Source organism: Telopea speciosissima, chromosome 1, assembly GCF_018873765.1.
Source record: "Telopea speciosissima isolate NSW1024214 ecotype Mountain lineage chromosome 1, Tspe_v1, whole genome shotgun sequence".
Classification (NCBI taxonomy): Eukaryota; Viridiplantae; Streptophyta; class Magnoliopsida; order Proteales; family Proteaceae; genus Telopea; species Telopea speciosissima.
The window spans coordinates 64,846,032-64,918,120 of record NC_057916.1 but is presented as its reverse complement, the minus strand read 5'-3'; the positions used below and the strand labels follow the sequence as shown (position 1 = coordinate 64,918,120).

The 72,089-nt window shown below is 38.4% G+C and overlaps 2 protein-coding genes, 1 long non-coding RNA gene and 1 other non-coding gene across 6 annotated transcripts; 2 read left to right on the top strand and 2 right to left on the bottom strand.

The window, feature by feature from the left end:
• Positions 1-25,566: 25,566 nt before the first annotated feature.
• LOC122651169 (mediator of RNA polymerase II transcription subunit 31-like) lies at positions 25,567-34,080 on the top strand. Of its 2 annotated transcripts, XR_006331424.1 has the most exons (7): positions 25,568-25,795; positions 26,104-26,201; positions 26,437-26,533; positions 26,670-26,748; positions 30,607-30,869; positions 30,970-31,040; positions 33,760-34,080. XR_006331424.1 is itself a non-coding variant. In XM_043844490.1 (5 exons), exons 1-5 carry the CDS (start codon positions 25,746-25,748, stop codon positions 30,796-30,798), a joined length of 516 nt encoding a protein of 171 aa, XP_043700425.1. In that variant the 5' UTR covers positions 25,567-25,745; the 3' UTR covers positions 30,799-30,870. The 2 variants fall into 2 exon arrangements, 1 of the variants encoding a protein (XP_043700425.1); XM_043844490.1 differs by lacking the exons at positions 30,970-31,040; positions 33,760-34,080 and having other exon boundaries at positions 25,567-25,795; positions 30,607-30,870.
• Positions 31,383-31,477, top strand: LOC122649246. Its single transcript, XR_006331219.1, has one exon. It is a non-coding gene; the product is annotated as a small nucleolar RNA snoR1 (small nucleolar RNA).
• On the bottom strand, positions 31,751-32,081 carry LOC122651183. Its single transcript, XR_006331425.1, has 2 exons — positions 31,989-32,081; positions 31,751-31,803 (listed from the first exon to the last, which is right to left on the bottom strand). It is a non-coding gene; the product is annotated as an uncharacterized LOC122651183 (long non-coding RNA).
• Positions 34,081-37,757: 3,677 nt separating the features above from the next.
• On the bottom strand, positions 37,758-42,456 carry LOC122652691 (subtilisin-like protease SBT2.6). Of its 2 annotated transcripts, XM_043846509.1 has the most exons (9): positions 41,883-42,456; positions 41,547-41,697; positions 40,755-41,158; positions 40,518-40,613; positions 40,303-40,372; positions 39,846-40,128; positions 39,275-39,603; positions 38,768-39,035; positions 37,758-38,645 (listed from the first exon to the last, which is right to left on the bottom strand). In XM_043846509.1, exons 1-9 carry the CDS (start codon positions 42,020-42,022, stop codon positions 37,960-37,962), a joined length of 2,427 nt encoding a protein of 808 aa, XP_043702444.1. In that variant the 5' UTR covers positions 42,023-42,456; the 3' UTR covers positions 37,758-37,959. The 2 variants fall into 2 exon arrangements, with proteins under 2 accessions (XP_043702444.1, XP_043702451.1); XM_043846516.1 differs by lacking the exon at positions 41,547-41,697 and having other exon boundaries at positions 41,883-42,004.
• Between the last annotated feature and the right edge of the window lie 29,633 nt (positions 42,457-72,089).

Sequence of the window (72,089 nt, the reverse complement as noted above, 5' to 3'; positions counted from 1 at the left end):
AAATGTCTAAGTCGGGTCTGTGCTACAACAATAGCTCGGGATACGTTCTCGGTTCCTTCTTAATCGCCCCGAGACGTAACCTCAACTATTGTATGGAGTCCACAGTGGTCGTTGGTATTTTATACCTTCCCATGTGTAGACCCCAATAATCATAGCCAGGACCCCATCCCGGCGTCCTTCACACTCCCCAGTGACAGGGAGCTATGATCACCCAATACTTGAACCCCTGCTGGTAAGGGTTGTAGCACTAAGGAATAACATTCCTAGCTATATGTGCTAAATGGCATAGTATGAGGTGTACAATGCTCCCGCATCCCATACGATGACACACCATACCTCTCGTTCCCAAGCCGACTATGGCATCTAATCTATCACAAGAATTCATAGTGCCAAGCATTCCACATTATATCGTTTAGAACCACCAGTCATAAACAATGAAATCAATAAATATCATAAATAAAACAAGAATTTAAATATGCAAATAATTCCTGACAAATACATCTAAGAATGAAATAAAAAATCTTAACAGAAATCAAAGCCTAACCCCACTTACCTTGTTATGTTTGCGTTTGCGAGATTGAAATAGTGCTTGAGACGGTTGTCGACTGGTCTTGATAACCAAATGATTATTCCCTATAATTATTAAGTCATACACAAGTATTAGAATATACTTGAGTGTTGGGGGGATCCTAAGTTAGCTTTAGAATTAGGTTAGAATAGGTTTAGAATTAAATTAAGGTTTAACGGTAGTTACAAAAATTTAAAGGAAAAAAAATGAAGGATTTTGTATGGACAATTAGGATCATTTAGGTGCCGAATTAGGCATTGGTTTCTTCTAACAAAATGAACCCCTATAAATTTAGTTTCTGATGAATCTAGAATCAGAGCAAATGAAGTTTGGGTGATGGAGTTATAGTATTTTTTACTAAGCAGGGGTCAATCTGCCAGAATGGAAGACAGAACATGTTCCCTATCTTGAAGTGAAATATTAGCCCATTTAGAGATGGAATTGGAAAATTTTTATTTCTATACAAATAAAAGTGTTATGAGTCTATTTTCTAAAAAAAATTAGAATTATTCAATTATGAGTTAAAAAGAGGGAGATATCACTTCTGGACTGCTGATAGGTCAATCTGCCAGCTGCCCAAAATTAAAAAAAAGAAACAAATTCTGAGTTGAGATTTTTGGACTGTATGCAAGGGGTTTTGGTTTCAGGTTTGCAAATACAATCATGCATGACAAAATCTGTTTTCAATTGGTATAAATTGATCTACATGACATGAATGGTTAGGTACTATCTTTGAAACAGAATTTAATGTAGTCTTTGGGTTTGTATTTTAACATAGACAAAGAAATTGTGTTTTAGTTCATGGACTTGACAAAGCATGGCAGAAATCAATTTTCAATTGCTGTAATTTGATATAAAAGATTAGAATTGATCTCTAATCATAATCAAAATGGAATTGGGGTTAGGTTAGAGCTTAAGGATCAACATGTATAGAGTAATTTGAGTTTTAATTGAATCCAACTATCAATACATGGCTGGAATAAGTAATAAAACCATGCTTAACATAATAGATGACAATTGTTAGTAATCCATCTAAACTAGAACCAAGTGAAGACTTCTAATAAAGTTTGATCATGCTTGAAGAAGATTTGATCAAATCAGTAATCTTCTAAGTAGATTCTTATGCATGCAAGTTGGATATTTAAATTCCCCAATTAGAGATGGGTTTAATATTAAGATCCTAGTAAAAAAGAAAATCAAAGATGAGATCAAAAGAAAAGGGAGGAGAAGAGGTTCAACAAATCAGCCATGAGTTTTCTTAGAAAATTGGAAGAGCGAGTGAGGTTCTTACCTCCAAAACCAAGAACGGAAATCCCTAGTTCTTCCTTTTCTTCTCTTCTTCTTCTCCTTCTTTTTCTTCTTTTTCTTCTCTGCTTACACTTTTTCAGTTTGGTGAAGTGATTAGGAAAAATGAATTAGTTAATATATTTTATTTAACTTAGTTAAATCTAACTTAGCTATGTGGCTACTTATTTATGTTTGGTATTGACACCTTACATCCTACTTGTAAGGTTTGATTAGTTAGGAAATAATTAAGATTAAAATTGGGCTTTCTAACTTTTATTATGCGTGAGGCCCACACCGTGGGTCCGATGAAAAGTCCAGGAGCGGATTTTCGTTCGCAACGTCGAAAAGTCCCATGACAGTTCTTAATCATCAAGCATCGGGCTTGTGACGAAAAAGCCGGTACAGGCAGAGTTGATTTTGTAGCCGATATTCATGTTCTTGGACTGATTTTATTATATTATTAAAAATTAGTTATTTGTATTTTATTCTCATTATGATCAATTGTTTAATAATTCACTCATATGACACCACACCATATGCTAAGTGGTTTAAATCTAAAACAACACTTCATACCTTTACACTATAGGCTGCCACCTCCTACTAAACTATGTTAACAATTGCTAAGAGATAAGCATTAAAGAATGCTTACCCATCTACCCATTACGTTGTCATCTAACACTCCCCCCTCCTAACCTTTGCTTGACACCTAACAATTTGTTAAGTGGCTAGATCCTATAAATCCACCTCCTACTTCCATTGCCACCACTAACTACTAATGCCATCTCCTATTTCACTATTTTTCTTAACAATTAATCCAAAGCAATCCCTTTGTTATATAAATCATATATATATATACATATAAACACTACACCGTAGTACATTATATAGTATAAAATTATTATAATTTGTATAACTAAATTAATATTATAATACATCTTAATTTATAGTAACATTAATATAATATAACTCACTTAAATAACATATAATAATGTATTAAACCGAATCCTTGGAAGTTCGCATATGACTTCGGGTTCCAAATCTATAATCGGATTTGGGTTAGGGTTCGGGTTTCGGACTTACAATCAAAGTTCAAACTAGCCCGGAATTTGTTTTTTGGGCACGGGTGTAACATGTGGCATTCCCATGCGTCATGTCGTTGTCCTCACAATGGCGACTCTATTGGGGAATGGAATTGCTTAGGTCAGACTTGTAATGTGTTTGGCATATATCTTGTACTATTGTAAGACACAATTTTTATTCTTATATGCTTTTGTATGCTAACTTTGGTGGACTAACATGCATTATGCATACACATTACCTGTAAGTTTAACCCTTAAAAAATCATGTGGCGTAGCCCTGAGCTCGATGTGATGACATGCTGCTTACCTTTAGAGAAATCAAAACCCTTAGTCTCGTACCTTTGGGTATATCAAAAGGGCTACACCACCATATTGCTTGACCATCTTACGCGAATGTGTGATGAGAAGTATATAAGTGCATCTTGCTAAAGTGGAACCTCATTTCCTTGTTCATCCAACAAACATCATGTAGAGATGTAGATCCCCAAACGTCTAGGATACGCCACGCTAATTATAATATTGGATTATAACTAATCTGGTACTATTGAAGCAATTCTTCCTAACCCAAATATTGATGAACACATCATGAACCACCTGATTCTTGTATAATCCTCAATGTTTAGGTCAATTTAAAACCTGTTCAAATCTGTACCCACACTCACGAACCCTTGTTTGAATCAGTCTTCTTGTTGTTGTATGATATTGTTTGTGCATCATTTGCATGCATGATCCTTTTTTTGAGAAGTAACAAAATGGGTACTATGTCCAGATCAGTGATCAAGAACTCGATCGAAACTTGTCGAAACCGTCGAGTTGTCTCGGTTTCAACAGGTTCCGAGACTAGTTGGACTGAAACTTTTAAAAATCCCTTAACTTGGCCTGGTTTCGAGCGTTTCGGTCTGGTTTCGATTGAAAGCAGGTCGAAACCATGACCAAACAGCATGCTTTTTCCTTGGTTTTAGTTGAACTGAACATGATGCCAATAATTCACAAACCAAGCATCTTTACTTTTAGGTGCAGAACCATACTACACAGCCTTATCTTCTACTCCTATCTTCTTCTCCTATTCTTTATTTTTGCATCTTCTTCTCCTTATTTATTTCTTACTTTTAGTTAAAATTCCATTCTGGATCAAAGTCGTCCATCCTTCCAAAGATTTTTGGTTCAAAATAGAGAAAAGGATTTGATGAAGAAATATTTAGGAGAAATGAAGTTGTTCTTGGTATTCCTTTCGTTCTATTCTATTCTATTCCACAGTAATTGTTCAAATTGTATGCTGTGTTGTTTTGTTGATTTTGCTTTTTTTTTTGGGGGGTTCATAGATCTTGAAAAGAGGATCATTTCAAGGAGGAGACTAGTTTTTATGGAGGCATCTCCTTGTATGACAAAAAGCTTCTCAAGTGGGCTGGGGAGATGAATAAAGAGTTTGACATTAAATTCCAACCTTGTGCTTTTCTTTTTCCAATCAGTAATGGACTATCAGACCAATTGGTCCCATAATATGTCATGGGATACGTATGTTGTGCATTCGAAGGAACGGCTTCGCAATCTTCAGTGGTACGCTGCTCGTGGATTAGACCCACTAAGAACCTCTGTATGGAATTGAAGAGGGGCATCTTAATGTTTTATTTGGATTCAATATATTATTCATGGTTCAAGTACTTTATAATTATGTGAACTAATTATAAATTTATAATACCATTTTAGTATATGTATTGTATCAGCGCGTACGTTAGTAAACTTGGGTCAATAACCACAAGTACTATTTTCAGTGATTTTTTTGGTGAATGTAATTCATGGATTGTGTTTAAAATGTGAAAAATAGGCAACTTACAAAAAATCAGACCTAAAAAACCTTGTTTTGGGGTCAAAATCTTAGTTTTTCCATCAATGGGAAAAAATCCCAGGTTTCGATCGAGATATGGTCAAAATCGAGACGAACTCGATTTCTAGCTGGTCGAAACCTTGTCGAAACCCGAGTTTTAGAACCTTGGTCTAGATAGAGGTATAGAGTTTCTACAAATGAAAGTTTATCTAATTGTGGTCCCATTTCTAGGCACGATTTCATCGAGGTCGAAGAAGACCAGCCCACCTCCATCCTAGGTTAGGTATGAGACCAGACTGACCCGCATCAAGTCTTTTGAACCAATCATGTACCCAGATTATGAATCAGAAATGAGTGATTAAGGGGATCCAAATATAGATATGGAACAAATGAAAGCCCAAATGCAATAATTAATTGGATTAGTGACTGGACTACTACAAAGCTAGAGTGGGCTAAGTCCATCTCAGGATAATCCAGGCTATAGCCACACACACAACCCACGTTGAGGCCAACATGAAAATCCAAACATGGCCCCTAAATATGAGATCATCATAACTACTCCACAATCACCGGTCAAGTGCACTGAGACCCGGCTATTGAGAGAAAAATTTTGATGTTTGCCATGCTTGAATACTATATGTAGTGATATGAATATGAAGGGTATATTTATAATTTTTAAGATATGTTTAGAATATCTTTTGCAAATAGCTTTGGTTTTTCCCTTTATTCATGCTACATCTATATTATGTGCTTTAAATTCCAGCATACTAACCATGTAGTCAAAGCTAGATCAAGTTATGTCATATTTCCCCTCTTCTCTTTTATAAGTGTGCGATGTTTGATATGCTTCCTTTATTATAATTTCGTTCATACATAATGCATTGACTTAGTGTAGTGTAGACACTGAATTTTGTCACACACACACACACTCGCCGATGATGACAATAGGACACAGACAGACATCGCTATTTCTCTCAAAAGGACTCTTGTCCCTGCACCCAAGCCATATCACCCTCACATCCCTAAAAATGATTTAAAAGTTTCTTTTACCAAATGCTGAAGGATGTACTACTCACTTTCCTTGACCACAACAGTCCGGTTAACGGGCCATGGGAGTTGTAGGGGAGCAGACAGCCCTCTGCCTCGGCCCCTCGACAGAAAATTATATGAAGCGTCAAAAGAGAGAAAAAAAACCCAAAAATCCGAGCCAATGGGAGGTAAGCATTCGTGGCGCCACAGTATCTTAACCACTCTCTCATGGTGTCACCAAAAGGGGGATCACACCGCAGTGTCAGCACGAGCGTCACTCCCTAACTAAACCGCGGTTGACCTCTGTGGTGCCGCGATTGAGCATTCACCCCTATAAATAGGGGTGACCCCCACCCTCAATTTTCAAGCTAGAAAACTCCAAGGATGAGTTCCACCTCCATTTTGCTCCTTTTGAGCTTTCACACATCCCTTTTAGCCCTCTTTTGCTAGTTTTGATCATACTTCGCCATGGGTAGATCCTTTGATTGCCCTACCAAAAGGTTGTTTAGGTCGAAATCTTGTTTCCCCTTAATCCTTGACCCTTATTTAGTCCATTTATAGTTGTTGCTCTGTCCGAGTACAAGTAGCGAAACTCATATACAGGTGTTATTCTGCTCGAAGTCCTAGTAGAAAAATTCTCATTACAGCTATTATTCTATCCGAAGTCTGAGTAGCGAAATACCTTTTACTTAGGCATTACTCTGTCCGACAAGAAGGAGCCAAGCCGATCCTCCGTCTGCATTTGAGTTGTGGGGACACCTCATATTTCATATCTTTTGCATTTTCTTTACTTTGATTAATTTTGTTCATAGGTATACATGTCTACCCTTTATATTTGACACAATGTAGACCATTACAGTAGTTTACTTTAGTGTACATAGTAAATTATTTTTATGTTTTTCTTTCTTATGTTTTGATGTATCATAATCCAGCCTTGCATGTTGATATAGGATGGTTATTAAGGAAGTATTTTTGGTCTAGTAGAAAGACCGGTTTAACCAGGCGAGATGTGGAATTAATACCTTCCCATGCTCGTAACTTGACCACTTATCCAGAATCTATGATCAGATCATATGGCATCACATGGTCTTTTCTGGTCACCCTGGATGGGCTACACCCATTGAGTCATAGGCCTGAATCCTAGGTGGGGACTCCATTTATTTTAATTTATGAAGCATGATCCCAACCCCTATGTTAATACATCGAAACTCGATGCCATCCATAACCCTTGTAGCCAAGGACCACGGGAACCAACGAATCTCGCTTGCAAGACGGAGAAACCCACATCTGGTGGCCGCGGTACTTACAGGTAGAAATTCGATTTTTATTGAGTAGATCGGGGTACCTAATACCTTCTCTGGATCGCAACCTGACACAGACCCTAACCATTTGTTGGCAGCAACAGAAGCGATACGTTACCGGATACATAAAAAAAATTATAGAGACAAGATCTCAATGAACACATATGATAACAAATCAATCACTAGGACGAGTAGTTTACCTAGAACGCTCTGATGGTACATTCCATCGAAGGAATGCAACACAAGAGTATGACCACCAAAGCTTTGCTCTGACTTCAATGGCAGAAACCCTAGCTTGAGGAAGAAGACTTTATTTTCTCTTTCAAGAACTCTCTCTCAACTGTTGAGAATAATTATGTTGCCACCCTAGGGTTTGAACCAAGCTTCTCTTTAAATAAAAAGCCTGAATTAGGAGATGACAAATCAATGACCAAGATCATATCAAATGGTGTGATCCTAAAGGGTAGCCCTTTAAGTTGTCCATAATTACACAAAAGGAAATCTCTACACATTAAAGTTTTCCTTAATTCACAAAAAGGCATCTCTATAAAAGGTATAACCTGAAAACCCCCTATGATAGAAACTTTGATTACATTTTCTTCCCACACTACCAACATCCACAATGCAACCTCACAAGTATGGAAACAAAATGCCCCGTCAAAATTACAAGTGCATTATATAATTAACCGCGAGGCCCCGGATTCTGATCGATCATTATCCAATAACTCACATACGTGGATGTTCACCCTATCGGGGTGTGAAACCTTATTGAGGAATACTCTCATTCAAACATATAAATCATATAACGAGCGTCTAATGTTTAGTCAATCCTGTTGGTAGACATCAACCATTGGATCACAACAATTGCATGAAATATAAACACAATAATAAGTGCCTCTCAGGTATGGGAAAAAGTAACTGCAGAAAATTTTCCTTGCGAACACAATGGCGGTAAACCAAATCGGGAATTTCAATGGATCGATGTTCAACATAATTAAGTGCCCACATTTATATTTCCATACTAATCTCCATTAGGGAAATATACAATGTGACAACCTTAGAACAGAGTGCCCAAATTTGTCCCATAGTTGTGAACTAATAACGGTAAAAGTGGATAATTGCACATTATCAAAATAATCACAATAAGCACATGAATATAAAAATATATTAATTAATTTAATCATATAAAATTAGATTTGATGGACACATACATTGTAACGCCCCAAAACCCACCCTAGGAGTATGGATCATCACGACAACCAAGATCGAAATACAGGTTATGATCGTGAACAATGATAAACCATCAATCATCTCAAAAGATCATCTCACATCATCAAGTCTTAGAATAAATACAGAAAAAGTCTTAATTAATAATAAGTCTCATTAGGATCTGAAAATCTATGGTTCAATGTGCTGGTGGCACCACAAGGTAAAGATAAAGTAAACTACTAAGTCTCTATTACAACCCTTGAAAATTGAAAACTAAAAATTAGTATCATCTTAAAACTCCAAATACTGTCAAATTTCAATCTATGTAAACTAAAATAAATGAAATCATCAATGCTAAGTCAAAGTCTTCAGAGATCCTCTTCAACTGGTTCAATATAATCATCTTCAACAGTATCACCATCATCCTCAACATTCACCAAACACTCATTGCATTGGCATGGCTCCTGCTCAACAACATCATTTACAAAAATACTATGGGGTAAGCTCGAGAAAGCTTAGCGAATGAGGGGAACACTATCCACATAATAGCGATAAAACACATGTTTTTCAAGATAAAAGAAGTATTTCAAATCATGCAAATTATCATATAAAACAGATTTTAAATCATGCCTATAGAACATTAAAAGTCTATGTAACACAATCAATATTCCATAGTTAATTTTCTCATTCATAAGAGTCTCAAAGTGGTACTATTATCACATATAATATCTCAAATCAAACATTGGGAAGGAACTCAGGTTCTTGGCTCATAGGATCAGATACCATGTTCCTATGATGGGAAAAACACGTTCCTTAATGTATGCTTTTGCCTCACCCCCCGGTTCACATACCCACAAAAATGGAAATACGAGCGTTTAGCTCTTGGCTCTCGGAACCGGAACAAAGTCCTTAACATCATGCTCTTGCCTCACTCCTGTGCTCAACATTCCATCCCAACAACACAATCCCATGTTGGAAGGGTCGCAGTCCAACAACAATATTCCATCTATAGTTCATAAACCAAAAGTCTTATCATACTTTAAATATCATGCTTAAATCACCATGCTTTAATGATAGGAAGTCAAATCATCAAGTAAAATTATCCATACATAGTCTCAACTTAAAACATGTTTAGAAATATCATGCATACCATTCAAATCATAATTTTCTCATAAAACAGTAAATCTTGAAGATTTATAGAAAATAACATATAAGGGAATCGTGTAGTCTCACTTACCTTTATGACGCCTAAATTAACGATTTCGTCAACGTCAATATAATTCAATGGCTACCTCGATTCCCCGATGATCCTCCCCAAACAAGTCACGTCTCTTTAAACATGTGTATATAGGTATTCAACACCAATATTACTCTTTATTTAACCTTATCTTATCACACATATATCCCTTCCCTCTCCATTCTATATTATACCATTAGATCTCAAAATTCTGCTGTAACACTATTCTGTCCATAGCGAAAGAAAAATACAAAAAAATACTTCTAAAACTCAAAAGTGAATTTGGTTGGTTTCCTTTGAAAGACAACATATATATCTCAATACCATAAAGAAATCGCATTCCAAGTTAACTCTCCAATCACTTTAACACAGTGTTTCTGGAATCTGAGTCATTAAATTGTAAAATTTATATCTTCCCTTTCCTGAATTCAATTAAGGTCAAACCAATGAGCATAGTTAGAAGACTCCTACATGTTGTTACAGTAAAAATTTCATACCAAAATACCTTTTCTAAATATGTCTGCTCTCATTGTCAAATTTGGGTACAGAAAATTGCTTTGGCAGCAACGTATCCTAGTACACAAATTTTTTGACATATCAATTCAATTTTAAGATTAATGAAATTTTTAGGAGTTCATCTACACTCATCTATGAATCCCTAATAAAACTTGCAGACCTTGAAACAATTTATAAATATGGTCAATAACAAGAAAGATTTTGGATTATTTTGCTGTTTAACACAGGAAATACCTTTCACATGAAAAAATCATATTTCTCTCTCATCACTTCCCAAATCCGAATTTGAATATTTCGAAATCATGTTCCAACTTATAAGACAACTAATATACTTATAAAATTATGATGTATTCATCCTTGGAAAGTTCCTAATACAACCTTAAGCATTAAACCTAAACCTATCCACATTTTACTTATAAAAAATTTAAGGGTAATTTGCACATATCACCCCTGAGGTTTGACGAAAGAATAATTTTACCCCCTAGTTTTGAAAAATTTTGCATACCTCCCTGAGGTTTGCAAATGATAACAAATACACTCATTCCGTCAGTTCATGATTAACACGTTAAAAATATGCTATGAACCAACAATTGCCCTTACAAAAAGAAAAAAAATAAAAAACAAACCTGCAACTCGACTTCCCCAAAATCGATTGGGGAAGATGAGTTGCAGGTATGGAACACTATGGGAACCGAGACTGTGGCACGGCGAGCGAAGGATCCGGAGCGATTTGGAGCAAAGTCTACCCAGTCCTCTCGTTTTTGTTTTATCTATTATGGTTCAGGATCGAAGCAACCAGAAACAATAATAACAGAGAAGAAGAAGAACAAGAGAGAGGATGAATTACAGTGTTTTTCATGGTATCGGTGGTCACAAAATCTAAGTTATCACCTCGGACATACACAGGTAAACAATTGGAGAAGAGGCTTCTGTTTACATTCCGTTCAACAATCAAATCACGACCATCTACCTTCCTCCAAACCCTAGAAACCCTGACTCTAGGGTTGCACACAAACGGCTCCGCTTCTATTTCTTCTATTAACTCTCATCCCTATTCATTAATAGCATCTCTCACATGATCCTTGCCCAAATCATACGGCGGATGACTCCTACCTTTGGCAAAGCTCATAACCTGATTAACAATTATCTGTTACTAGAAAAAATCCTGATTCACTTCCCTCTGGCATTTTTCAAGTTTTGATTCTCTCTGTGTGTTTTTATTTTAATTGAATCCCAAAACAAGTATATCCAAAAGCAAAGGAATGTGCAGAGGTTACTTCGGATGAGAGCTTTGCAATCGAACTTGGACACTTTACATCATACTATCGGCAGGTATGTTATCAATTTCACTGCATTGACATTGCTTTGACTTATTAATATGCAACATCTTTCTTATAAATTATAGAATGGAAAGCTTAACACTCTGCAAGAGAGGGTGTAAATTGATTTTCAATTTGGGGATTGGATATATTGCGGTTGGGTGCAAGAAGCTGAGACTGATCAGCTTAAAGTAGTGCTTAGGGCTTGGGTAGACTCTGCTCCAAATCACTTTGGATCCTCTGCTTGCCGTGCCACTGTCTCGGTTTCCATGGTGTTCCCATACCTGCAACTCATCTTCCCCAATCGATTTTGGGGAAGACGAGTTGCAGGTTTGCTAAAAACCAAGAAAGCCCTAGTTTCGTTAATCCAAATTAACACCGGAAGCTCACCGGAGATGTTCCATTAGAAGCCATGGATGGAGCAATCGATGGGGATACTTGTAACTCATCTTCCCCAAATCGGGGAAGATGAGTTGCATGTTTTTTTTTCTTTCTTGAAGGGGCATTTTTGTCACTTTACCGTTTGATTTTAATAGTGTTAGTCATAAACTGACAGAATGGGTTTATTTGTTACCGTTTGTCAACCTCAGGGGGGTACACAGAATTTTCCAAAACTGGGGGTTAAAATCATCATTTCGTCAAACCTCAGGGGTGTTATGTGTAAATTACCCAAAATTTAATTGGAATATGGTGTAATTCAACATACCTCTTTTGGAAGATCCAACTTCACTTCTACTCTTCATGCTCTTTTATATTATTCCTTTAAGATAAATCCGTGGAACAAAGTTATAGTAGCAGCAGCAAAGTGCTCCTCTTTCTTTCTTCTCAAATCTCCAAAGAATAAGCAAAGCTAACATTCCAAAGAAGAAGGTGCGGCAATACGAACAAAGTCCCTTATTTATCTTCAATTTCCTCTCATGAACCTCCCTATATTCCTTCTTTTACTCCAACTCCTCCTTTTTCCTATTTCTTCTTTGACACCACAATCTCCTCTTTTTTTTTCTCTCTTCCTAGATTCTAGGTTTCACTCTATCTTTCACGTGGTTGAGTTCTTCCCCCATGGTTTTTTTTTTGTTTTTTTTTTTTATTTTATTTTAGTTGATCAATTGGGGCCACCTATAAGCCCAAGGTAAAAAATATCAAAAATTACATTTTAATTGCTTTCCTAAAGAATAGAGCCTTAGATCACTTTTAGTGCATATAAGATTCTAATTTCTAACCACTAGGTTAATTATTAACTTATGAAAAATTCTCAATAAAATAATTAATTAATAAAATTTATCATCTTACCTCAAATTTCAGTGACCGTGCATCCAAAAAATCAAGATCCACAGTTGGCTGCCAGTTCATAACCTATGCCAAAGTATGAAATGTCCACATTACCCTTTTATTTTGGGCACGGGTATTGCATACATTAAATGCAATTAATCCAACACCATTGGGTTAGATTAGTTTGGAGTGGAATCATTTTATTTATTTTTAGCTTGGATCCTAGATCCTAATTTAGGTGGCGACAAGCAACTGCTTGTCAATTAAAGACCTCATCACTCCTTTCCCAATAGAGAGGAGGGAAAACTTTTTCCTCGGGCATCTTCCCTGACAGAAGTCCATTATCCTCACAATTATGTTCAGATTTGATGTTTTAATGTGCATACTAGAAAGTAGATTAGGAATGGTCCAAATAGAAGGAGACCGACCTTCAGCCAGGTGGGGTTGGGTGCGTAAAACCTTTCCAACACATAACTTGGAACCTCTCTACAAATTTGGGAAGACTAAAAGCCTTATCTATTGTGAGGTAATCTCTTCCTTGAAAGGGTGAGACCTGTGTAGACCGTTTTGAGTCATAGACCCCTATCTAGGTGGTAACTCCCAAAATATATTTGCGCTCTCAACTAGAGGGTGGAACCCCAAAGATGCATGGATTTCCATCCCTTGTATCCATAATTGTAAGGTCAAAAGAACAGGGTACCATGCACACTTGAATATCTTCAAAGTGTTTTGGGATGGTGAGCAAATGGAGTGTCATTATTGAGAACGAGAGTAGGGAAACGATTAATTAGAAAAATTGTTGTGTCGAGCAGTTCCAAAAATGGTGAGGTAAACCACTATAGGCCAAAAGTAGAAGGCCCGTTTCAACAACATGGCGATGCTTATGCTTGAGAGAGCCATTTTCTTCAGATGTATGAGGATATGAAAGGCAATGGGCGAAGCCATAAGTGACCAAGAAATGAGAAAGACTATGATACTCGCCACCCCAATTAGATTGAAAATATTTCATTTTTTAGAGCAAAAATATTTTCAACTAAGCTTTGAACAATTAAAAAGTAGTAAGTACATCTGATTTATTAGCTAAAGGATAAGACCAAGAAAAATTGGTAAAATCATATCCATGAATAGGGTGTAATATTTATAAGAGTAAATTACTCCCCCTTCCCCTCGATTATGCCCGAATGACAAACCTCACCCCTGGGTATTGAGTAATAACTCTCTCCTCCCCTGAAATAAAAAGATTTTAACAACTCTACCTATTCCATAAAAAATCGTTGTTAAGTGATGACATCACCCCAAATATTTTCAGTTAAACTCCAAAATGCCCCCCTTCTTCTTCTTCTTCTTCTTCCTCCTGCTCCTGCAACCCTTTTCCTGCAACTCAGAAATATTTCTCGGAGTAAGTTATGTAGCAACTTATCACCATGATCACAGTAGCTCCGAAGGACAATCGAAAATAATTTCAAAAGCACACCTCTATTTCTCCACACACGCAAAAGCAATATCAATCAACAAGGCTCGTCGTCTCTTGACTCTCTTCTCTCCAACAAAGCCGAACCACCAGATACCAAAGCCAGCAATTTGAGATGCCCTTGAGTGATCAGCAGGTAGTTTGGCCATTTAAAATTAAAAAAATAAAAATAAAAATTGGAATACCACTTCCTCAAAGCCCCATTCTACAAAACAACCTTCAAACATCACAAACCCCCAATGCTCATTATGCAGCAGCAACAACAGAAACCACCTTGCCTTGAACCAGAGAAAGTGGGAAAGAAGAAAACGACGTTATCCACCATCGATCAAATGCCAATTTTCATGATCCAAGTTACTTCTCTGGCTAACCCTTCATAGTTCATACTCAAGGAAGCAGCAAAAACAAAACACAAGAGTCCCTTCCAGTGAAGATGATTGCCAGGGTCACAAAAACTAAGCTATTCCTTCCTTCCTACTAGCATTTGTATTGCTGATGATATCCATGATTATTATAATCATATGTTCACTCAACCCACAAGTCAAGGTCAACAGACTGATTCCTATTTGAATCTCTGGTTGGTTTCTTGGTGATCCTTGCTCTAATTTGGTCGTAGATGAATGTCCCTACTAGCATTTGTATTGCTGATGATATCCATGATTATAATAAGTAGGGAACCGCCCGTTTGTTGGCTGGTTTGGTGACTTTATAAACCTTAAGAAATGTTCGGTTCGGTTGGCGTTTGGTTTCGGGCGGTTTGTTTATGACAACGGTTTGGTTTCGCGTTTCGTTTATGACAACGGTTTGGATTCGTTTGGTACGTTTTATATGACTACTAAGATCCGATAAGTGCTTATTTTTTCTTTCTCTTATAAGAACAACATTTGAACATTAGATAAAGTTCATCTCATATGGAAGTGGAACCCAAGAAGATTTTCAAATGCAATTACAAGATGTGACCCCTTAAAAGTCCATACAACATCTACTTAAAAATTCATGCAACATTTACTTAAAAGTCCATACAACATTGAACATCCACTTAAAAGTTTTAAAAGTTCAACATTTAAAAATTCATGCAACATTTATTTAAAAAGTCAGGCTATGCAAGGGAATTCAAAACTTTACCACTTTGAGTTTATTATCCAATGATGCACTCCTTTGATCAACAAATGCTTAGTGATACAATCATTCCAATTATGGGAGAGTAAGAGAGTATATAACCCACAAGACTAGAAGACACTTCATGAAATGTGGAGGTGTAGAGTATTTAATGAACAACTTTAACCATCATTTTAAAATTAAATTAAAACATCTCTTTTCTTCAATTACATGATATCAGTAATCAACAGTTGAGGAAATAAGCATGTGGCTATTTATAACACCAACTAATTAATATGTGGACTAAGACACGTATGCAATACACAATGGATTTTGCCAGGCTGGGAGTGTTTAGATCATTTACCTAATTTCCATTTTAACTCACAAATTGGTTCCTAGCAAACCAGTCCCAAGTTGAACCTTCAAAGAGGTGAGTATATATTTCTAAAACAAGAGTAGTGCGAAACTCACACTCAAAAACCTAGAAAGACCGGCAAGGTTGGGGGGGTTGGATGAAAAGGGACAGAGGATAGAATCCGATAAACAAAAGGAATCCAAAATAATTATTTCCGTAGACCTGCCAAATGCTATCCATCAAACATCATTCAAATCTCATGAAAAAGCAACATAACTACTCAACAGTACCAATAAATCCAATTTCTCGTAAACAAAGATCACTGAGAATTAAAGAACAATCTTAAGTATAATCGTATAAGTATCACAAAATTTCGTAACCTCAATACCGGTTTGAATCAAGATCCAAAAAATTAAAAAAAAGAAGTTCAAGAAACTAATTCCAAAACGAAACAAAGCAAAGTGACACGTAAATTAGAAATGAAGAATCGTGGAGTTGAGATTGGAAAAAGAAGAAGGGAAATAAGCACATGTTTAGGCAGAGGTGGCAGGGTGGGTTTTGGCAGCAGGGTGGGGGCGGAGTTGCAGCAGGAGAAAGAAGAAGAAGAAGGGGGTAATATAATTTTTTTCTAATACTTAACAACGATTTTTGACGGAATGGGTACGGTTGATAAAATCTTTTTATTTCAGGGGAGTGGAGAGTTATTACTCAATACCCATGGGTGGGGTTTATCATTCGGGTATAATCGAGGGAGGGGGGAGTAATTTACTCTATTTATAACCATCTAAAGATAAAAGAGAAGCGGACCCCCAACGATCCGAGTAGACAATGTTTAAAAGCCCAGTACTAGTAGAAACAAAAGAATAAAAAGGGAGTTTATGAGATTTACCCAATTGACAGAAATAATGGACGTATTATGAGCAGAGACATGGAGACCATTTACAGAAAGGATTTGACGAACCAAATGAAAAACAAGGCTGTCCCAACCTAGCATGCCATGTAGCCAGAGAAGAGCAAATTGTTGTCAAGGCATCAATATTGAGAACGCTAGAGGTAAAAGCCATGTGATAAAGGTTGTCTTTAACTTGACCAATCATCAAGATATTCCCCAAGCAGCGATCCTTAACACAAAAATGATTTGGATGAAATTAGAAGAAGATATCGTTATCATGGTCAAATTTACGAACATAAAAAGTATGTTTGTTTTGATTGTAGGAACATGAAGGATATCAGTTAGATGAAAGGGAATAGAATTACCAACAACTGCCTAGCTCAGTTGGTGAGCCATGGTGCGCTTCATGCCCATGCTCACCAGGAGGTCTCGAGTTCGAATCTCCTGACTGGTACCTTATTTAGAATGACTAACACCAAGAATGGCCAAACCTACCCCATTACCAACACACACAGTGTCTCTGCCATGATATGTTACGCAAAACTGAGACCGCAAAGCATGTAAAGAGCAAGATCATCATCTGGATCTGGTTTTGAACCATGGCAAGTGCATTAGCGAGAGATTTTACCCCAAGTAGGTAAATAGCCATGGCTGGGAATAACATGAAGGTTGAATTGGAGTTGCATAGAGCCATAGAATGTGCCTGTGAGTGGGATGCAAAGGTAGAGGAAAGATGTTGCCAAGAGGTGCTTCGATTTGGTAAACATTTCTGATTTTAAAAGACTCATCTTTAGGGGGTATGGTGGGGTTGCAGAGAGGATAGTGGTAGGGCGGGGTTGAAAGGGGTGGGCGGTGGGTTGGGATGAACTGATGAAGAGCAGGGTGGGGTGAGGTTGCAAAGGGTTGAGTGGCTTTAGGAGGAAGGAAAGGGTGGTGGGTGGTGGGTGGTGGTGTCCTTCATCCCTTCTATGAAGAAGAAGAAGAATTGAGAACTCGTTATCATGTGAAAAAGAGGGGGTAATTTGGCTGAAAAAGATCCTGTCAATCCGGGTAGGGCTATTTCAAAATACAAGAGGAGAAGGAGAGGTAAAAAGTTCATTTTTTTTGGGAAATGAGAAAGAGAACTTCAAATAGGAGAGTTTAACTAGTAAATTCACAATCTATCAAAAAAAAAAAAAAAAACTAGTAAATTCACAAAGAATTTAAAAGAAAGATTAGCTTACAAAATTTGGAAGATATTAGAAAAAAGATTTTGCATTATTTGGGCTTTAACAAACAAACAAATAATTAAACCTAAATTAACCTATTCTTGATTTTCCTCCTATTGCTATTTTTCAGTTATACGGTGAAGAAGCCCAACAACCGAGGTTTTAAAACTAGGAATCGGGAACGGAATCAGTCAGAGAGGATTTCGATCCAAATTGGATCGAAATCGGCTTGAATCGATTCAAGAATCAAGAATCTAAGCTATATCATGGTGAAAATTGAATCGGCTCATGAATCGGTCTGATTCAAGATGGTTTATAAAGAAAATAACTAAGAATTGGCTTATCAGATTCCAATTCAAGAAGCAACAATTAGGAACAGTGGAAATCAGGATCGGTTGACACCGATTCCAATCTGAATTGACCAATTCACCGATCTGATTCTCTATTCTTAAAACCATGCCAACAACCCCTGAGATGAAGAGGAGAGGAATTGAGATCAAGTGGCAATTTTTACTTAGAACATGTGAATTGGGTATTGATATGATGTAGCAGTAGCATACCTTTGGAGGCACCAAATCCAATCCAAAGTGAGCTGCATGAGAACTAAGATATTTGGAGTTGTTGGTAGTTAGTACTGTTGGGGTGAGGGGCCATATAGGAGGATAGCAGAAGCAAACACTTAGGTTGTGTTGGTATGCATTCTTGGAATCCATCCCAGGTCGATTTCGCATTATTGGGTGATAAAAATAGTCTGAGAATGCGAAATCAACATGGAATGCATTCCAAGAATGCTTACCAAACGCAGCCTTAGGATCTCTTTCATATGATTTATATTTGTATCTATCTAACTAATTCCTATTTTAGCAGGTGTTTGGTATGATTTACATTGCTTATTTCTATTTATTACAAGTTAGAATAAATTAAAAATCACAAATAGCTCAAGAGTTATTTGTGTTTGTGGCCACAAGAGCTATTTGTGATTTGTGACCACAAATCATTTATTGTGATTTCCTCCGTATCATAATGTTAGCTCTATCCTTCATAACTGTAAGAGAGTGCGTCGTCGATGACCTTGCCTTCGTTGGGCAGAGCTTCGTAGCATTTCCAAACGAATTTCAAATAGTGGTTGTCGCTTCAGTTATGACAGATCGATTTCATGAAGACGGCGTCGACCTCTGGGATGCTGACAAACATGTCACCCCCAACGTGTTCGACGCCTGGGTAGGAGGGTGGGTCGTCGATGACGATTTACCCCAAACTTAAAGCTCCCAGTGGACGGTTCGCTTTTCACTCTTCTCTGATTATGAGATTTCCAAAACCCAACAGTTGGGCGACTGGGTTATTTGCCTTGGACACATTCGTAGACCAGATCACAGTTTCTGATTGATTTCGGAGGATGACATTCCCATCTTTGCCAAGCTTTAGAACACCGGATGAATCTGTGATGGGGCTATTTCTGTTTGCAATCCAAACAACAATTTGGACATGAATCTTCTCGTACCATATCCTCAAATATCTGTTGTTGGAATTGGTAGGGCTGAAGAACCCTAATAGGAAAGTTCCACGGGAAGAAACGAGGCTTTGCCCGTCTCTGATTGATTGATTCATAGTTATGGTGCCCCCTGCAAATGCATTGGAACTTTGGGAGGAAAAAACCAATAATGTGAGGCTTCGCCTATGTTTCTCATATTTTTAGTTTCTTTATTCCTGTTCATTGGTTCCCCTCCCTGAATTCCACCTGCTTGGTCTTCTCTTTAAAGGATGGAAAGTGTTCGATAAAATGCCATATAGAAATGAGTTCTCTTGGTCTACCATCATTTCTTCTTTTTCCCATAATATATTATGCACATAGACATACCAAACCTATTTCTAACTATATAATGTATTGTACAAATAATAACCAACCGATTATAATTTGTAGACCATAATTTATTATCACAAATGGTTTCTCAAAAAATAGGTAATAAATACAAGGGAAAATTACGTACCCCTCCCCTGTACTTTGTTCTAATTACACGTTCCTCCCCTTGGTTTACCCACCTTACATTTTGACCCCTTATGACTGACGGTGTTAGGGTGCTGTTAGTTAATGGTTTGAAAAGACAGTATTATCCTAGTTCTAAAACACAAGTAGAATTACAATGATACCCCCCTTTCATCATCTTCAACCTTAAAACACCCATTTCTTTCCTCCTCCACCGCCACCAACACCACCACCGCCATCACTACAGCCGCCGCCTCCTCCTCCACTGCCACCACTGCCGCTGCCGCCTCCTCCTCCTCAGACTCTTATTCCCTAAAACTTTAAATTCATGCACTGCAAAGATTGAAAAGTAGATGGGTTCATCATCATAGCTTCCATTACCGTGTGAAGAGCGCAACAGAAGTTGTTGATTTCAATCTTCCAGTGTTGTTGCTCTGCTTGAACACGCTGGAGTGACAGGGTACGTAACTGTACTCCCATGTGATGTGTGTGAGTGAGGTTTTTGGTTGAATGGTTGGTGGGCATGTTGCTTGGCCCTGCTAGCATTCTAGAAATTAGGTTAGTTATACTTATTTTTTTCACCGCTTCAAGTTACCTCCTCTAGCTGCAGCATGAACAACTGTTCACCATCTCCCACCTAAAAACCGAAGGAACTCCTCTGAATACTGCTCCGTTTCTCGTTTGCATATGATCAAACCCTAATTTAGGATTGAGCGATGAGCACCTAGAATTGCCAAATGCAAACCCACATTCTTGAACCCCAAATTTCCATCTATAAATACCCTTTTGAAAGAAAAGAAACAGAGGACCTGTAGCTTGGATTGATCGTTTAATTTCTGTGAGCTAGCTAGCTTTAAATCGAATCATGGCGGTCGTGTGAGTAGCTCTAATCCAAGTGAGTAGTAATAGTAGTAAGGTTCATGTGTCTTGCCTGGTTTCTCTTCGCCGCCCGAAGCTCTTGTCGTCATTCGCAGGGAAGCGTAAAGGGACAAGGATAAGGGCGGAAGCATCAATCGCAGAATCATCAGTAGAGAAGATCTTGATCTCATCGTCTCTCCTCCTTCGATTCAGTTTCAAACAGCGGGAGGAGCATATTTGGGAGTTTGGACAAGAAGAATATGGCCTGTGAAATAAAAGCATACCTCTTGCAGCAGTTGGGACAGTTATAGAACCTTCAGATCTTGAAATTGATAGAGAAATCTTATGTGGGATACACATTGTGCCTGAATAACCCAAAAGAAGGGTATTAAAAAAGTGAATTTATCCATGATCAAGTGGGTGGGGGCGGGTGGGATTTCAGCATGAATAAGAAAAAGGGTATTGTTGGGTTAAAAAAAGTTTGATTCAATGTCAAAATCAGAGGTTGCAGGAGCATGGTGGGACAAAATTGCAAGAGGAGGAAGAAGAAGAAGGGTAAAAGGGTCATCTCACAATGATCAAAGGTTAGTTTGGGCATTATAAAAAATCTAACTACGCCACATCAACACTTAATAGACAGATGCTAACGGTGCGGGAGGAATTAGTAATTTTTCGAAAACTACAGGGGAATCTTATGTAAGGTGGGAAAACCAATGGGAGGAACCTGTAATTAAGGCAAAGTACAGGAGATGGGTACATAATTTTTCCAAAATACAAATGCAAATCATACCAAAGAGACCCTTAGGTTGTGTTTGGAATGCATTCTAGGTCAATTCCGTAGATAAAAATAACTATTTTTAGCATTTGAGAATGTGAAATGCATTCCAAGAATGTATACCAAACACAGGCTTAATAAGGAGTGGATCATAGGATTCACATCCTCTACTTCCATGGGCTGTACTTCCATCCTAGTTCCACCACTTCTCAGTGTGCCACCTGTCTTTATGAGCATCCAACGGCCTCTATTAATTCAAATTTTTTGAAAATCTGATGAGACCCTCTTTAAAGCGGTGTATACCCCTAAACCAAACCCACTAACCGAACCAAATTTCATTCAAACCAAACCCACTAATCGAACCATTTTCACCCAAACTAAACCCATCTCCGTTTCAGTCATCCCCATTTCATTTGAACGAAAAGCCCTAAAAGTTGCAGAACCTCTCAATCGCTCCATCGCTCCATCGCTCAATGTTGTTCATATGCATCTTGTCTATGGCACCGTCTCAGACTATTGAAAACCCAAAGAGATGATGATGATTCAAGCTCTGTAGAGCCTCTTCCATTTCTCCACAGCCTCGTTCCGTCTCCTCTTCATCCGAAAAATCAGTGCTAATCGGGCTTCAAACTCAGAGCTCAGCTTCTTCCTGCTGCAAGCTGCCGGACTCGTAAAAAATGTAAGTCTCATTCAAACTTGGGGGTTTCTAATCGGATGCTCGTGGTTGTTCTAGAAAATGTCTCCTCCATGATTACAGTGATAGTCTTCAATTGAAAATTTCATGAATTTGCATTCTGACTGGTTTATTGATTCCTCAAGGGAAGGGTATGGGATTATTGGTTTCTGTACAACTCTTTTAATTGCTATTTCTAGGCTTCTGATGCTCAAAATGATTTTTTTGGCTATAATCTTTCGCCTTTTATTAATTAGATGTATTTGTTTTCGATGGTACTGTTGTAAGAGATTCAATTAGGATACCAAAATTATTCTGATGGAGACTATCGAGAAGAACGTTTTCTAAGGTTTCGGCGGACCTCTGTAGCTCCGAATTAACCAGATGACAGGTTAGTAAAAATTCTTGATTCACTGATGCAGCACCTTCTCTTTCCAATGTTTTTAATCCTAATCATGCCTATTAGAAAATCCTAAGAGAGTTTCAGTCATCTCTTTTATTTGTTTACTTCCTCCCCCCCTCCCCCTCCTTCCTCAACTTGAGAGCTTTTTAATATGTCAAATAGCTCGTGGAACTCATGAATGAAGACTTCAATAGAGTTCAAAGGCCAACAACCTTTATTTGCCACGGATCCCTAATTGTTTATGGCTACTTTGAGCAGTATTCTCATACGATTTTTGAACATCATTGAGCACATGTGTTTGGGTTGATATTATAAATCAGAACAGGTAATGGCTTAAAAAAAAAGTTGGAATTGCTTCTGAATTTGGACAGTTGGGGGATACCGTTCTGTTAGGTTGTTGTCAACAGTGGAGAGTTTGTATTTCTAAGCCAACGGTGTGGCATTGTGATTATGCTACTAAAATCAATTCAGTTATCAACCAGTTTGAAAAGTTGTGTTCCTAAACTGAATAAGCAACTGGGAAGGCTAGAATAAAATTAACTTGTTGACAAGGATGGTTTAGCCTAGTCTATAATGATGGAGGATAGGGTGACTCTGGTGGAAGCATGAGATCTATGCAGTTTTTTAAATTCTTCATTTTTTTATAGGTTGAGGCCTTAGCTCAAAATGGAAGAGCACCCAGGAATTCTTTCCTAGGTTATGATGGTTTGAATCCATCAGGTCTCAAGGATTGCAGCTTGTGAAGTTGGGTTTTGTTCATTCTCTGCTTAATTTTGCCCTTTTCTTTTACTTCCCTTTTATTTCTTAATTATTTCAAACAACAAAATGTTGGGAAGAATATGCTCTTATTGCTGTATCTATCCTTGCTGTTCTATTAAGGGGCTTGAGTGAATGAATAATTGGGTGGGTCAAAATCATGGAATTCCAGGTGTTAGGAATAATATGTTGGGAATAATATGCTCTTGTTGCTGTCTCTATCCCTGCTTTTCCATGCTCATTCCTGAAGAGGCAATTTTCTTTTCATCTTTTTTTCTTCCTCAAGCAATGATGATTGGTAATATAAAGTCAATAAGAGAGAATTTCTCAATGTTCATTTTTCACATTCACCACCCTGCAAGTATCAAACACAGGAGTGAAGATCTTGAAATGATATTCTATATCAAACATAGAAGTGGGGATCTTGAAATGATAATCTATCTATATACAACCCACTTTCCTTTCTCTATTTGAAAACTCAGTTATCATAGGCTCGATCAGTTAGTTGCTGACTCTGATTTGTATTCTTTTTTTATTTTACTATCTACATATAAAATTTTGTTAGATTCCAGCCAGTATTCAGTTCTCTTAACCCCTATCTGGTGAACAAGTCAGTTCAGGATTATTAATCAAGGTCGTTTGTGTTTATAAACCAAGCTTTGTGGACTCATAATCAAGATTTTATTTACTTTCAACCACAGTATTTACAGTAGTGTTGACTGTTGAGGGTCACTGTAAGAAGAGGAGATTTGGAAGTGAAGGAGAAGAGGGCATTGTGAAAAGAGATTAGGATCTCTTGAGTTGCAGAGAGCCATGGTGGATACTTGAAAATATTTACCATGACCTGGGCCCACTCTGAAATCTCTTGTGAGGATCACACATGGTAAGGCTCATAGCAAGAAAGTTACTTGATTCACAATAAAATGCTGGTATAAAGCTCTTTGTCTTTGTAGTATGTCTTTTTTCTCCAGCTGCTGTACTAGAAGAAAAGACTTGTCAAGACTTCAGTGTTCAGCTCTTTCCTTTCCTTGGCTTTTGGAGTGGACAAGACTTAAAGCAATGGTTTTCTTTGATTTTAAGTAAACCAAACTCATAATACACTATTGAACTATGTTGAAGGACAAAGGTCAATTGATGTTATTGCAGTATTCTTAGGATTAGAGAAGATATATATATTTTCCATATGGAAAAGTTCTCTTTTTCAGTTAGTGGTTTTGAACTTAATTTACTGTCACAAATCCACAATATCAATTGAGTGCAGAGGAGAAACAGAGCACATTTGGTTGTGGCTGAGAAAATGACAATCAAACAACCCATTTTTGGTTTTTAGTGTTGGAGAAGGAAGGGAAGGGGACGAAGCTCTTTGCAGTGTAGTGTAGACCGGGTTAATTAAGCTTCCTCCACAGCCCAGAGTCCAGCAGTGGAGCAAATTTTAGTGGCTGCTTTTGAAGATATGGATCTACAGCAGAGAGCTTGAGAAAGAATTTCATCAGCTCAAAGCTGACTAGAACACCAAGATTAGATTTATAAAACACCAGCCAGAGGGCTTTAACAAAAAAAAATTGACACCGCAACAGTGAATCCAAATCCTTCGATCATATTGATTAGGGTTGTCCTGAACAGCTGCTGTCCATTCACAATATCAGCAAGCGCATTCTGTTGTATTAGAGCTAATGGAGCCGTAGGACTCTTAAGTCAAGGAAGTATGAAGGAGAACATTTTCTCTGTTGGATATGAAGTGGTCTATTGGAAGAGATATTACATAAGCTGGGAAAAGCGATTGGAAAAAAAATCATTCATACGTCTAACCAACACTTGGGATACCCACAACACTGATTTTTCGGAAGAAGAGGAGAAGGAAGGAGGCTGTGGAGAAATGAAAGAGGCTCTACAGAGCTTGAATCATCATCATCTCTTTGGGTTTTCAATGGTCTGAGACAGTGCCATAGACAAGATGCATGTGAACAACATTGAGCGATGGAGCGATGGAGAGGTTCTGTAACTTTTACGGCTTTTCGTTCAAATGAAATGGGGATGAGTGAAACAGAAATGGGATTAGTTTGGGTGAAAATGGTTCGATTAGAAATGGGTTTGGTTTGAGTGAAATTTGGTTCGGTTAGTAGGTTTGGTTTAGGGGTTTAAACCGCTTCAAAGAGGGTCTCATCAGATTGTCAAAAAAATTTGATTAATACAATACAGGCAGTTGGATGCTCATAAAGACAGGTGGCACGTTGAGAAGTGGTGGAAGTAGGATGGAAGTACAGCCCATGGAAGTAGAGGATGTGGATCCGTGGGTCATATGACGGACTCTGGCTAATTGAGAGATTCCTTCATACATCCCAACAGTTGGAGACCTGGACTTGATCCTCCGACTGTGAGCCTCCACTGTTCCTCCTTCGACTCAGGTAAGTGTTAGCTCCGTACTCTCTCTTTTTTCGTTGTGTTCGTCTGCAAACCCTAGTACCAGAGCCAATAGGTCGCCAAGATCAGAGAATTTAGAAGACGAATCGGTTAAAAAAACTCAGAGCAATGGGTCACCAAAATCAGAAGTTAGCAGGTTGAAGATTAGTCTGCTGCGAAGGAGACTTGAAACCACTGAAATTGCTGCCACACTTTGATATTGAAGTGAAAGGATGATGATTTCTGCTAAAGAGAGTAATGATGCAGCTCAAGCTCCGTCAATGTTAGTATCGATTACTCTTCCTCATATCGAAATGGAGCCTTCCTGTTTTCTTATCATCATAAAAACAGTACCTGTTTCTTGCGATGTCTTTTTATGAGAAATAGTTCATAGAGTTTTCTCCTGCCCCCCTCCCCTCCTCCCCTTCACAACATAGATTGCTTACTTCTTATGATCTATATGTTATAAGTTTTCCACTTTACATCTAAACATTTAAGGCTATTGCCAGCTCCTCTCACCATTTAATTTATGTTAAATATATGCATTTTTTTTTGGTTGAGCTTAAACATATGCATTTTGTTCCTGTGCAGGCCAAAAAACATATGCAAGGATCCTGATGACGGACGCCAAAGGATTTTGCTTGAATTGGAGTTCGTTCAGTGTCTAGCTAATCCAACCTATATTCATTGTATGTTTTTTAATCGTGGAAGTTTCACTTTGTTGTGCAATGAGTTTTTCAGTGACAAATGATGTCTTTTTAAGGCATTAGAGACATGCTTCTGCTTTCCTGTAGCTCTGTGCAGTTGAATTTTTTTTTTGGTAAACGCAGTTGAATTCAGAAATAAAATTGTCTTTGCTACCAGTACTTTTTTTGATTTTCTTCCTATGGTTCTTGATGTTTCTGTGTTAGGATTCTAATATAGATTTGGCTCAGAATCGTTATTTTGAAGATGAAGCCTTCATTGGTTACTTGAAATACCTTCAATACTGGCAGCAGCCCGAGTACATAAAATTTATAATGTGAGTTGCTTTTTATGTGCTTTAATTGGGATTGTACAATCGTTACCGTTTTCTCTTTCATATAATTATTTGCGTACTATATTTAGTTTGGATTTCGTTCCAAATTATTTGTACAGATTTGGTTGGGTGATTTCAGGTACCCTCATTGCCTTTTCTTTCTTGAACTTCTCCAAAATGCAAATTTCCATAATGCGATGGCACATCCAGGAAGCAAGGTCACACTCTTACTGGTTTTTTCCCATGTCCTGGAGCGTGCATTTCTTAAATTGCTTTCTTTACATGTTCAATTCTGCAATTGAGCTGATATTTCATTTTAGTTGGATCTTCAATTTGTTTATTGTTTAGAAAATGGGAAAGAAGGTACTTGGTGTGCTAAGAAAAAAAAAAAAAAAAAAAAATAGGATTATGTAAGTGTGACTTGATGCTAAAAGAAAAGATGTCTATGTGATGCAGAATTCGTGCAAGAAGAGAAGATGAGTCTGTTGTTTTGGGATTGGTTCAGTTTATTGGGTTAACCCGTACCTAAGTTTCAATATTGGTTTAAGCTTAGACTTAATTTAAGTCTCCAATAAGTTATATAGGTCATGGGCTTAGTATTTTTGTGTTTCTATTGTGATGGGCCAATTTTATACGCCCAAATATGAGGGATTTGAGGCTATCCTGGATTAGGTGTTTGTTTTTATTTTCTTAAGTTTGTAGATGGTTTCTATTCTGAAAAAAATCCTAGGTTGTAAGAATACCCTGGGCCATGAATGTGATTTCCTAGCTCGTGTTTATTTTGGTAAACCTATAAATAAAGGAGCATGGGCCCAGGACCTCGACAAGATTTTGGCAAACCCTTAGCTTTATGCTTGTAATTTCCTATGAGATGCAGAGTGCTCTTGTTAGATGAAATGAAACCTTGGCGAGAAGCCAAGTGGACTGGTGAGATGCTAGTCAAGTTCTAGGTGAGAGGCCTAATCAATGTTCATTGTCCTTGTTCTCCTATCTATCTTCTTCTTCTTCTGGTTCTCTAAAGGTCAGTTTTCTGTATTCACCCTTTCTGCTCATGTTATCCTCTTGTTTTTGTTTATTCTCTGAGTTGTCTTGCTGTTAACTAAACTTAGCTTTATGCTTGTAATTTCCTATGAGTTGCAGAGTGCTCTTGTAAGATGAAATGAAACCTTGACGAGAAGCCAAGTGGACTGGCGAGAGGCCTAATCAATGTCCATTGTCCTTGTTCTCCTATCTATCTTCTTCTTCTGCTTCTCTAAAGGCCAGTTTTCTGTCTCCGAATGGTCATCTGCGTGTCGAAGCATATACTGATGCAGATTGGGCTGGTTCCTCTGATAGAAAGTCCATTTCTGGCTATTGCTCATTTGTTGGTGGCAACCTTGTTACATGGCGTAGTAAAAAGCAGAACGTAGTGGCAAGGTCTAGTGTTGAAGCTGAGTTTTGTGCTATGGCACAAGGTATTTGTGAGATGTTATGGCTCTAGGGTTTATTACAAGATATTGGTACTCTTGTTCGTCTTCCCATGATGTTATATTGTGACAACAAAGCTGCTATTAGCATTGCTCACAACCTTGTTCAGCATGATCGTACCAAGCATGTGGAGGTTGACAGGCATTTTATTAAAGAGAAATTGGAAGGAGGGCTGGTGTGTGTTCCTTTTGTGTAGTCTGCTGACCAGCTTGCTGATGTGTTCACTAAAGGCTTGAGTGGGAAGGTTTTTCATCCTATTCTTGTCAAGATGGGCATGGTTGATATTTATGCTCCAACTGGAGGGGGAGTGTTAAGATAGGCTACTTTACCCGATAGGGTAATTTAGTCCTTTAGTTTTATTTGTTTTAACTTTTAGTTTTATTTCTTTTTGTGTTTTTTCCCCTAGCCGATCTCTATTTGGGATTCCTAGTTGCATTGGGAATTCCTAATAGGAATAGGCAAGGGGGCATTCCTACTTTCATTGTGAATAAGTTGTAATTCTGGTTATTATAAATAAAAGGGGCTAGGTGATCGATTTTGATCATCTAAGCATTCAGTTTTACAGGGCTTTTAACATATTCCATCACTGAAATCATACCTGGCGGTAGAAGCAAAACCAGGCCTGAAACTTGGATTCAATCTCATGATAGAGGAGTTGATTTGGGGCAGGGACCTGTGTTTTGAGTTGTCCTAGAGAGGTGATCTAAACCCTGGAATACCAGGTTGTTCTGAGTTGTGTCAATGGAGTTTCAACAAACTCTCTACCGACCAGCAGTATCGCCAATAGGCAAAGGGTAATAGTAACTGAAAATGGGGAACTAAATTAATAAGAGAATGAGAAATGAGTAAAAATCAAAATGGGTGAAGAGGTAGGAAAGAGAAGGAAAGGAAGAGGGGGTTGATCAGCTTACAAGGAGGGAACGGAAGGGATAGAGATGCTCAACTGACAGTTCCTTCAGTCACACAAGTAACACTTTATTAAAACAAACTGGTTTCATTCCATTCTCCTCTTGCGAATGGCTGCTTATGTATTGAAAGAAAACAAACTCCTATTGTAGCAAATAATTAAAATTAGAAAGTGTATTAGACTCGATCTATTACTACCATTCTGTGTAGCTAACTCCCATCAAAATAAAACCAAATAAAATAAAGAGAAGATTATATGTTATCCATCCTAACATAGCATTGAATCATAATAAACCCTACCAATCCTTCATGTACCAATAAGCCAGGTTGGGCCAGTTTTGTCTTGGCATAGGCTTCCACAGTGGGTCCTGCAGGTCCATCCTCGTCATGCCACAGCATCACATCTCCTAGGTCATTCCCTGAACTTGGATTATATCTGATGGTTCTGATCTGTCTTGACCAGGTTGGTGGATTTTCTCTCAATTTAGATTATTCTATTGCCCTCCAGTTCTAGCCTTCTAGGTTTCTTTTGGAATCCTAACCTAAATATTTAGAGGGTCTAGGATCCCATGTGTTTCTGGTTATCATCTTCTATTGGTACAATACATGCTGACAGTTTCTATGCCAATGGATATGAAAATGGTTGTTTTTCACTCTTTTTAAGAGTAGCAACAACTCATTTTACTTTTTTAGTTTCTCTTTGCACATATCGCTATTGCTTGTATGCAGCGGCCATAGTTGGGGCTGTGAAAGCTGAAGTGGACTATTACAGTTTACCCCACATTGGATCAACTTAACCATGTAGAAAGTGTGATTTCTTGGAGTTTTGATGGAGTTTACTGAAAAAGAGGATACATATGTTAGTTTCTTCATGGATCAGATGGTTGCTTTTCCTATGTTTAGTAACCTAAGTTCCCTACTTTGAGGGTGATTCCAAAGCAACAACTTTCCAGGAAAGTGGGGAATTATGAAGCAGGCCAAGTTATCTTGAAATTGTAATGGCAACCTTTTCATTATTTTCTAATCCCCCCCTCAAAAAAAAAAAAAAAAAAAAAAAAAAAAAAACTTGTACACTATTAAATTAAAATAAGACCCTGTAAAGAAAATACTAAACTAGAGTCTCTGGTAACTTATAATATGTGAAGTCTTTACAGAACTAATTTGTAAGAAACGATGGATTTTATACTGCGAGTCTCTGATTTGAGGCTTACTCCTTAATGTGAAAAACAGTGATTGGGTCACTTGCAGTAGCTCACCTAGTCATATATCAAGTGAGGGAAAAAGGTTTGTGAGGGTATTTATGGCAATACACTAGGTTGGTATGGATTATTAAGAAATAACATTAGATACCTTTCCTCTTCATTAACATGACCCAGCGAGTCGTTTGTGAGGGATACAATTGGCTTCCCATACCAATGCGAATTGCGGACCAATGTGAACCGAATCACCAAGCATGAACCCAAACTCAAAATAGGAGCCAATGAACTGGCCAAAAAGTAACTATGCTCCAGAGTATTGTTGCAAGATCTAGAATCCAGATTTGTCCAAATCCCTGCCACTGGTGGGTTTGGGTGAGAATGGGATTAGTAAAAATGTAATGAATATGTATCATACTTTGAGCATAGATACATAAAAAAAAATGTCTGGTCATAAATACTGTACTATGAATATGAAGGAGAGTGCTTTCCTTATGTTGCTTTCAGGAATTGGCACATAGGCAGCAATTCTTTTTCTGGAAAAACTACAGGAATAATCGGTTGAAACATATCTTACCTCGGCCTCTTCCTGAACCCACTGCAGCACCTCCAGCATCAGTTCCACCTCCAGCGCCCGTCCCAGCTACAACTGTTGCTCCTGCTTCTGCTCCTGCATCAGCCCTTTCTCCTATGCAATAAGCATTGCCACCTGCCTCTGCTCTCCAAAAAAATGATATGAGGAATACTGGGGTTGACCGGAGAATGAGAAAGTAAATTTTCTGCCTTTGCCTGTTTGCCATTTAGGCACAGCTTATTATGTATGTTGTGCATGAAGAGTATTATGATGCAAACCATTGTTGTCTATTACAGGAAAGAAGGTTGAATTGGGTTCTTGACATGCCTCTGTATGGCAAATGGTGCTTGTTACAATCTAAATTGAGGTAAGTTCTACGCCCGTACCTGTTGTTGAAGAGATTGAAGTGGCACAAGCAAACTAATTCATGCTAATGTAAATCATTTGGTATAAAGTAAGAAGAAAAATAGTAATATTGCAATCTGAATGGTTCCGCATGTATGGAAGGGAAATGGTGCCTCTTAGTTTTTATAGATGAAAAGATAAGGAGCCTTAAAAAGTCTGTTCTTCTCAACTTAAACAGCATGCTAGACAGTTGTTGTTTTATTGAGGTGTTTTGATTAAGTCTGGTTTTATAAGGTCGGCTACCCAGTCTGTCACCTGAAATATAAAATCTCCTTTATTGCCACATTGTGTTTCTTTTGAACAGGGCAAAGATGACAAATGCTACTTCTTACACCTCTTGTATGAGAACAACTTGACCTAGGTTGTTCTTTGAGCACAGATTCAGCAACTCGCTGAGCCCTTTTAAGTACTTAATTCTTATATTTGTTAATTTCAGTTGAAATATGGCACATTTTAAATTCCCACTGGTTTTTGGTTTAACCTTGCTTGAAATGAAATATTTGAAATTTAAAATCATGCGGTTGTTGACCACATATTTCCTCAAAAGCGATGAATTGAGATCTCAACTTCTTGAATAGTTGAACTTCTTCAATTTGTTCTTTTTGTGAATAATTATTCAGCTTAATTGGATTGTCCAAGTTCGGATTTATGTATAGATTTCTGATCTATGGTTGTGCTAAATGGTTATGTTGGTTTATGGGTAATGATGTTGATTGCTACTACACCTATCAGAAAGAAAGAGTGACCCAGTACACGAGGCTCCTGCTACTGCAGGGTCTGGAAGGGGCAAATGTACACAGCATTATCCCCTGCTTCACAGAAGAGGCTGTTTCCAAGTTTTGAACAGGCAACCAACAGGCTGCAATAGCGCAACTTAACAGTTGCGTCAATGCTTGCCCACTTACTACACCTCTCAGAATGAGAACAAATTATATAATCGGACTGGCTACTATCTGAACCCTCTGGAATTGTTAATTCAATCCATGAATAGGGATATATTTTTGTTGTGGTTTGGTGTCTTGATATCTGATGATTGAACTGCTGTGTGGAGCCTCCGTGGTTCACGCGGCTTGGAGGCTCCTGGGTGGTTCACGCATTGGGACCCACTTCGGACTATCGTGGGCTACGGAGGGGTTTCGGGGGCGGCAGCCCCCGGGGAAATTTTTTTAAGGACTATATGGGTATTTCAGTAAATTTCCTGTATAGGGTTTTGCTATAAACATATAGCGAGAGTTCTTTCTCTGTAATGAAAAAAAAAATAAAAATTTGAGAGAGGTGTGAGGACGAGCGACTGTAACCCTATTCTCCATTGATAGTGAAATAGATCTCATCTCACCGTGGACGTGTGCAATCTTACCGAAACAAGTAAATTCTTGTGCGTATTATGTGATTGTTGTTTGCGTTTCCATTCTTCACTGCATCATGTTAGGTTCTACAAGTTTTCTAATTTATTTCCTTTATGATTATTGTGATCCACACAGCCCTTTCTCATTCGCGCTCCATTCTAGTTCGATTTGGATATGGTCATTATGTTATGTTTCACTTAAATTTTTCTCCATTTTATTTTTCATTAAATTTTCTCCCCTCCCCAAAAGGGGGGGGGGGGTGGGGGTGGGGGTGGAGAAAGAAAAGAACAGATGTTTAGTTGTATTCTATGAATTTTTGGCTATTAATTGTTGTTGGCAAGTCAGGATATTATGTAGATGCTGATAATACTGAGGGGTCTGGGTATATTCTCTGCTTCTTTCAGGAAGCAGAGATTTAAGTTGGTGCTTTGATATATGACAACCCAAAGTTCAGGTAATTTTGGATAGGGTAGTTATCCATGTAACAATGGAAGGGGATGTTTCTGAAAATCACAAGACAAATCTGAGCCATCAATAAAAAAAGGGCGGACCCAGTGCACGAGGCTCCCACCACTGCAGGGTCTGGGGAGGGTCATAATGTACGCAGTATTACCCCAGACGTGAACCCGTGACCCCTTGGTCACAATGGAGCAACCTTACCGTTGCACCAAGGCCCACCCTCAATATATGTGTTTTTATTTAATCTAAACAGTCTATTCTCACTCAGAGTGCACAATAATGTTTAAGAGTACCAGTACACATGCATGTACATACATGGCATGTGTGCCAAAGCAAAAGTGGGTATTTGATTGAATTAGACTCTGAAATTTGACACATAGTTAATGGAGATCATGTCCACTCTATCCAATGATGGAATGGACATATCATTTGTCCACTTGGTTGAATAAATGCTTTGTGACATATGAAAAAAATAACAGACCTTTGTGACAATAATAATTCACCTTTTGATAAACTGAAATAGTTATACTCTTGTCATTGTGCTGAAATCTGTATGTAATTTGTACGGTCAACAGATTTTTTTTTTATCAGATTATTTAAGTTGGAGTGTTCTGAATCTCACGTTTTGGCAGAACAATGTGATTACTTTGTTGTTTTTGGAAATTCAATGCTGCACACATTCAGTTCATATTGGACAATTCCATGTCCCATTCTTCATTAACCTGTACCTGTCTGCTAAGCTCTCCTGAAATAAAAAACCACTGATGATCTTAGATTATTGGATGACCTGTTTCTTATGTGACTTTAGTCTGGAGTTGGTTGTGCATTATAAATCTTGGTTTTAAGATTCACATTGGTACTCATGCCTTTTTGCAGGCTTCCTATCGACGGGAAATCGAAGTTAAAGGGGGTTTCTAATGCTGTACACATGCAGAGAGCATGTTCATAACAAAACCTGTGAATCTCTTGAGAATTGTATTGGTTTACATTGTCTGTATGCAAGACCTTCTTGGCTTTCCAATCCAGTTGTCTGTGATTTGTGTTTTAGTTGACCAAAAATTATGGCTGTGCTTGTATCATCTGTTTTATGAAGGCTAATGTATTACCTGAAAACTGGTTGTGGAATTGCTTTATTTGGGGTTATGTGAAAGAACGTATATGTAATACCAGTTAGCATAAAATAAAATCAGCTTTTGATGAAGGAAGAATCTTCTTATATTTTTGGTTACTTGATTACTTTCGTGCCCTCTATTTTTGATTCTCTCAATTCTTACCCATTATGTTTCCCTCTTCGAAGTATTACTTTGAGTGCTGTCATTCCCTGTACTTTTGGTTCACTTAATTCCAAGGTATTAAGTATCAGGTATCAGGCTGTACATCGAAAAGTTGATTTTAAGAGATTTCTCAAAGACTTATGGGAGAAACAGTGGATACGCTTAAGAAACTCATCAATACATGTGAAAATATTGTTTTTAATAAAGTTTCTTTAAATAAGAAATAAATAATAATTTCTAATCACTAAAACATGTTATGAGTGAAGAGAATTCAAATTCCATTTGCGGTGGCATCATAAGTTTACTTAGCACTTGAACAATAAAACATGAGATCAAAATATATGATTAAAATCCAACATAGTTCAATGAATTAAAACCACAATTAGAAAAGTATATACTTAATAAACAAATCAAGCAATATATAGTTTTTTTTTTTGGTAAAAGCTATATGTAGTTGTAACATACTAACCAAGCAAGCAATATGTAACTATTTATACTATAATTTTTAAAAGCATTTTTCTCAGTTATAATTTTAAGAAGGTTTATTGTGTAAAATAAGAAGTTTGATGCTCTTTATGTAAAATAAAACGTTTGATTCCTCTTATTTATAAATACAATAGGACATATATTTAAATAAAGAAATATTTGTCTTCATTGTTATTTAAGTGAACAAAATGAAGGAAATCACTACATTGATGAATGTGGAAGATGGAGAGATACGTAGAGGATAGAGAGATTGAAGGGGTCGATGGGACTGGAGACACAGTTGAAGACAAAACAGGTACGCCTTTCACCTCTTCTCCCTTCTTCGTCTTCCTCCTCCTCTTCCGACGATCAATGGCGGTAACGATGGTGGCTTCTGCTGTTGCCTTTGTAATTTATTCCTTTTCTTCATCTGCTACTGTTGCAGCTGCTATGGTAGTTGCTGCTCTGTGGCAGTGGCGGTGGCTGCTACTACTGCTGTTCGGCAGTGGGGTGACTTGCTACTTACACTGGCAGTGGTGGTGGCTGTGGCTGTGGCTGCTACTATTGCTACTAGCGGAATATCTGGTGTGTATCAACAAGTCTCGGGTCGAGAATTCAAGATAAATTGAGACATATATATGGGAGAATGTTTCATGTCCGGGGTGTAGCCTACGCTAGCATCCCCCTCTCCCTATCTGTCTCCTCTCTGCATGAAATGACCTCTCTCTCCCTATTGATTGTACCGATAGGGGGCACTCATTGGCCCTTGCCTGTCTGCATAGCCTCCATTACCGAGCAGGAAACACCCTCCCTATAATTAATTTTTCAATGAGTCATCTTTGTGTTTCACACCAAAAGAGTAATCACAATATCGATACGTATTTGAGTACTCAATTCTGACTCATTCTCTTTCCCTCTTTAAGTACTTTTATTAGTTAATAAACTCACTGAGCATTAGCATGCTTGGTTGCTGAGAGCGTATTGGAAATTTGGAGTGGGGAATGTTGATCTATTACAATTCTCCGTCTCATTCATAATTTGAGCTATAAACTTGACCGGGTGACTTTTGAAGAATAGCAGCAGGTCATATCTTGACTCTTGACCATGAAGAGTTGGACCTGGGCTTCACTATCACCTTGGAAGAGATCATAACCCATTGTTGTTTTCTTCAGGTCATCCAAATTGCAGCAATCAAATATAGATAACGTTTGAAGCTTTAGCCGATCATTGCTCTTTAATTCTATTATGTAATGCAATAAATCAAATGGTTTGTCTTGTCTCTCATTTTTTCCTTCGCAAACTTTAATGCTTTCATTTAAAGTTCAAACAATCAGATGGGTTTGGTTTGTATCCCATCAATCATCTCTGGTTTTTCTTGTTTGGCCTTCAACCCACAACAAATCCTCATCTAATTCTCTTTTCCTCCTCTTAATCTTTCTGTCTTGATATATCTGTTCTCTCAGTGGCATCCCATTGGTGAATTAATCACTATCTCTTCCTTCTTTGTGTCTTTCTCTAAGAATTGAATGGTGCTTCCAGAATTCAAGAGCTGGGCTGCACAAAGAAGGCAGTGATGGTAACTATCCATGTGGAGAGCCCAGGGAGGAAGAGAAGGGTTTCAGCATTCCACAATCAACTTCATCAGATCAAGTGGCAATCCATACATCATAGGAGAGGTGTTGCCGGTAAAGGATATGGTCGGAGGGTCGAGCTTCCTCACTAGCATCTACACCACATCTACCTAGGCTTAATACAGCTTATACAGTTAGTGCTTGTTTCTTTTTCTCTCAATTTGAGATAGGGACTTAATCAGATCTTTTTGGCAAATCACAATTCTATATTCATATACATATCATAACAAGTTTTATCTATTAACTTAATATTGCTTTCAAAGACTGCTTTGTTCAAAGCAATCACAAGTGTAGAAGAGTTCCTAGTTGCCCAAGTAACTGGAAGATTTCGATTCTGAGATTTTGACGGTCATGGCATCAGATAAAAAACGAGAACAAGGAAAAAATAACAAGAAACAGAGGGGATCTAGAACTGCTAAGATAAAAGTTACTTCCAAAGCTTAAAAGTTGGAGCCTTGGGACTTACTATATTTCACTTACATAAGATTAGCTTTTCTTAAGTTGTTCCTTAGGATGCTTTCCAATTTCAAATGGCTCAGGTACAATAGAAATGGGCATTTATCTCAGACCACTTCTCCAACACTCCAAGAACAGAGGAAAGGCTCGAGTTACCCAAGTTTCTTGTGAGTTTAGAAAAACAATAAGCATCTCTGATTCAAATTTCCTACTGATATTGTAAAGGGAAAATGATCTACACAGCGTCGGTGTGTAGATCCTTCACACACACTCTCTCCTCCCTGATACTCTCCCCCTATGTACGAACTGTGTTCCATCCTCTGCTTGACTCCCCTGCCCGATTGTAGATTATGAACATTTTGGACTGCGATTCAAAATTTGGGTTGGACTCGAACTTTTCTCTTCCTCCTGGTCCAAGCCTAGTCTCTTGATGAGCCAACTGCTTAACAGGAGTCTGTTGTACAGGTCCTTTGCCAAGTTTTACACCATGGATATTTACATGAATGTAAGCTTTGCCTTTATAAGTGCTCAGTTCCCAAAACTTAAGCACAAACTTCACAAATTGGCTCAAAATACTAAACTCGGACTAAGACCTGGAAAACAATCAGGCTTACGAAACTGTGTGTTGTCATTATACGAGTGAACTTCATAGGTAATAGGTGATAGTTAAGTAGAAAAACTTATATATCCATGGCAGTATGGTACCAAATAATCAAAACCTTGTATTTGGAATATTCTACCAAAAAAAAAGTATTTCAAATATACTGTATAGTTGTTCTCGGATTTGTAAGTCCATGTTCAACTCCCTTCCTATTTGTTTGTTCAAATGCCTGATTTTCTTTCATGCATATGGTTATCTGTCAGCTCCATATTGCCAAAAAACCTTGTTGGTACAGAAGATATGGTCCAGTTCTTAGAAGGTTTACCACATTGGAGAAAAGAAGGCACCTCCCCCCCTAACTTCCATATAACCACAGTCCAAAGTTCACTTGAGCAGTTTGTATCAAAGTATGTAAATCTGAACCACTGCACAGGAAGACACCATGTACATTTAAAATTCAATTATATTGCCAGAAATGTATTACAGATTTGCTTTTTTATTTATACTAGTGATCCAAACATCATCCAAGGATCTATTTAGGATTTCCTTCTAGTCTCTAAATACTAACAGTTGTGTTCTTAAGAACTAGTAACTTAACAGGACAAGTATGACTGAAATAACACATCTCAAATTACTGTAGCCAAAGATTTCAATACCCTATGGCACTGCTCACAAAAACAGCTAGGGGAACTCTAACAACATGATTCTTACTCCCCTCTAATACCAACTCCCCAAATGTGTAGACATTTCTTGCCTCTTTTGCTTCTAGGAGAATCCTAAGGTGTCTGGATGCATTCGGACTAATGTTAAAAACCTTCGGTGACACAGTGACTGCCACGCCCATTGGCTCCTTCAGTGTCACTTGATATGTCTCCTTCTCGCTGCAGACATTTGTCACCCTCCGGGTCACCTTCCTGGACCCAACCAAATTAGAAACTGTTATACTTGCTGTATTCAAATCTGAGCACCATGTTTTCTCGGTTGGGCACTCAATGCCCACTGCTCGTCTAACAGAATCATCGTCTACGCCAGGGACAGCACATAGGAATTGTATGTAGTGCTCGAACTTGATGTCAAAAACTAGTCCTGGGTCTAAGGCTCGAGCTGGGTTGATGGCCCCGGAGCCATAATCAAATGGGGTTGCAGGAGCAAGTTGGTAAAACTGTTGGGCTAGAATTGGAGCTCCTAAATGATCTGTTACATTGGCTGTAGTCATCATTGCCGATGTGATAGCAGCTGGGCTCCAGTCTGGGTGTTTCTGCTTGATCAAAGCCGCTATGCCGGATATGTGAGGGGTAGACATGCTTGTGCCAGATGCAAGTGCAAAATTCTCACCTGGAGATAACAGACACAACAAATGTCTACTTACCATTGAATGTCAGACATGGATATGCTTCAAATGTAGCACACATGTAAGAATGGAAATGGTTTAAGTGTTGTTTGTTAACATATTGTACCTTTTATATGGTGATCGCCTTCACTGTTAGGACTCCATGCAGCCCATATAGAAGAACCTGGAGCCATGACATTTGGTTTGAGGACATCAGCAGTCTGAAAGAGGGCATTATTAACATCGGGGCCTCTTGATGAGTAGGATGCAACAATGGGCCCCTGCCCTGTGTAAACTGCCCTTCGTCCATCTAAAATCCTCGCTGTTGCTGTAAAAGCCACTGCTTCTCTGTTCCTGTTACGTATGGTATGAGAATTGTAGTACTCCCACAGATTCTGCAGAAGAAAATAGGTAAGCTCAATTCCTTAAGCTTCTTTATTTCCAACAGAAAATTAAGGAAACATTTGTCATGGATTGGATCCATGCATGCACCAGAGTGCAAATCATATTTCCATGTCACAATAAGAATGTTTGTTAAGTGCATCCATATATCAAAACACAATCTGGGTGCACCCATGACTATCTCTGATTTTTTTTACCATGTTTGTTTTGTTATTTTGTTCATGAGACATACTGTTGTGGTATCCAAGTTGTTTAGTATGATGCCCGGGATTCGCAGGGTCAATATTGTGCCGTCAATCTCCTCGCCACCAGTTTGAGGGTCCATTGTCATTATAAATCCGGCAGCCCCGACACTCTGGATTGTTTCTGCGACCATGGCAATAGTTGCAGGATCCAACTCAAAATCATAGCTGTAAGTGCAGATGATCAACTTCCCTCTAACCAATGATTGGATGAAGGGTTCTTTGTGGTGACAGTTCTCCACCATTTCATAGCTTGAGTTTCTACTGCACACATCTGCTGCTGCAGCAATTGGAAATTGCACTTCTCCAGTGGTGGGAGCTGTAAAAGAAAGCCAATGGGATAATTCATGCAAATTCTCCCAACCCTGTTGCCTGAAAGATAATAAAATGCCCCTGGTGCTGGCGTAGAGAAAACAAATGGATGCACCAAATAAAACCACAACCACCACATTGAATGATGGTATAGAAATAAGAACAAATGAACAAGGAAACTTTAACAGAACAATAAAAACCCATGCTTCTGATGAATTATATTGTAGGGTATAAAGGATTAAATTTTACGTGCAATGCTAGTGCCGGAGAAGCTTTGTCCATTGCCTAAAATGATTGTATTGTTATATTTGCGATCAGTGATAGAGGCGGCAACACTTGTGATCCATGGGCTAAAAGAGAGGATGGTACTTGAAACAGGGCCGCCATTGCCAACTGCCTGAACTACCACAACTCCAGCATTTGTAGCAAAGAGTAGTTCGATTTCAAGCGGGTTGAGGAAGGTAGAAGGACCAGGAGGAACATCAGATGGCCCTATAGAGAGGCTCAGGATATCGACTCCATCTTCAACTGCCTAATTTAAATCAAGACATGTTATCAGGTAATTTGAAGAACTATTCTGATGATCACAGGTAAATATGTAGGGAATGTTTGATCATCCAAAGTTATCTTGTCATATATTCATTGAACAACATAACTTCAAAATTCTAGATAAAAACTGATTTACTGGTTGCTTTTTTCCTCCAACCTGATCAACCGCAGCTACTACATCAGCCATATAACCTCCAAAAGTATAAAGGGCTTTGTATACTGCGATCCTATGAAAACAAATGGAAACATATATAAATTCCATATAATTTGCACAGTTTAGAGTTCATCAAACAATTCCAAATCCAAGCATGAAAGGCAATGAAACAACCATCAGATATTGTTGATTTGTTTGGTAAGAGTTTAGTTTATTACCCAGCACCAGGAGCCATCCCACTTGCATATCCATAGTTGAAACCATTTACCATCACTGGAATTTGGTGATTTCCAGCAGCAGTAGAGGCTGTATGGCTGTTATTACACATTAATAAGCATATTTAAGAATTTTCATCTAAATTCAGACACAAAAGGAAGATGTGTAGGCAAAAACTATAGTTAATTTACTAGTGACTATTTTTATCTTGATCATTTGGATTTGTAGAGTGGACTTGCCTGCCATGGCCATCGGCATCAAAAGGCGATGCATAATCACGTGTGGCATTAAAATCACCAGCAGCGATTGCACCACGTGCGTAGTGATGTGCCCCTGCTATCTTTCCATTACATGCTGTTTGGGGAAATCCATCACCAGTAGTGCATATTCCCCTGAACTTTCTTCTATTTAAATGTGAACCAACTCCAGATGACTGGCTAGCAAAGCTAGGATGATTTGGATTGATCCCAGTGTCGATCATACCTATTACAACCCCCTCTCCAGAATTCCCAGCTCCTCCTAAGGTTGGCCAAACACCAGTAGGGATTCCCAAAAACTCGGGTGTGTAAGTTGTCATCTTTTCCATCTTTATATCCTCCTGCATATTTCGAACTCCCTCTGCATTTTGAAGAACATCAATAGCCTGCAAAAGAAGAAGAGAAAAAAAGAAAAAGGGAATCTTCAAATTCCAACCTTTAAACATTCTTTTATAAAAATGGAAGATAAGAACTGTAGGTTCTTACAATCATGGTTGTATCATAGTCTATGGCAGTTCACGGCCATAGACTGTTAATTATATTATCTAAGGGACACCTTTTAAACTTCTAAATAATGTCCCCTTCATAGTAGGCGTCCCATTGCTAATCCTTTTTGACTTCCAGTTTGGGAGAAAATGAGCTTCCAGTTTGATATTCTTTGAATGCATTCTAGGTCGATAATGCATTTTGAGATGATAAAAACAGATGATCATTAGCCATTATGTAGCAAATAATCCTAGACAATGCATTTGGATCTTCTGAGCATGAACAAACCTCCTCTGATGTGACATGCACTGCAAACCCATTAAGCAAATGTGTGTAGCTGTAGAGTTTTGTGTAGGAGCCTTTTTGGAGGAGTGATTCTAAGAAATTGTTATGCTTATTAATGATAATGTCCTTGTAAATCAAAGCATCTTCATCACTCCTACAAGTCAGATTATAACTTTGGTAACCACCCAAACAAAGGAAAGATAAGGGAAACTATAAAAAACCATTGTACAATCATAAGGGAACTACAGTAAACAGTCACAACACTGAAATTAAGTCTTTTAACAACTTAAAGCCTCTTGTATTCTGGTTTTATATCTGTGAAGACAATGGGGATCAAACCTCAGATTGTTATGACTGGTTTTATATGAAATGACAGGTTCGTCGTCCATTAGAACCATGAACACCTTGGCATCTACAAAAAGAGAGCTCCATAATTGGATGAAAGAGAAGAGGAGAATGAAAATGGATGCAGGAGCCATTGTCAAAGAAACATCAGAGAATGGAAGAACTCATTTAAGCTTAAAGCCTGTATATATATTTTTCTTAGCTTCTTCAAAAATTCAGACACTGGTAGTAGTTCAAGGGAAAAAACTCCTTATGGGGAAACATCTTTCAATATATGTGATTAGGTGACAAGGTTGAGGCTGTGAGGATATTCATGCTTCACACACATCCATGTATCTTTCATTTCTAAACCACTTTGGCCCAAGTGGGTGGTGTCTTGTATCCTTCATGAATCGTTGTTAACTATATATATAGGCAACAACAATTGATATTGTACACTACAATACCATATAAAGTTCAGTGTGTACAACCAAAGCCATGAAATGTATTACTCTGTAGATTTGTTAGTCATAAATACATCAAATACATCAATCATAGGGCCTAAACCATTTATTTTGTAATCCCTTCTTTTAATTTATTCATTTATCTGGTTGCCCCAAAAAATTTCATTTGGGATGTTGGATTGGGCCGAATTTGTTGACAGGTAGATCCCAAGGACCTTACTCATGTTAGGTTTCCAACAAAATAAAGTTTGTCAAGTGATTTTGAAAATCCAGGACTATGGGAATGCCCAGTAATGGTTGGAGTGCTGTAAGCATGCATGGACATACATGATATGATTACTAATAGGGGGGGCGGGGGAGTACATGATTGAATTTTATTTTTGATTGGGTGGTGGTGGTGCGGGAGGGGGATCTTAGACTTAGATGAGGAATAGGAGGTCTTAAACTTGGTTCTACTTCACTAGTCTCAAGCCAGCTGTGTTAGAAACTGTCCTCATACATGATTGATTTGACTATGAAATTTGACAAATGACCTATCTAGATGTCTATTGTGTATCCAACGGTCGGAATTTCCTAATCATTTTGCCATGTGAAGAATTAGGTGGACCATTAAGATAAGTTTATCTACCACGAAATGTGAATATGATAAATTTTCTAAAAGAACTGGACGACTAAATATACAAGGGAAAATGCTAATACATAAGATGATGTATATTTGAATTGGAGTCAAATTTAATATGTGCTCTATCCACTCTGTTTCCTAGATATTTTTAATACTCAAAATTATCACTTCAATTTTTCCGAGAATCGAAGTTAAGTTCGCAACACCAGGAATTCTTCCTTATGCCCGTTATAGTTTCTTCTACAAGGAGGATGTGGCTAAATGGCCATGGGGGGCTATTTCAAACTTTGTGTAATGTGGATAGATTGTTAAGGACGTTTGGTACTGCTGGGTGGAAACACCATATGAATGACTGAATATTGTTTGTTATACATTTGGCTAGAAAAAGCAAGAACTGGTAGAATTAGGATAATGAACACAAAGGACGTGATGGTTATGTTATCTGTTTTTTGTTAATTTAGTTTTCTGTTTTTAAATGAAATTCATCTTGTTAAGTGAAGAGAATGCTACCTGGTTGTGTGCAGCATGCAGCCCCTTCGTCTACATTCTAGACACAGGGTTGTACAAAATGACCGTTGTGCCCTCATGCATTTTCGCCTTTTCATGGGGGCACGACGGTCATTTCATGCAGTTCTATGTCTGGGGGCAAACACCACATGCCACACGCAACCAGGTAGCGTTCTTGTGCACATGGGGTCTCTGCATTAGTGCATGCAGGCAGTACACACGACCGGTTAGCTTTCTCTTTCCCATTTTCATATTTCAATTCCCTGCAGGGGTAGAGTAAACTGTATTTTTCCGGTCAGTAGTTACGAGGTTACTAATGGTTGTCGTCTTTACTCTTCAGCCATTCACCACCCCTACCCATTAGGTAGTGAAGGAAGGAATTGCTTCGAGTCCCTGAGCTCAACACACCGTTTCCTATCCTGGCGGGGCGGGCCAAAGGTTCAGAAGAAGACGACAAAGTGCTTGAACATAATTTAAGAGTTCCAATCTACGTTCTTCATGCTCTGCTCCTTCAATTGGGTAACTACTTTTTTTTTCTTTTTTCTTTGTGTTGTAAAAATTATTACTTGTGGTAGATAGTTATTTAAGTTTCTTCACTGTAAAACCCACTTCAGGTATGCTAAAATTCGATGTTTCCAAAGAAGGGTTCTGCTTTGCAACACCTTCGTGTACATCGATTAAAGCTCGCAACCTCTCTATTAGAAAGTTACCAATCCTACATTTTCCCCTATTCACCTTCACACTCAGTCTCTCGTGTCAATACTTATTTTAACTTTGAGAACCATGTATTTATGTTCATAAGGATGTCATGAGTTTTATTACTGACATTCGTGGACGCAATTTTCCTTTTATTTGGGCATGTGTATTTGATTTGCTGCACAACAGACTTTCCGGGTTTTATAACTAGCGGGTATAAGAGAGACCATGCTGTTATTACTATTGAAAGTCATATATTCAGCCCCTTACCTGACTGGTAATACTTTCTCTAATTTTTTGTCTTATAGGCCGATCATGGATGGAAGACAAGTTGCTTATAGATTTTGCAACTTGTGTCATTGCTTCTTGAGAGTGTGTGCATCCTTGTAGATTTTAAGGTGGAAGGTGGTTCTATTCTTCTTTAGCTGGAAGGTGGTTCTATTCTTCTATCATATAGCTACTGCCTCCATTGAAGACTTGCAGCAACTACAAGTAAGTTGAAACCCCATCCCCATGCATCTTCTCCTAATCCTCTAGTTTCCCCCTCCCCAATCGATCTCTTTTATTTTATTTGAGGGTAATTTACACATGCCACCCCTGAGATTTAACGAAAGTATAATTTTACCCTCCAGTTTTGAATAATTCTACGTACCCTCCTGAGGTTTACAAACATTAATAAATACATCCTTTCCGTCATTTCATGGCTAACAGTGTTAAAAACAAAAAGTAAAATGACAAAATTGCCCATACAAGGAAAACCAAAAAAAAAAAAACCTACAACTCATCTTCCCCAAATCGATTGGGGAAGATGAGTTGTAGGCTATTTAAAAAAATAGATCTCTCTTTACTGTGTGCTTTGATGCGATATAAGCATGTGGGATTTCACCTGCACTCACAGAAGCTACACTTGAAGTGAAGAGTATGGTACCCTTCTTTTCTGGGATCATCACCCTTGCTCCATGCTTGGCCCCCAAGAACCCACCATACACGTTCACACCCAATACCTTATTGAAATTTTCGCCGTCCGCCTCCACGATTGCCATGTTGAGGTTGCCAGCGATGCCGGCGTTGTTGAACATGATGTCGAGCTTCCCATACTTAGAGACTGCCATGTCGACGGCATTACGGACATCGTGTTCATTTGTCACATCGCAATAGACGAAGGTGATGATGGTCATGTTATCATTGGAGGCTCCCAGTTCTTGACAGAGGCAGTTGCCCAGATCATCTTGGACATCGACTATAACGACCTTAGCACCGTGTTGAACGAACAACCTTGCTGTGCTCACTCCAATTCCATTGGCTCCTCCGGTTATCACCGCTACCTTTCCTTCCAACCTTCATAAAGTTATAGAAGAGATTTACAAATATCACTAATTAAAACTGATAGATAGATGTTATTGTGTTTTCTAATTAATTAATTAGGAATTAAAAAGGTTTGCTTTGACTTGGTTTGGATTCTGATGTACGATTATCAAGAGTTTTTGTAAAGAGAGATCTATTTTTTGAAATAGCTTGCAACTCATCTTCCCCTTGCAGGTTTTTTTTTTTGTTTTCCTTGTATGGGCAATTTTGTCATTTTACCTTATGTTTTTAACGCTGTTAGTCATGAAGTGACGGAATGGGTGTATTTGTTAACATTTGTAAACCTCAGGGGGTTCGCAGAATTATCCAAAACTAGGGAGTAAAATTATACTTTCGTTAAACCTCAGGGGTGGTATGTGTAAATTACCCTTTATTTGAATTCCCTTAGACCCTAACTCATCTAGAACCTGTCCAGCTTCAATCCTTCATTAGAATCTCATCAAAATCAGGTCACAGCTCCTCCTCCTCACCTCTTACACTCTACTAGCCTTTGGCCTAAACCATCTTTAGAAACCTTAATTCCCCACCCTTCATTAATTTCCCCAAAACCCTAATTTTCGGATCCTTCACTTCAAACCATTATTATAGCTTCATACTGTGGTCGAGTACTGTTCTCCATCAGTATAGACTCGATCTTATTCCCTTGCTTTAATTCTTAGTCTAAACCCTCGTTCCAGCCTAAGTTCTAAAACCCAAAACCCAGAGATCGATAGGTTAATTCTGCCCTAATTTTGCAGAATTTTCAAACCTATCTAAACCCTGTTATTTTTATACAATAATAACCCCCTAGACCTGCCCAACAAAACCATATTGTTGTATTGGACAGAATAGGACTTGTGTCATTATGACACTGGTCCTCTTTATTTATAATATCAGGAATACGGTTACAATGAATGCAAAATATAGAAACTACCCAAAATACCCTTATTCCTTTAAACCCAAATTACAACACTCCCCCTCAAGTTAGTGCATAAATATCATGCATGCCCAAATTGCACACAATAGGACAAAAAACCTTACTAGTTAAACCCTTTGTAAACACATCAGCCAACTGATCTGCTGATTTGACAAAGGGAGTACAAATCAGTCATTGTTCTAATTTTTCCTTAATAAAGTGTTTGTCGATCTCCACATGCTTCGTTCAGTCATGCTGGATGGAGTTGTGGGCAATGCTAATGGTAGACTTGTTGTCACAGTAAAACATCTGATGATTGAGCACATTTATGTGTGAAATCTTAGGGCATAAAGCATACATTTTACCACATTAGACAGAGTTACTTCGGTGCTTTCTTGTGCCTTTTAGGTTTTAGGTGAATTCTTGTGAAAATGGAGCAAAAGATGCTAAGAATAACCGGAAGCGCCCAGGAGTCGAGAAAATCAAGTTTGGATTGAGCACTGAAAGAATCACGCCAATTAGTCAAATTTGAACATGAGTACAGTGGACCCCTTAGCATATTTTTGAGGTGTTAATAGTATGGATGCGTAGCCCGTCGAGTCAGCTTCGTAACGGTTCAAACGTCACTTGATTCCGAGTTGAAACGAAGAAGTTACGGTCGTTTCCATGGATAGGGTTTATTTGTAATTATTGATAGTCAACCGGGGGCAAAGTAAAGCGAAAGTTTGGATTCCAGGGGCCTTACCACAATTATCAAAAGTTATCTTTTTGTCAGCCGAAAGATTCCATTTGGAAGGCTCTGGAGCAGTCCAACTTCAACTTGAGATAGCTTGGGCTCCTGAACTCCAAATTGGACGAAATCTGGGTCTATTTTGGGTGACTTTTTATAAGGAATACAACAGTGAGGCCCATATAAGCATCCCATGCTCCACGTTTTTTGAAGGACAGATTTGATATTTCATTAATTGTGAGTGAAATCCTAGTCATCACCCTTGCTCTCTCTCTCCTCCAACTTTTCAAGGGCATTTTTGGAATTCTACTTGAGATACATTTCCTTTGAAAGATATTCTCTCACCTATGGAAGGTTGAAAAGTCAAAGATGCTTTGATCTCATTGCTTGGAGAAGATACCTACAAAGAAAATGAAGCACAAGTTAGAATTAGAAAGGTAATTTTTAATAAATAGAAGGTTTATGTATCTAGGATTCTTTTCTGTCCCTCTTTCTAATTTTTTTCTTTATTCTTGGGATTCAAGGCATTGTAAAGGAGGAAGGAGAAGAGAATATTCTCTTTTCTTAGGGAATATTTCTCCTACCACTTCCATCTTCTCTCTTCCCCCTATAAATACCCCTTGCCCTTTGGGTTGTAAGTGAGTTTTTTTTTTAGTTAATTTTTAAGTTAGTTTTTAGTTCAGTTTTTAATTAGTTTCTAGTTCAATTTTAATTCAGTTTTTAGTTCAATTAACTAGTGAAATTTCTTCTTCTCTTCTTCTAGTTTTTGACTTTCTAAGTTGTAGTTTGATTTTATGCTTTCAATTTCATGGTTGTGATGCTTTTGATTCATGCTTTAATTTTATGTCTTCAATATGGTTGTAATAATTCTAGTTTAGTTTCAAGCTTTCTAGTCTAAGTTTCTAAGTTGATGACAAGACTTGGAGATTTGGAAGAGGAAGCAATTTCAGTCCTTTTCAAGCACATCCAGGTTTTCATTCTCTACACCCTTTTTCTCATTCTCCCTCTCCTCCATCTCTCTCTATCTTCTTCTTCTTTTCACTACAAGAAATTGGTGCAATGGCGGCACTTTGGGTTGAGTTATTGCGGCATATTTTACAAATGTCGTCATATGTGAAGATATACCAACATTTTATTAAAAATGCCGTCATATATAAAGGTATAACGGCGTATGGGTTTAAACGCCGTTATATATGCATATATAACGGCGTTTATCACAATCGCCGTTAAATAAACTAGTTTCCACGACGGTTTTTTAAACAAACGCCACTGTAGTTTACTATTTAATAATGGTTTAATATTTTTTGTAATGGCGTTTTCAAAGAAATGCCGTTGTATGTCACAATACAACGACGTTTATAGATAAACGCCGTATAAAGTAATAGTTTGCAGCGATAAAAACCCCAAAATCTTTTCACTTCCCCGTGCTTCCCATCTCCATCTCAAAAACATTTTCGTTTCCCCGCTCTTTCCATCTCTCTCTCAAAGTTCTCTCAAATCTTTTTCCCCTCAACCGTCAAACTTCTCTCGAAATCCCTTTCAAACGACAGAGCAACGGTGAATCGGCGACACCAATTCTCTAAGTCCCACAAGGTTTGATCCCATTGAACCCTTCTTCTCTCCTTTTTACTTACATGTTTTGATTCGTCGAGAAAGTGTTAGTTCTTGTGTTTGATCTGTTGTTAGTATTTCAAGTTTTTGTCCAAATTCTTTTGTTTAGGTTTCGTAGTTAATTCTGTTGTTTTTAAATTTTTTTTTTTTATCTTAAACTCTCCTTTCTCTCCTGCTCTCTCTGTTTCTGCTGCGATTCATTCTGTGTTTATCTTTGGATTTACTTATGTTTATATATGTATGAACATGTGATTTTGATCTTTAAGGGAGGAGAGTATTTTCTACTTCTCTCTTCCGTCTTCGTTCATTCAATTCTTTTGCTTTGTTTAAGCACCAAAAAAGATGGGTTTGATTTCTGGAATTCTAATGGGATTGTCGGCGGCATCGCTTTGAGGGCATGAGCTTTATGGAGCTTTATAGAGCTTTATGGCCTGTGAGGTGTTGATATATCATACTACAATACTAATACTACTGGGTATGGTCGTATGGACTATGGATAGAGTCGATCGACCTCCACTAACTTCTCTGTCAATGATTGAGTCAATTCAGGAAAAAGGAGAGGAGGAGAAAGATTGAGACCCCAAGAGAAGATGTTGACATTTCAGCAAGCAATCAATATAAAGTAGAGCAGTTAAAGAGATGGATAACACTTATAAAACTTAAAAGGATGGTAAGAGGTGGAGGAGGGGAGAGGAGAGGAGTGGAGTGGAGAGATGCCATTCTAGTGAATAGGAGTCAACGTAGAAAGACAATAGGAGAAGTGTGACAATAGGAGAAGTGTGGTTTTGTGTCTTCACAGAATGTCAACCCAACCCAATCCCATAGAATTCAAATTCACCATTTATATATTCTTTACTATTAGGTAGCAGGTAGGACACTTTCTTTTTTTAAAGAGGAAACTGAAGAAACCACCCAAGATTTCTTTTTTTTTTTCTTTTCCACCTTTGAAGGTGCATGAAGGAATCTCTCTCTGTCTCTCTCTATCTCCGTGTGTCTGTAATGGGAGTGTCACTGTAAGATTTTGATGCAACTTGGGTTCTTCCATGTTTCCAAAATTGGTATCCGATGGTGTTGTTGTTCCAATGACATTCTGTTTGTATTGAATCCACCAAAATTAGTCTCTTGTTCATGTCCACCACTATTGCAATTCACTCCAAAGGTAGGGATTCCTCCTGACAGCTCCAAAATGGAGGAGCCACCATTTGCTAGAGAATTCATTAGATCTTGGAGATGATTTTCATTTTCCATCTGTGACAATGTTTCACCCCCACCACCTCCAAAATTGGCCCTAAAATTAGCAAGTCAAGTGAGACCTGTCGATTTAGGACCACTTAATGAAGAACTCGCCAAAACCTCTAAGCAAAGAACCACTTCCACTGTTCTTTGTTGAACCCATTTGAGCAGTTTTTTGAAGCAAAGCTGTTGCAGACATTTGAGGAATAACAACTTCATTTTGCTTGATTCATTCTGTATGTAGTTTATATATGTATGAACATGTGTCTATGTTGGTGATGTGATGGTGAAAAGTGAAAACACTAGAATTTGAGCTAATTTGGATTTGTTTTGATCAAACAAAGGTGGGGAAAAAGAAAATAGAATAGGTTTTACTTTCATCTTTGTTCTATTTGTTTCTAATTGTGTTTAGGATGTTAGATTTTTGATATCTTGTTTGGTTCCAATTCTAATCATTATTAGAAATTACCTAGTTCTAATTACTAGTTGCTTTGTGGATGTCTTTTTTTTTTCTCTTCTTCTTCCTTTTTTGGGGTTAGAAACTCTTGTTAGAGTTTAAGAGTGAAACCATTAAAACCTCAACAATGTAACAAATCCTACTATATAGTTGGTGAAACTATAGCCATCACAAATGCATTATTCTAGTGATACATAATGCTGCATTGATAAATTGTTTGCTGTCTCTCGTATCTTGCGTTATGTATAGGTGTACTTATTTGACAAGTTATGAGCGTAGTTCCTTGGATAATTAGGTCTCTTCTTTGTCTCTATAGCTTGCATTCTATGTACGAAATGTATTCGTTTTTGGAGTAAGAGTTCAGTTGTCAGTTGGTTGGATTTTCCCCCCCCCTTTTTTTCTGTCTCTTTGTACGTTGTAATGTTGTATTTTGACTGATCAACTAGCTCGGAATGAGCATGGTGACTGTGTTATCTTCTTATGTACAGTTTTGAAGTTTCTCTAAGAAGGGCATGTGTTAAATTCGTGTTTTTCCTTCTAGTCTTTGGAAAATCTCTTCATATTTAAAATATGGGATGCAAAGTAAATGGATGCTACCCAAGGAGCTTTACCATCTGTATAAAGCCATCCAACCTCTAGACAATTGGTTCCCTTTCTCAATCATTATTTGTATGAACTTTAATCCCGATCAAACTTGAGGCTTGTGTGTATAAATAGATTCCAACTTGCAAGAGTTCATCTCACTAATCTCTCCCCTCCTGGGGGTTGAACTATTTGAATAATTGTCTTACTATTTTTATCTCCCATTTTTGTTAGAACTTGAACTATTTGAATAATTCTCTTATTATCTTTGATTCGGATCAAACTTAAGTGGGACAGATTGCGGTGATGACCTGGGCAACCCTCTGCAATGGACTTGGATGCTCATTTTCGCTTGCCTTTGATTCTTATCAACAAATTCGCATTTTTGAGTTATTAATTAAAATCCTCATTCCTAATCTTTCCTCTCAACAGCCATGGTAGGGGAGCAACAGACCCCCGACTTCGTCTCTAGCTAAGAGCTCCACCTCTCTTCACTGGGAAAAAAGGTTAGTTGCTAATCTCTCTCTCTCTCTGCATTTGATCAATTTTCAGAGACTTTTGTAGGTTAAATCTTATTTGTTTTCTACTCATTATGTATTGATCTGCTTAATTTCATTTCCTTTAGGTTTTCTTTGGTTTATTGTTACTAATTAGGTTAGTATGATTTTGAACCCGGAATCAGAGATAGTTTATAGACATAACTTGCTTTTATATTCATACTTATGAACATATTATGAGAACATTGTCAACCATTACAGAGTTGATTGTAAATTAGAGATGGAGTTACTGAGAGAGAGAGAGAGAGAGAGAGAGAGAGAGAGAGAGAGAGATATGTTTGATGTTTATGAGAAAGTTTAATAGATTTTCTCTTTTGTACATACATAACCTGGTTTGTAATATATTGCCCTCTTTTTTAGACTCTCTCTTTCTCTCTCTCTCTCTCTCTCTCTCTAAGTGTTGCTTGCGGGAATGAAACTATGAATATGGTGAAGAGATATATAGCTTGACGTGGGTTGACAGAATATGGTAAGTTATTATTTATTTTGTTGGATTTGAGAGGTTTGGAATCAAGAAATTTCAGTGGATATCTCAGTTTGGGAATAGTGGTGTATGGGGGGGGGGGGGTTCGGTATTGGGTCCCATATATGTTTAAATATGTTTTCTTCCATTTCCATCTTTAGGGTTTTAATCCAATTGTTTGGAGCTCTTGGATCAAGAAACTAAAAAAATTCTGTTTTGTTCTTCTAAACCTAACCTCTCTATCTCTCTTCATCTTTCTTAGAGTTTCCTTTGGGGAATTGGTCCCATTAGAGAAGGGGATATAAAGCAAAACTATTCCTCCTAGTTGTCTTCTACTTTATTATTCGTATGTGAAGATTGAGTTCTTTCCTTTCTACATGCATAAACATGGCATGTTTTTAACTAAAAGGCCCACAGCCTTTCTACATGAATAATGGAATTACATTAGAATGGGTCAAGTCATAGGAACAAGGATGATTAGTTATGTTGGATTTTGAAAAGCTTCATGGATAGGCGTGGTGGACATTTTTTTGTTTCTTTTCTTCTTTTTCCCTTCCTCTTCAACCAAGGCATGTGATTTCTCTACTTTTTTTGTCAAGAAATGGCGGGGTAAGGGATGACCACATTACAACTAATTTGAAACTGAAGTTGACTATAACAGTTTGGTAAATTTCTAGGAAATACAGCATGATCATGAGAAATTGGTAGCATTCATGTCATAGTTATCTCCTAAGCTTGAAGAATTGGATTGGGTACTTGAAGATGCTAATGTAAGAGGGTTGGCCTCGGCACAACGGTAAGATTGCTCTTTTACAATTTGTACTTTATTTTATAATTCTATATTGTAATATGACAACAAATTTGTGATTTTACTTCTAATGAAATTGATGAAGCTTTTGCTAAGCATTGTAGTTAGTCGAGCTCATGTGTGTGTGTGTTTGGTGATTTTGGGGATGGGGTTGTAAAATCAGATCATGTGACTTGTGTGGGTGTGTTTTTCAGATCTTTGGGGGTATGTTGGATGTGCCACAAAATGCATATCATGAGTCTTGTTTCTCATGATGAAAGGGATTGGAAATTGGGCTTGCATAGATGGTAAGTATGGATGAAAGGATTTCTATTTGCATTGGGATTCTTAAAAGATGAGTTCTTTCAGGTAGCCTCATCCTCACAATCTTGAGATCTCAAATAACTATGGGAATGCTTTTGTGTTGATACCCACCATTCGACTTCCCTCTTTCTTTTTCTTTTTCATGTTTTACATAGTGAACAATCATTGGGAAGCTTACTTGCTTTTTTTTGGGTAAGGGGAAGCTTATTTGATACTTAATAGGTTATGATAGTCTACATATGAAAATATTGAATTTCTTGGTTTAACTTGTGCCTTGGTAGGAAAAGATAGATTGACGGGTTTGGTGTTGAGGCAAGAAAGAGAGCTCTTCAAATGGCTCAAGTTAATGCTGATGATGTAGACTTTACCTGCTGTGCAGATCTACTCCGGACGATCTTTTGGCGGTGCTCCTCGGTACATCCACATGATTTAGGAATCTTGAAATGCTATGGTTAAAGTAATCATCTTTGTAAGAAGAGGCAATTATAACTATACTTGTTGACACTTCTAGAGATATACCATCAATTATTAGATTACAATCCCCTCAAGTGTGTTAAGGCATCGATTAGACTTGAGCATCTCAAACTCCAATTCTTTTAGATGATCCGTGATGAATTTTGAATTTGTGCATAAAAAGGACACGTGTTTCGATCTATTGATTTGGATAATTACTTGCTCCAGTCCTTGTTTCTACCTATTGCTTATAAATGGTTCAGATTTGAGTTTAATTTGGACTATTGATCACTTAATCTCTTTCAATCCATTGCTTTTTAAATATATCGACTATAACATGACTTGGATATATTTACTTAAATCTCTTATTTCATCCCATCTTTGTGGATGCACTTTGAATATGAAATGGGTAGGGTATTTGATGAGGTATATCTCTGTTTATATCCAATTTGGTTTGGATATAAAAATAGGTGACATGATGAATCTATTATCTTTGAAACAGTTAATGGATTGAATATAGAAATAATTTTTTTTTTTAAATGCATATAGCGGCGTTTGTAAAAAACGCTTGAAAGTATAAACTCAACACCTATCACGGGACTTTTTAAATGCCGTTGTAATACACTTTTCCCGTCGTTTATTGAAAAATGCCGCAAAAAAAAAGAAATTCAATACCTATCACGACACTTATGAAAACGCCGCGAAAAAGGTACATACACAGTCACACTAAAAAAATGCCGTTGTACAAAAACGGCGGTACCTTCGCCGACATTTCAACGGCACAAATTATAAACGCCATTATATCCTATGACGGCTTTTTTTGGACTTATAGCGGCGTTTAAAAACGCCGTCGTAGGCCCAATTTCTTGTAGTGTTTTCCCCTATTTCTTTTATTTTTTTTATATGGTTGTGGATTGTGGATGCACTTTTATTCCCTTATTCCTTTTTATGTGGTTATTATGTGCGGCTGCATTTTTCAATTTGCGTTAGTTTGATAGGTTAGATGCTAATGTGTTAGAACGCCAATTTAATCCCTTAATTTTGTTAGATGCTTATGAGTTAGTTGCATTAATTTTCATTAGTTTAATTTAACACTTTAATTTGGTTTACTTTGCATTACTTTTAAGTTAGTTAAATAGAGTGGCGTATATCTCCTCGTGTTCGACCCGTAGCTACGATTGACCCGTATGCTTGCTGTATTATTTTAATTCAAACAAGTTTTTGGCGCCGTTGCTGGGGAGATTATTGTCCACTTTATTTTTTTTATTTTTAAGTAATTCGAAGTGCTTTATTTTATTTTACCTTTTCTTCTAAAAAAAAAAAAAAAAATCAGTTTTTGAAAACCTCATCTTGTTTCTCTTCTGTTTCAAAGACGCACGCCCAATCTAAAGTCCTTCTTATGCTCAAACCCAACCTCTTTTGGTGTCCCTCATAGGATTAAGTTACTTATGACGCTGCATCTTGACTTGGTTGGGTGGAATGGCATATGACTTATCTTTGGAGGTGACCAACTTTGATAATAGGAAAGCGACATAGTGAGAGATTTTGGAAACAGAAACGTGTAGTAGTCCTCCACTCTACATCAGAATCCACTAGGAGTCGCCCGTAGGTGACTCGTGACGACTATACGGGTTCTCTTGCTGTCAACCTATATGGCAACCTTACAGCTTTGGAACCACTGTTTCAATTTTTGAGGGATAGATGCACTATCTACCTTGGGCTCCCTCTTGTTTTTAGTGAACTTTTTTTTCTAGTCTTTTATTTTTCTTTAATTTTTCTAAGGGAGACCTCAATTTGGGATAGGTGGTTAGTTTAGAATAATGGGAGATACACTTCCACATATGACTTTGGGGGAAAGATGGAACTATGCTAAGGCAACCATGACTTTGGAGGAAATGTTTAAACAGGTTAGAGAAGCCAAAAGCAGTAAGATAGAGAACAATTTTGCACCACCCCAGTATAATTTTGCTCCCCAACCCAACTATGGGCTTTCAAGAAATTTTGATTGGTCACATCCCCAGACAATCCATGTTATGGAAGGATGCCCTAATCTTTATGGGGATAGCTATGGTGATGAGAATGTGAGTCCTCAATTTCAATACAATTCTTTTGGCACTTACAATCAGGGGTGGAGTGATCATCCCAATTTCTTGTGGGATCAGTGGAATAACCAAGCTTGACCACCCAATTTTCATTATCATGGTTAGTTTGGTCCTCCAATGCCCAACCCTCTATTGAATCTCAATGGGCCACCTCTCTTTGAACCATATCACCAACCCCCTGAGTTTCAGAAAATGGGTGAGGAGGCTAGACTGAGTGAGCTTGAGAAACACATCACGACAAGCCAAAATACCATGGAGAAGCAACTCTCTCAACTGATCACCATGTTACAGGAGGAGGAAATGGGTACATTACCTAGTCAGCTTGAACCACCCCTTCCCCAGTTTAATGATGTTGAAAGTCTACCACCCCGGTTTGAGGTTAATGAGAGTCACTCCCAACAAGATGCCTTTCATGATGATGTATTTGTTGAGATTGAGTCTCCTAAAGATATTAGTGAAGCGAGGTTTGATAAGCTACCTGGGGAAGTCCACCTTTTGCCTGAAATTTTTGATTTTAGTGAGCCTAGTGTTTTTATTGAGTTGGAATCTGATTTTCATGATAACATAGAAACCCAAGAAATTCGATCTCCCCCTCTCTCTTTGGAAAACCCAGATGATTGTCATTTGGAGGATTCCATTGTCTCACATGTTGATTTGTCCAAACCTCCTAGTTTTGATGATTTTATTGAGGAGGATAATGTTAGTCATGATGCTTTTGAAGCATATTTCCATGATCCTTATTTGGCAAACCAAGTTATGCAAAGAGCGGATAGTTGTATTGCTAGGATTGATTTGAGTAAATCTCCCATTTTTTATGATTATTTTGATGAGGTTACTGATATTTATGATCCTTTTGATGCTTATTGTGATCCATTTTTTGTTGGTTTTTCAAAGAATGACAGGTGTTCTACATTGCAAACGGGAGAGAAGGGATAGATTTATGGCCTGAGTTTTAATGCCTTCATTTTCCACTATCCCATGAGGACACATTTTTCTATTGGATATTTCTCAGTTGTGCTTAACTTCCATATTATTTCTCGCTTTACTAAAATTCATGGTCAAGTGTTTTCTGATTCTGAAACAATTTCTCCATTTACTGGCCATGGATTGAGATTTCTGTTGCTGGTCCTAGCACTTTTTGTAGAGCTCATGACTCTTCATGATCCTCTTTGCTGATTATATCTGGTAAGCCCCTTCATCTCCTCTCTTGTCCTTATTCTTTCTTTTATGCAGGACACTGCATGAATTAAGTGGGGGGGGGGGGATGTTGGGCTTAATTGGTAAATTTTGATTGTGACAGTAATTTGAATTTGTACATACGTTTCTTTGATTACAAAGCGAGAGAAAGAGGGAATTAGGTGCCCTAGCATGTGAAATAATAAATAAATCCCTTTTCAAGGACGGTAATTGGTATGCATCCGATGAGAGGGACTGAATTAGAAATTATGAGCATTATTTCATTTGGTGGCTAGATTCCTCTATGTGTTTTATGGACCCTTTGATCTTTTGGCTAGTAGTTGAGACCAATTTGTTTGTGGCAAGGCAAGGCATGAAAGTGAATAAAAGAAAAAAAGAAAAAAAAGAAAGAAAAGAAAGTAGAATTCCTTGGGACTAGACAGGGCACTGTTGCCTCAGGAAGCAGGGTGACTTGATCGAAATTTCTTGGAAGGAAACTCAAAAAACTCTTGCATCAATGTCTCAATGTCTTATGGATATATGCAAAAAGCGAAGTTACCCAGTATTTGGGTGTCTGTTGTATGCTCCACCATGTCATTCAGAGAACAGTAGTGGAATTGAAATAGAGTTTGTGGTTGAGAAAGGCCTTAATGCCTGAAAAAAAAAAAGTATGGTAAAAAATACTCAAAGCCTAAGTCTTTGGTTCCATCGATGCTATGAGTAGTTTACTTGAAGGTGAGTAGTGTTCAGAAAATATGAGGAGATCCCTTGACCTTGATGCATGCTTGTTACTTGAATTGATGTGGGGTGATAAAATTCAAGTGTGGGGGAACCTTTGGCTTCTTGATCTTTAGTTGAGCACTTTTTGGGATTATGTGCACTGTCCTACTTATGCCATGATTAAAATTTACAGCATTTATTTACAATTGAATTTTGGGTGTACATTCACTGCAAACACCCACGAGACAAAACTCGTCCACTAGGGGTAACCTAGGGGTTTAAAGGCTTGTTGCACATGCTAAGTGCAACCGTGATTCCTACGAAAGTGAGTTAGGATTTTTTGCATTATAGATTAGTTTTGCTTTTGCTTTACTTGAGGACAAGTAACGTTCAAGTGTGGGGGAATCTTATGAGCACATTTATGTGTGAAATCTTAGGGTATAAAGCATACATTTTACCACATTGGACAGAGTTACTTTGGTGCTTTCTTGAGCTTTTTAGGTTTTAGGTGAATTCTTGTGAAAATGGAGCAAAAGATGCTAAGAATAGCCGGAAGCGCCCAGGAGTCGAGAAAATCAAGTTTGGATTGAGCACTGAAAGAATCACGCCAATTAGTCAAATTTGAACATGAGTATAGTGGGTCCCTTAGCATAATTTTGAGGTGTTAATAGTATGGATGCATAGCCCGTCGAGTTAGCTTCACAACAGTTCAAACGTCACTTGATTTCGAGTTGAAACGAAGAAGTTACGGCCGTTTCCATGGACAGGGTTTTTTTGTAATTATTGATAGTTAGCAGGGGACAAAGTAAAGCAAAAGTTTGGATTCCAGGGGCCTTAGCACAATTATCAAAAGTTATCTTTCTGTTAGCTGAAAGATTCCATTTGGAAGGCTCTGGAGCAGTCCAACTTCAACTTGAGATATCTTGGGCTCCCGAACTCCAAATTGGACAAAATTTGGATCTATTTTGGATGACTTTTCGTAAGGAATACAACAATGAGGCCCATATAAGCATCCCATGCTCCACATTTTTTGAAGAACAGATTTGACATTTCAGTAATTATGAGTGGAATCCTAGTCATCACCCTTGCTCTCTCTCTCCTCCAACTTTTCAAGGGCACTTTTGGAATTCTACTTAGGATAGATTTCTTTTGAAAGATATTCTCTCACCTATGAAAGGTTGAAAAGTCAAAGATGCTTTGATCTCATTGCTTGGAGAAGATACCTACAAAGAAAATGAAGCACAAGTTAGAATTAGAAAATTACTTTTTAATAAATAGAAGGTTTATGTATCTACTATTCTTTTCTCTCCCTCTTTCTAATTTTTTTCTTTTTTCTTGGGATTCAAGGCATTGTAAAGGAGGAAGGAGAAGAGAATATTCTCTTTCTTAGGGAATATTCTCCTACCACTTCCCTCTTCTCTCTTCTCCCTTCCCCCTACAAATACCCCTTGCCCTTTGGGTTGTAAGTGAGTTTTTTTTTTAGTTAATTTTTAAGTTAGTTTTTAGTTTAGTTTTTAGTTAGTTTCTAGTTCAATTTTAATTCAGTTTTTAGTTCAATTAATTAGTGAGATTTTTTCTTCTGTTCTTCTAGTTTTTGTCTTTCTAAGTTCTAGTTTGATTTTATGTTTTCAATTTCATGGTTGTGATGCTTTTGATTCATGCTTTAATTTTATGTCTTCAATATGGTTGTAATAATTCTAGTTTAGTTTCAAGCTTTCTAGTCTAAGTTTCTAAGTTGATGACAAGACTTGGAGATTTGGAAGAGGAAGCAATTTCAGTCCTTTTCAAGCACATCCAGGTTTTCATTCTCTAAGCCCTTTATCTCATTCTCCCTCTCCTCCATCTCTCTCTATCTTCTTCTTTTCCCCCTATTTCTTTTATTTTTTTTTATATGGCTGTGGTTTGTGGATGCACTTTTATTCCTTTATTCCTTTTTATGTGGTTATTATGTGTGGCTGCATTTTTCAACTTGCGTTAGTTTGATAGGTTAGATGCTAATGTGTTAGGATGCCAATTTAATCCCTTAATTTTGTTAGATGCTTATGAGTTAGGTTGCATTAATTTTTATTAGTTTAATTTAACACTTTAATTTGGTTCACTTTGCATTACTTTTAAGTTAGTTAAATAGAGTGGCGTACATCTCCTCGTGTTCGACCCGTAGCTACGATTGACCCGTACGCTTGCGATATTATTTTAACTCAAACAACATCATAGGCAGCTGTACCGGAACAGTCAAGTCTTGTAAAAGACCTTTAATCCACAACAGTTCACAAATGCCATGAGACATGGCACGAAACTCTGCTTTAGCACTTGATCGAGCAACCACAGCTTGTTTTTTGCTATACCAAGTGACAATGTTACCTCCAACCAAAGTCCAATACCCAGAGGTGGACCGTCTATCATTAGGAGAACTAGCCCAATCTGAATCAGTTAAAGCCTCGATCCGAAGATGACCATATGGAGAGAAAAGTATACCCTTTCCTGGTGCTACCTTCAAGTATCTGAGTATCCGAATGACTGCTTCCCAGTGTGAGATGGATCATGCATAAATTGGCTAATCATACTAATATTAAAAGTAATGTCCGGACGTGTATGAGACAGATAGATCAGCTTGCCCACCAAACGTTGATACCAATATTTTTCTACTGGCTCACCTGTTTGACTAGACAGACGAGCATTTGGTTCTATAGGAGTATCGGCTGGTTTACATCCCATCACACTCGTCTCAGTTAAGATGTCTAAGGTGTGTTTCCATTGAGAGAGAAACACACCCTTTGTAGACAGGGCCACCTCGATGCCAAGAAAATAGCACAACTGTCCCAAGTCTTTAATCTAAAATTCTCGGCCAAGATACATCTTGAGGCATGTTATTTCTTCAATGTTATCCCCAGTCATCACTATGTCGTCAACATAGACAATTAAGACTGCTATCTTGGTCCCTGTTCGCTTGAGAAAGAGAGTGTGATCCCTGCATTCCTTTGAGAATAACCAAACGAGACCATATCACGATGAAAATGGTCAAACCAGGCTCGAGGAGACTGTTTTAGTCCGTATAATGCACCCTTGAGCTTATATACCTTGCCGTTAGTCGTTGGACTAGCAAACCTAGGAGGAATATCTAGATACACCTCTTCTTCGAGCTTCTCATGTAGGAAGGCGTTCTTCACATCAAGTTGTTACAAGGTCCACCCAAGATTGACTGCATATGAGAGGATGACTTGAATGGTGTTCATCTTCGCAACCAGTGTGAATGTCTCCTGATAATCCAGACCATCTGTCTATGTAAATCCTCTAGCAACCAGCCTCGCCTTATAGCGATCTACAGACCCATCAGCGTTGTGCTTGACAACAAATATCCACTTACAGCTCACAATCCTCTTGTTAGGAGGAAGAGTCACCAAATCCCATGAACTGTTCTTCTCTAAAGCCTGCATTTCTTCCACCATTGCTGCCTTCCACCTTGCCTTCCACCTTGGATCTCTGAGAGCCTCCATCCAACTCTGAGGAATGGAAATAGAAGATAAAGATGATACAAAGGCACGAAAATATGGAGACAGACACCCATATGAAATAGCCTTAGAGATAGGATGTTGTGTACAAGTTCTAGTCCCCTTACGGAGAGCAATGGGAAGATCAAGAGACGGATCAGGTAAAGAGGAATCTAATGATATGAATTCAGAGGAGGGGTGGTCATTACCAGATGGAGCTAAATCAAACCGGATCTGATGTAGGAGTCGGTTAGCTAGGTAGAGTTGATGCAGCTGTGGTAGGCTCTATTAGCTTTTCATGAGGTCACTGATGATAAACAATGTCATAAGGGATAATAATAGGCTGAGAGGTAACTTGGACTGTATCAGTAGCAGCTGAATCATCCAAGTGCTCCCCCTGAATAGGAGAAATGGGAAGAAGGGCTGAACCCGAACCATAAGGCACATCATCAGTGAGAACCAAGGTCCCCCCATGAGGAGATGCCGAAGGGAAGTAGGGAACAACCTCATTAAAAATGACATCCATGGTAACATACATCCGCCGTGTAGGGGGTGATAGCAGCAGTAAACTTTATGAGTTGGTGAATATCCCACGAAGATGCACTTTAATCCACAAGGTTCTAACTTTTCAGGGTATTGATGGTTCCGGGCAAAGCAAAGACAGCCAAACACTTTAGGCGGAACCGTGAAGCTAGTAGAGCCCTGGAGAGCCTGGACAGGCAATACGAAGTCTAGAACACGACTTGGCATCCGATTGATCAGATAAGCTGCAGTAAGGACTGCCTCACCCTAATAAGAAAGAGGTATATTCATCTAAAAAATCTAGGAGTGAGCAACTTCAAGGAGATGGCAATTCTTCCATTCTGCCACACCGTTCTGAGCTGGTGTATCAACACAGCTAGTTTGGTATAAAATACCATGAGTGTCAAGATATGTATGAAACACGCCATCTAAATATTCCAACCTATTATCATTCCGAAGAATCTGGATAGTGGCATGGAATTGTGTGCGGACCATGCTGTGAAAGGACTGAAAATAGTGGAACACTTCACTCTTGTGGCGCATCCAGTAGAGCCAAGTAAGTTGAGTATGACAATCAATAATAGATATGAAACATCTAAAATCAGATAAAGAATTACACCTTGCTGGACCCCATACATTAGTTGGATTAACATAAATGGTAAAATACTTCTTTTATTGGAATTAGAATATGAAACCCGAGTTTGCTTGGCTAAAATGCATGCCTCACAAAATAAATCTTGGAATTTCAACCAGAAAATAAAGAGGGATTAGACCTAACTATGGTCCCCACAAGCAGGTGACCCAATCTTCAATGCCAAAGTAAAAGGGAAGATGAATCCAAAGAAGCTGGAGCTCCTGATTGTGTCGGATGGGCTTGATGGGTTGGTGAAGCTTCCTCATCAAGCAAATAGAGACCACCACGAGCCCTACTAGAGCCAATCATTTTTCCTGTCACCATATCCTGAAACAAACAATAAGAGGGAAAAAATATTACTTTGAAATTTAAGTCAGAAGTAAGGCAATGAATGGAAAGAAGGTTTGTAGAGAACTCAGGAACATGCAAAACATGATGCAAAGTTAAAGTAGGAGTACAAACAATGGAACCTTGTCCAGAGACAGAAGAGAATGTCCCATTTGCACTGCGAACCTTGTCTTTACCAGAACAAGGAGAGTAATAAGAAAAAAGACTAGAATCATCGATCATGTGATCTGAAGTGCCCGAGTCAAGAATCCAGGGACGAGGGGCAGCAGATACATAACCAGCGAAAGCTATACCTGAGATGGAAGAAGAACCTGATGGTACCAAGGTAGAAGAGGAGGCAGCAATGGGATTGGATGTGGCAGGAGAGTCTAACTTGGTGACCAATTGGTGGAGCAGCATGGTGACTTCATCAGGCATAAGAGAAGGAGTAGCAGCAGCAGCAGGAGTAGGCACGATAGGTGCAACATAATCGGTAGCATCTGAAAGATTTGCAGAAGACTTGCGGTCTTACCACGACCCTTGGTAGAGTCCTCAGTTGGACGACCATGAAGCTTCCAACAGGTATCCTTGTTATGCCAGAGTTTCCCATAATAATCACACTTAAAGGGTTGTCTGTCAAAAGTAGCATGATCAGTAGACTTAGTAGTACCACCCTGATATGGTAGAGTGATTTAGGAAGCTAAGGCTGATTGCTCTGGAGCAAGTAGCGCAGAAGGAGGAAGCAAGGCTGATCTGCGGGTATCTTCAAGCTGAATCAAGGAGTATGATTGTTCCAAAGTGGGAAATGGATCACGACTGAGAATCTGAGAACGATACTAATCATATTCCACATTCAAACCAACCAAAAAATCATAAACACAGAATTTGTCTTTCTATTTTTTGAAAGCAGTAACATTCACAGTCGTAGAGCACTGAAAGTTATCATAATAATCCAAATCTTACCAGAGAGAACACAGCTCAGAGTAATACTGAGATAATGTGAGGGTACCTTACTTAGTCTCATGCAGTTTCTTTCGTAACTCAGACCTATGCATCGTTCCCCACTTGTGAGTATATGTCCTAAGCAGCCTTCCAAATCTTGGCTGCAATATCCAATAGCTATAAATAACATAGCAGAATGTGAGGCTTGTGCCATAGGTTTAGAGGCAGCCATATCAATCGGAATCTAGAAATTAGAGGTCTATGGAGATTCATCAGTTGTCATTTTCCAAATGCAAGGGAAGTGGAAGACCAGAGATGAAAAGTTGAGACCATACCAAGAGTACGTTGAGAGTCTTGCACAATAATTTCAGAGCATCTCATTCCCAAGGCGGAAAGTGATGCCTTCAAAGCGGCGGCCCTTGCCGGAACCAACCCTTCTAGTGATAGTGATAGTGTATAAATTCTTATCTGAGCTCTTTCCCTACCCCATCCTCGATTTCTCCTGTCCAATCAAAAACTCAATCCTTGTTAATGAGCCCTTCATCTTCCACTGGTTGGGAACGCATGGAGAGGAGCTAGAATAGAATGCCTCCTAGAAGCGATTAGTCACAACAACTATCCTTTCATTACAGGCAGTAGGCCCAAGCCCCAAAAAGCAGTTCTTCAACCCACATATGTTCTATTAAACCTGAACCTATCCGCTTGGACTTGACCATCTCATGATCTTGCCTTGTCAAAAATTCCTATTTACTTAAGTGTTGTTGTTTGAATTGATTGTCATCGCTTGCAGGTGGTTTATCCCACTTTATTTGGGCAAGGTCTCAGATCTACTAAGATCTAGCAGGGGAACAACTTCATCAATCAGACTCGGACACAAAGAGATTGGGATCTACCTAATCTTATGCTTACTTACCCCAACCTACCTGGTGGAACTAAACAAAAAACTACAACCTACGCTTTAGGAGCACTACCTTAGAAAAGAAGCAAGGTGCGTTTCGCCATTTCCATAAAAGGAAGAAAAAGAAGCCCTCACTAAAGAAAAGGAAAGTGATGCAACTTACCCAGAAATGGTAAAGTACTCATATAACATTAAAGCTTTTTTTCAAGTGTTGGAAGGTTTAGAACCCAGAGTGTGAAAGCACTCGGGAGAAGGGAATTGACAATAGGATATGTAATTCCCTTTCTTTGGTTTGGTAAGAAGCTTCCTCAAGGATCGGAGGTTTGTCGTATGGTCAGTTCACTCGAATCCACTAACTTCATGCATGGGGACTCAACCATCAATCCTTTCTTCTTGTGATGAGCTTGACTGGCGCGCCCTATCCTCAGGCAATTTGAGGTTGCATGTTGCTGAAGAGAAAAGACACAACAAGAAAATTGGATGAACTCCATCTTTCTTATTTGGCTTCAGCCGTGGGCCTTGGCTTAGCACCAGTAAGATAGCCATAGTACCCACAAGAGTCAACAGAGACAAAGATGGATCTAGACCACATCAAATAATTCCCCACGTCAAGTTTAACAACACATGGAGGGAAGGTTGGGTATGAATGACTGCCATCATCTGCACAAGAACCACTAGAGGCCTCCGAATCAGTCATCTCCGATTGGATAAACGAGTTTTGGAAAAAAATCTAAGGAATCTATTGTGGAAAAGAGAAACGATACAGCCAAAGAAAAAAATTCAATTTTAGAGAGAGACCTGAGAAATCGAGAAGCAAATGAGATACTGTAATCCAAGAAGAAAACGATACCAGGGAATGCTTGGAAAAAAAAAAACGACAACCAGAAGGGGATTTCAGATAAAAAAAAATCGAAATTAGGCTAGAACCTAAGAATCGATAAAGAAGAAAAAAATTTTGATCTTCAAAAGAGAAACCTGAAAGATCAAAGGAAGGAAGATGGCTAAAACCCAAAAAAAAATCCACAAAAATATGGATTAAGCCCTTCAAATCATAAATTTAATGAAGGGAACCAAAAACAAGGGCAAACAAAAGCCCTCATTGGCTTAGAAGATCGCCACCAAGGAAGCGAAAGGAAAAGAAGCAAAAGTGGTGGGTGGTGGTGGCGCTAAAAGGGAAGAAGAGAGAAGACCCTAGGTGGAAATGGGGTGGTGGCGGTAGGTGAAAAAAAAATAGAGAAAGGGAGGAAAAAAAAAACGATGGGAATTTTTTTTCTAGTACCCTAGATTGATTCTTGCTCTGATGCCTAGTTGTATTGGAGAGAATAGGACTTGTGTCATTATGACACCGGTCCTCTTTATTTATAATATCAGGAATAGGGTTACAATGAATACAAAATATAGAAACTACCCAAAATACCCTTATTCCCTTAAACCCAAATTACAACACATATAAACCCTATTGTCATTATCTCACTCTAACCCTAGTTTTACCCTACATTACCCCATCCTACTCTAATTGGCCAGCACTGCTAGAGATCCTAATCCACTGGTTTCTAGTGGGAGTTAATCCTATCTAGGACTACATTAGCCTGTCGATGCTTCCTTGGGCTCCGTTTTCCCCTACTGGTGCTACTTGCCCCTGCTGATGCTTCTCTAGGTCATCGCGACCTTCGCATCTCGTGAGCCATCTGTTGGCCCTTCTCCATTCCAAGACAACCTGGTGGCCTTTTAGGAATCTGGCAGCCCCTTGTTCACCTTCTCTGTGAGCATACCTGCTGCGTTTTGTCTAGTTCTTTTGAGCTTGGCCTTCTTCATCTCCTGTGAAGTATTTCTTTTACTCCTGTTGTGCATTTATGTCTGGTAATATGACAGAAGGTTTTAGTACGTCCCTTGGTTCTGGGGGTAGCGAGTTGGGTCTCCCTACTTCTCCCCATCATCACCATTCTCTATAGCCAGGACCCACAAAATTAAATGCATCAAATTACCTTGCATGGTCATGTACATGCCTCCTTACCATTTGTGGTAACCATTTTCTGGGGTTTATTACTAGTGACATACCCATGCCCATTAAAGCTCCGACTAAGAACAATTGGCTAGCTAATGATGCATTGATCATGTCATTCCTATTGAACTCTATGGACTCTACCATTAGTTCTAGTTTTGTTCTCCTTAATTCAGGCAAGGAGTTATAAGATGTAGTGAAGTATACTTATGGTCAGGCCAGTAATTATGCTCAAATCTATGAGCTTCATCGCCAGGTTCGTGACACCACACATAAAGAACTGGTTATGCCTACATATTATTCTTCCTTCACTACATTATGGCAGCAACTAGACTTCTATCACCCCATTTCCATGATGAGTCCTACTGATGCAACCACGTTTGCTAAAGAACGTGAAATGGAATGGATGTATGATTTTCTTATTGGTCTCAACCCAGAATATGATCAGATTCGCATTTAGGTCTTGAGCAAGAGTGAATTCCCTTTACTTCTTGAGGCTTATAATATGATTCAACATGAGGATCATTGCCATTCTATTATGATGCCTCCTACTGTTCCCACTCAGTCTGTCTTGTCATTACTCCATAACCCTCTTTATCTATGGATACTGCTGTTAGCAAGTCTGGTGCTACTCGTGACCCTGTGAAATGCGACTATTGTGGCCGTCCTTGTCACACTCGGGAGACCTATTGGAAACTCCATGGCAATCCTAAAGGGGGTGGGGAAGGAGGGAAATCTAGTTAGACTCATCCTCAGGCTCACTTGATCGAGACTATTGAGATTCCTACTGGCTCCTCCTCTATGTCTGCCGAACAGCTTGTGACCTAGCTCCAATGTATGATGACTTAGCTTGGTTCTGCATCTTCTACCACAATACCTTCTACCCTGTCTGCCTCTCATTTAGCCTAGTCATATATTTTTCTTGCTTCATCTGAGTCTAGCCCATCTTGGCTCCTTGATTCTGGGGCATCAGACTACATGACAACACCTCGGATCTTTTTCATACCTATCTACCTTGTTCAGGCAAGGATAAGGTTCGGGTTGCTGATGGCTCCCTTTCCTCTATTTCTGGGAAAGGCACTATTACTTGTTCTCCTACCATATCTTTATCCTTCGTCCTCCATGTCCCTAATTTATGTGCCAATTTGCTTCTATTTCTCGTCTCACTATTGTGCTTAATTGCAGTGCACTTTTATTTTATTCACTGTGCTTTTCAGCATGGTTCGAGAACTCGGAACTCGATACCAACTCGACCCTTGGAAAAATCAAATCGAGTCAAGATCTCGCCGAGTTGGTGCCTTTTTTTTTCTGGACTCGAAGCCTCAACTTGGTGGGTTTTAGTCCTAGTTTGGGTCTGAAACTTGGTATTCAACCTATTTTAGGCAATATAAACACAATGACACTATCAGATTTTGCAACAACAAAGTTCAAATATGAGTTTCACTTTGGACCTTAGGTTGGTAGGCGACGATCTACTAAAATACCCTACTCTACACAGTTTAGTAATAGAAAGCAATCAAAACATTCAATTAATGTAAAACAACTTAAATAAGCATTAGAAATGCTAAAGTGTATAATACATCAATCTTTAAACAAATGTTACGTAAAATGTGATATATTAATGTATTCAGTCCCGACCATATCCACATAGAATTCTCATGTCATAGTGTTACTGTAGTTTTGCACATAGTTTGCCACAATACTCATATAAGTGTTGTCATCAATATATTCCAACTCCCCTATCCTAGGGTATAGAAGATACGGAGGCGGTTAGTTTGAGGCGTGAGATCTACTGCTACTGTCATATTGAGACATGTATGGGTATGGGTGGTTTAGGACTGGGAATATGGGCCCAAAATCAGACTCAGTGCTTAGATTGTCAAACTCATGTGTTGACTGCCCAAACTGCCCATAGCCACTATATTAGAAACTAGTGCTCTCCTAGCCATAATCATAGTCATGATGAGGCTGAGATGAATGCCACGACTATCGCTCACTAGTAGTATCTATACTCATGCTTTCGAAACTTGCAAGCATGGTGTTCATACTCATGTCATCATCCTGAGCTTGTGATTGTAAGCAAATAGATTGGTAGATGGGTCATTTTATGGGTCAACCCAAGATCTCATCGAGATCTCGCCGAGATATGTGAAGTACTGTCGAGTTAGGTAAGTAAATAAACTGGTAGATGGGTCATTTTATCGGTCAACCCAAGATCTTGATCCGAGATCCGAGATCTTGCCAAGATCTTGTACTTTTTAATATCGTATTCCATCTCGTCTCGATTTCTCAAAAAATTGAGAAACTCACCGAGATCTCACGAGTTCTCGAACTATGCTTTTCAGGATCTAACAATGGGGCAATGATTGGATATGGTAAAGTACAAGCTGGTCTCCACTACTTGGATCAAGGCTCTCCACCTTCCTCTCCGCCAGTCTCTGCTAATACTTATCTTGGCAGAGAGCGCTCTTACTCAGCTCCAGCAGTGGTATCGTTGTCTTGGACTTCCCTTTTATCATGTTTTACATCAATTATTTCCTTCCATAGTTAAACATTGTTCTTTGGATGATTTACATTGTGATGTTTGTGAATTTGCCAAACATAGCAGGTCTTCTTATTTTCGTAGTGACAATAACAGTTTAATTACTTTTTCTATTATACATTCAAACTTATGGGGTCCCTTTAAGGTTGTTGCTGCGGTAGGTGTAAATGGTTTCTTACCTTTTTTCATACTTGTACTTGCTTGACCTAGGTTTATCTTTTTCGGACTAAATCTGAGGCTTTCTCCTATTTTCAATCTTTTCACAATATGATTCGCAGTGTATTTAATGCCAAAGACCAAGTCTTACGTGACAATGGCACTAAATACATTAATGGGTCCTTCCTACAGTACCTTGACTCTCGTGGCATTATTTCTCAAACTTCTTGTGTTCAGACCCCTGAACAGAATGGCACCCCAGAGCGGAAAAATTGCCACCTTCTCAATGTTACTAGGGCATTGATGTTTAGTTAGTTGTTTACCAATCATGTTCCCAATTTTAATGGGAAAATGCGGTTCTTACTGTTGCCTTCCTTATAAATCGGGTTCCTACTAGTGTCCACTTCAAAACTCTAGTTAGCCAGCTTCTGGATCCTTCCATTGCCTCACTTTCCCCCCACGGTTGTGTCTATTTTTTGCATAATTCTACCCCTTCTCATTCCAAGTTGGATCCTCGGGCAATTTGATGCATCTTCTTAAGGTACTCCACCTCCCTAAAGGGGTATTGATGCTATCATTCTCCCTACTCAGAAACTTTTTGCTACCATGAATGTCACTTTTCATGAGACCGAACCCTATTATCATTCATTTCTTCAGAAGGAGCATCAACTGGAGGAAGAGATTCCTTCTACTCCCCCTCTTGTGATTGATATTGTTCGTCTTCAGGGGGAGAGTCCTAGTCCAAGTAGTAAGGACATCATCACTTACACTTGGAGGAAAGAGAAGCACCTGGCAAGCCTATCCCTATTTTACCATCTCCATCTATGCCACATGAACTAGATCCGCCACAAGGTAATAGTCCCTCTCCAGGTAACATTTCCTCTACTTCTGATGCTGACCTTCCCATTGTTGTTAGGAAAGGTGTCGGATCATGTACCTTGCACCATATTTCCAATTTTGTGTCCTTCAAGTCATTGTCACCTTCCTATCGTGCCTTTGTTTCCTCATTATCCTCTGCATTATTCCACAAGGCTGGGAAGAAGCTATCTCAAACCCGAAATGGAAAGATGCTATGGTAGAAGAAATGCATGCCTTGAAGAAGAATGATTTTTGGGAGCTAGTTTTTTGTCTTGGCGGGGAAAAACCAATAGGATGCAAATGAGTTTTTACCATCAAACAAAAGGCAGATTGTACTATTGAAAGGTACAAGGCCAGATTGGTGTTTAAGCGATTTACACAAACTTAGGGTATTGACTACCAAGATATATACCTTTGCTCATGTTGCCAAAATGATCTCTGTTTTAGCGATATTATCTTGTGCTGCAAACCTCGGATGGAACCTTCAGCAACTGGATGTCAAGAATGCCTTTCTAAATGGGGATTTGGAGGAAGTCTACATGGACATCCCATCTGGTTTTAGTTCATACTCCACAACTGGTAAAGTATGTAGACTCTGAAAATCTCTTTATAGCCTCAAGCAGTCTCATCAGACTTGGTTTGGCTGTTTCCAAAAGGCTATGCTGAAGTTTGGGTACAGACAGTGCCAAGCTGAACACACCTTGTTTGTTAGACACAAGGAAAAGAAAATCACTGCCCTTATTGTTTATGTAGATGATATAGTCATAACGGGCAATGATATGTAGAGATCTCATTAAAGACTCAGTTGACAACATAATTTGAAACTAAGGATGTTGGAAAACTCATATACTTCTTAGGGATTAAAGTTGCCCGTTCTACAAAAGGCATTTTCATTTCCTAAAGGAAGTATGTTCTAGACCTTCTCGAAGAAACAAGTATGCTAGGATGCAAGCCTACTGATTCTCCTATTGAGGTAAATCATCATCTTAGTTGCACAGGAGGTGACCCGATTGATAAGGAAAGATATCAGCGTCTTATAGGAAGACAGATATCATAGTTGTCACAATGTCTAGGTGACTCAAGGCGTTGGAGAGGGCCCAAAATCAAGCCGACACCATCAAGGAAACCAAGGCATCTACCTAGGCGCCTAACTCAACCAAGCCACCTGGATGCCTAGGCGAAGCCTTGACAACTATGACTGATATACTCATATACCTATCTCACACTAAACTAGACATTGCATATGTTGTGGGAATTGTTAGTCGATTTCTTCATGACCCAAAGGCTCCACATCTTAAAGCTGTATACCGGATCCTTCGGTATGTAAAGTCTTCTCTAGGGAAAGGTCTTCTATTCTCTAATAACAATAGCTTGAAGTTAGAATCCTTCATTGATGCTAACTGGGCAGGGTCCATAGATGATCAACATTCCACCTTTGGATACTATACATTCTTAGAAGGAAATTTGGTCACATGGTGTAGCAAGAAACAGTCAGTTGTATCCAGGTCAAGTGCAGAAGCTAAATACCGAGCCATGACACAATGAATTTGTGAACTACTTTGGTTAAAAATCATTCTTAAAGATTTGGGTGTTACTTCTAAAGACCCTATGAGGATCTACCGTGACAATGAGGCTGCAATCAGCATCGCCCATAATCCAGATCAACATGATCGTAATAAACATATTGAGTTGCATCACCATTTCATAAAGGAGAAGCTTGAAGAAGGCCTAATATGAATATCTTTTGTTACTGTTGAAAATCAATTGGCTGATATGTTCACTAAGGGTTTGACGTCTAAGTCATTCCATCCTATTTTATTCAAGTTGGGCATGCGAGATATCTATGCACCAACTTGAGGGGGTGTGTTAAAGGATGATCCAGTGACCCATGACCTGGACCTAGATACATTAGAGTGTCTGGTTCATTATCCACAGTTGATTATGCTAGGATTTATCTTCTATATTTGTAATGATCTTCGATTATAAATAAAGCAATGACCTCTGTCTTTTTGACAAGCCAAATCATTCTCTCCTTGTCTCTCACCAGTAATTTCTTTTTGGCCTGGTCGGCATATTATATGACACTATTTAACTGTAATGTGAATGAGG

Bases quoted from the DNA above. Each gene is read 5' to 3' on its own strand.
- LOC122652691 (XM_043846509.1), bottom strand. From the start codon at position 42,022: ATGGCTCCTGCATCCATTTTCATTCTCCTCTTCTCTTTCATCCAATTA. The intron at 41,159-41,546 runs GTTTGTTCATGC...CTTCTTTTGCAG, and splicing joins TGCATGTCACATCAGAGGAG to GCTATTGATGTTCTTCAAAA. The intron at 40,373-40,517 runs GTAATAAACTAA...TTGTTTTCATAG, and splicing joins GGGATGGCTCCTGGTGCTGG to GATCGCAGTATACAAAGCCC.
- LOC122651169 (XM_043844490.1), top strand. From the start codon at position 25,746: ATGATGATTTCTGCTAAAGAGAGTAATGATGCAGCTCAAGCTCCGTCA. The intron at 26,202-26,436 runs GTATGTTTTTTA...ATTCTAATATAG, and splicing joins TAATCCAACCTATATTCATT to ATTTGGCTCAGAATCGTTAT. The intron at 26,534-26,669 runs GTGAGTTGCTTT...GGGTGATTTCAG, and splicing joins GAGTACATAAAATTTATAAT to GTACCCTCATTGCCTTTTCT.